General features: G+C 44.4%; 3 protein-coding genes across 4 annotated transcripts in view; 1 reads left to right on the forward strand and 2 right to left on the reverse strand.

Moving 5' to 3' along the window:
* Window positions 1-271: 271 nt before the first annotated feature.
* Window positions 272-14,052, reverse strand: ephx4 (epoxide hydrolase 4; the record flags this gene model as incomplete). The annotated part of the gene is made up of 7 exons (XM_080832508.1): window positions 272-512; window positions 2,096-2,244; window positions 4,973-5,076; window positions 5,762-5,890; window positions 9,138-9,295; window positions 11,188-11,273; window positions 13,810-14,052. The coding sequence occupies 7 exons, from the start codon at window positions 14,050-14,052 to the stop codon at window positions 272-274; spliced, it is 1,110 nt and encodes a 369-aa protein (XP_080688634.1).
* Window positions 14,053-16,218: 2,166 nt separating this feature from the next.
* brdt (bromodomain, testis-specific) lies at window positions 16,219-31,823 on the reverse strand. 2 transcript variants are annotated; one of them, XM_080857911.1, is made up of 21 exons: window positions 31,217-31,823; window positions 27,611-27,900; window positions 27,163-27,300; window positions 26,939-27,077; window positions 26,628-26,755; window positions 26,102-26,470; window positions 25,681-25,809; window positions 24,678-24,899; window positions 23,947-24,128; window positions 23,573-23,847; window positions 23,078-23,179; window positions 22,633-22,758; window positions 20,812-20,873; window positions 20,423-20,621; window positions 19,823-20,164; window positions 19,383-19,435; window positions 18,930-18,999; window positions 18,746-18,819; window positions 18,426-18,622; window positions 17,348-17,579; window positions 16,219-17,061 (listed from the first exon to the last, which is right to left on the reverse strand). In XM_080857911.1, the coding sequence occupies exons 2-21, from the start codon at window positions 27,806-27,808 to the stop codon at window positions 16,993-16,995; spliced, it is 3,306 nt and encodes a 1,101-aa protein (XP_080714037.1). In that variant the 5' UTR covers window positions 27,809-27,900; window positions 31,217-31,823; the 3' UTR covers window positions 16,219-16,992. The 2 variants fall into 2 exon arrangements, with proteins under 2 accessions (XP_080714037.1, XP_080714036.1); XM_080857910.1 differs by having other exon boundaries at window positions 23,573-23,850.
* A 4,154-nt stretch (window positions 31,824-35,977) lies between these two features.
* Window positions 35,978-72,089, forward strand: part of tgfbr3 (transforming growth factor, beta receptor III) — a 92,529-nt gene continuing 56,417 nt past the window's right edge. The window contains exons 1-3 of the mRNA XM_080857764.1: window positions 35,978-36,081; window positions 43,401-43,580; window positions 67,132-67,322. Of these exons, the coding sequence (XP_080713890.1) occupies window positions 43,520-43,580; window positions 67,132-67,322 (252 nt within the window). The 5' untranslated portion in view covers window positions 35,978-36,081; window positions 43,401-43,519. The remainder of the gene's footprint in view (window positions 36,082-43,400; window positions 43,581-67,131; window positions 67,323-72,089) is intronic.

The following is a 72,089-nucleotide window of genomic DNA, read 5'->3' on the forward strand; positions in this document are numbered from 1 at the left end:
TTCTCTAAACTTCCGTTTTGTTCTCTCCCCCACTTTAACCTTGACATCTTTAAAAAATATCTAAGATGTGTTAAATTTAAAAGGATGATTGCATTTTCTTAATGTTGGTTGAATTTTCACAGGCATACGCTCATCCCCTCATGCACCCCACCACCCCTTTGCCACACTCCCTCACAGGGAACAGGAGAACAGAGAGGGGGGAGGGGGGGAGGGGAGCGACCCTCTTTTGCGAGGAGGGAGTGGAAGGAAAGGGTCCATCCAGAGGTTCCACTCAGTTCCTGTAGATTTTGCGGCATTCTCCCTCCTTGAGGAAGGTCCATATAAGGGTGTTGACAATGTCGGGCTGGTCCTGCTGGAGCCAGTGGCTGGCCCCCGAGATAATGTTGAGGCGGAAGTGGTTGCGGATGTAGATGCGGCAGGCTTCCGCCATCTCCTGCTCCAGGAAGGCATCCCGCTCTCCCCACAGCAGCAGCACTGGAGACATCACATTGTTCTGACTGAGTGGCAGGAAGCTGACAAAGAATATAAAATAATTAAAAATAATAATGCAGAAATACATTACCATATGTGATGTACACATGTGCTGCGATGTACCGATGCAGTTATAGTGCCTGACATGATTGTAACCTGAACATATTCTATAAGATCTCTTATAGTTCTGCATGAAAAACTATACATCTTTTGTCTTTTCCATCAAATTAACCAGGAGAGTAACATACTGGCTGAGCCTGGTTCAATCCAAAGGTAGATATTATGGTGCAAGGTACCTTTACTTTCTTCATCTTTACAGCAACAATAACAACAATAATAACCACCACAACTGATACTACTACTATAACTACTACTGCTCATAACATTATCGTATATACTGTATATAGATTATAGTGTTCATAATAAATTGGGATAATGAGACATGACAAACATGCATATTTGCTGCTGGCATGTGTCAAACCTGCGCCAGCCTCAGTTTCCTCCACGGACAACTATTTTCACACCGCTCCAAGCTACAACTAGCTTCACTTTATGCATTAGTGAACGCTTTCATATGGTGCACGTCAGAGATGCAGCCATCTGAGTTCAGTTGAATCCTTACACGCCACTTCCCTGCCTTGAGAGGGGAGAGGGCCCTACCACATCAACAACAACTACAGTGAACAGATGGAAGACTCAGCCATGTATGTTCATTATCTCACGTGCTCACATGAATGTTGTGAACTACTTGTCAAGTGAGGAGGAAACAATCTGTGCAATAATTGACTGAATGCACAGAAAATGCTATGCACACACTCTAGGAGAATGCTGATAGCTGAGCTCTAGACTGACAATTTATCTATAGAGAAAGGACTTTCGTAATGCATGTGGCAACACTGTTTTGAGCAATCATACTTACATACAGCTAAACTGCAATCCTTAAATTTAATGGAAATTGGATTTAAATTATATAAATGGATTTGGTGTGCATAGTGCAAAGTAACAACTGCCTTGTTGTGAGATGACATTGGGGCGAACATCTGAAAAGACTGCTTGAGAGTTCAGTGCATAGAAGGCTGCACATGTTGAAGTCATATGCTGTGTTCTTTGTGTCAGACAAAAGGCAGATTGTGACCAAATTAAATAGCTCCCATTCCATTCTCCTTTGTAATGGTACAGATACAAAGATACTTCTAACACTAAACCGCCCTTCATGTTATCAATGGAAGCTTTGTACCAAACACCCAAAGGGCCACATCACAACAACCCTATGACCAATACCACCAGCATAAAATACCAGTAAACATCAATGAGATCTGTAATTATAAGAACACTTTGGCACAAAGATTTTAGTCAGCAGTATTTATCTGTCAAAATTAAAATACAAAAGCATACATGTTTCAGTCTTCAAACACTAGAGGGCAGCAGTGACCCAACCCAATCAAAACAGCTGGCTGGGTGCACCCCCACTATGGCACTGATTTAGTAACACAGCTGTGCACTTTTATCCAAGTGCTTATTTATAGCATCCTGGAGATTTCCACTTGCTCAGAATTAGCTTAATTCCTCCATCTAAGCAAATACCGCCCTACTGTATGTGTCCTCGTGCCTGTGGCGGACTCACCTAAAGACATTCCTGAAGTAGTTGAGTGCCCCGGTAAGAGCCCCAGGCTGGGAGAAGGTATAGAGGTAGGTCTCCAGGTCCTCAGTGTTAAGCCAACGCCCCTTCCGTCCAATCCCTGTATTGCGACTGGTGAATAGATTTCTTAAAGCCTGAGAGAGGGAAGGAAGACAGAGGAAAAGTTGTTGGTAGGGAAAGTCAGAAAGTGAGACATAGTGATAAGGATAGTCATGGTCATAGATAGATGATATAGTGGCAGAGATATTCATGGTCGTAGATAGGCATAGATAGATGATATAGTGGTATGGATAGTCATGGTCATAGATAGATGATATAGTGGCATGGATAGTCATGGTCATAGATAGATGATATAGTGGCAGAGATAGTCATGGTCGTAGAAAGTCATAAATAGATGATATAGTGGTAGAGATTGTTATGGTTATAGATAGTCATATATAGATGATATAGTGGTAGGGAATGGTGCAACAGAAAAGCATGAAAGGAGAAAATAAGTGTTGTGAGCTAGGATGAAAAGAGAAAGGGAAAAGGAGAAAGGCAGAGTGATGGAAGAGGGTAAAGTGGAAAGATGAAAAAACCCAATACAGCTAGATAAAGTGAACCACTAAAGGGAGAGTCTGGGAACTAAACGAGAGGAGAGATACTAATTGTTCGTGACGGCCGCACTCCCTCCACAAAATCCTATTCAATTATACTCTCTCCTTCCCTCTAGGTCATCGAGGTGACAGTCCCCGACAGCCTCACTCACATCAGTGCCACACACTGCTAGGTCAGGCACCTGGCCTGGCCGGCCCTGCTGCCATAGTAATGGGTCCCAGGAGAAGAGGAACCCTGAGGGGGCGACTGGAGTACCAGGACGTGCCAAACCCTGAACAGGCAGACGTACCAGCGCTGCTGGAGAAGAGGTGAGCTGGTAAGGTTATGTGTGCCCATGTTTACACCTCTCTCTGACAGGATTTATAGCACCTAGTGTTTGATTTTAAAGGAGGGTGACTGATCCCATGGTGTAATAATACAACATGATCTGACGGTGCACCACTGACTTAAGTCATTCTGGTCATTTTGTTCATCCATGACGATACCTGCAAAGAATGTAGCTCTGAGCTAAAGACATCATGACACCATTAGCTCAGTGGCTGAGGCATAATTCAGCTGTATTCCAACGGCAACATTTCATTCCTTCCCAATGCTGAGGCAGCCAATGTGGTGCATCTCAAGCAGGTGTGCTGTGCCACAACAAGGGAGGTAATTAGGAAAGGTGCACTGACAAGCTTAGCTGACAAACTTAGCAACTTAGGTTAATGGCCAGAGCTTACCCCTGACTCTGTGTTAAGACTGGGGAACAAATGGCACCACTATGTCCCTCGATTAACTCTAAACTAAAAGCATAATTGTCTACTAAAACACAAAAATCACATTACCTTTTCCATTACATTATGTATTGATATTTGATATCGATACCACAATTCTCCAGATGTTCATTGTTCTCACTAGAGTTTAGCATTTAGCAAGAGTCAATCCATATCGCTGAATCAGTTTAAAAGCAAAAGGATCAGATCACAAATCTGTAGTCAAAGCACCACTACACCTTAATTCAGCAAGTCATTTTCCTGTGTGCGGTATGTGTGTGTGGGCGCATGTGTGAATGAATGACTCACTGTAATTCCGATACACAAATCTGTATTTCATGCTTCAGTCAAACAATTGTGAGATTATGCAACAGAATCACATAATTTCCTTAATGGGACATTGCATAAAAATCCATGGATTTGTACTATTGCCGGTGCGTACTTACCTGACCACAAAGGGATTGGGTAAGTGTTGTCTAAAGATACGATTTTTGTGCAAAATAAACACACACCGACTTGGGGGTTTACTTGCAACCAAAACTAGGGCACCTCAGTGCATGAAAAAAAAAAATAGTAATGGATGGCTGGTGAAACCAGGTCTCTCCAACAAAACCAGTTACACATCCATGATAGGTCACTGATTCGATTCATTACCCAATAGAGATAATTATTTTGACCAGGTCTCGGAAATTGCTAGCCATTGGGGATCAGTGCTGCAGCCCTGCCCTCTTTGCAACCATTATTGTGAGTCCTTCGCGGTTGTTTTTGTCCTCAACACACATGATGTAACATGTGAATCAGGAGTGATAACAGATGAGAGTCCAATGCACTCCCTCAGTCACTGAGCTGCTTTTATTTCCAGGTCTTAATGGATAAGGTATAGGTTTTTATTATAATTTATTTTTTATCATTATTCATTTTGGATTTTTATTCCGAAATTGAATCCATTAAACAGCTCTGTTTTGGCTTTTATGCCTATATGTGCCTCATCCATTTGCTTGGATGAACTCCAAGGTCCTTTCACATTTTAACTGTGGGTCATATTCCTCTGCTTGAAGCCGAGACAGAATCACACCCTGGTCTCAGACAGTCTCATTGATTCTCTTGGCACCACCACAAGGTTTAAAGTTAACCAACCCTGCAGCCCAACTTGAAATAGTGGCAAGCCTTCGGCGAGAAGGCCTCTGCAGCGACACTGTCTCGTAAGATATATGAAGTGGCCATCTGGTAAATAAATGGTCAGTGCCAGGGAGTGCTTCATCACAGGGTTTATGGGGTGGCCATCAACAGAAGAAGCAGTGCCAGCCCTGCCAGTGGGAGGCCGCCCAAAACTACGACCTGGGACACTCAAAAACAGCACTTATAAGCTTAAAGTGATATTCATTGATCGAGAGCCGTTGTATTATTTTGTCATCTTTCTCTCTATCCCTCTCTCCCCTGTCATATGCACCCAAACACCCTATAATACTTACACACGCACATATGGAATCACACACACACATGCGTAGCCCACCTTAAAGTCATTGATAGAGAGCATGAGCTCAGGAAAGCGGGGCAGCTGGAAGAGAAAGAAGTGACTGGATTTGAGGAGCTGACTGGGGTGGCGGAGGGCATAATCTGGAAGGAGGGAAGGAAAGAGAAAACATAGAAAGAGTAGGAAAAGAAGAGAAAAGAGCAGGAGGAAGAGAAAAGCATTGTCAGCTAATATGTGTAGATAAAACCAGGCCTTCACACAATGCACTTGGAAAGGACAGAGACACATGCATGACAAACAGAATAGACAGAAGTGTGGGGGCGACCCGCTTCAAAAAGATGCCGTCTCACACCACTGGAAGCCAAAGTAGACCTATAATTACAAGTCCAACCCAGCCCTAAAGGAAAGGGAGGCAGGGAGGGAGGGAGAGTAGGAGGGATGGGTGACAGATGGAGGCTGGATCCACTTGATAGGATCATTTGGAGGGCAAAATAATAAGGCCTCCTAATGACTGATGCTAATCACATTAACGAGTTCAGAAACACATCGCTGTTTGGACAGACACTCCAGGCACGCTTCACTGCATGAGGGCCATCCAGGCATAAGAGGGGAAGTCAGGTGAGGTGAGGGCTAAAGGGAAGGAACGACAGTGGGAGAGAAAAGAAGAGAACATGGAGGGAAGGAGGGAGGAGAGGGAGGAGGAGAAGGCAGAGGAGGGGAGAGCAGATTGGCAGAGAAGATAAAGACTAAAGGGAAAGTGCCGATCGTCTCATACAGTATGTGTGTGTGTGTGTCTGCTATGTGTTCAGGGGTGTGTTTTTATTTTACCTGCAAGGACGGAGGGATGAGGGCTGTTCAGCACAATAAGCTTCACCACCATCTCTGGGTATTGGATGGCAAAGAGCCACGCGATGATCCCGCCCCAGTCATGACCCACCAGGAAACATCTGTTATAACCTGGGGAGAGAGAGAGAGGGGAAGGAAGAGAGGGAGAGAGAGAGAGAGAGGGAGAGAGAGAAAGAGAGAGAGAGAGGGGGGGGGGGGGAGAGAGGTGCGGTAAGGATGATGATGAGTAAGTGACTATGTTTATGTGTGTATATCTATTTTGTGTCAGTGTTTGTGAATGACTGTAGGCCAACAATGTTTTTGTTACGGTGTCATGTGTGTATCTGTGTTGTGTGCTGCATGTGTGCTGCATGTGTGCTGCATGTGTGCTGCATGTGTGCTGCATGTGTGCATGACTGTAAATAACAGGATGTACACACATATCCTTTGATGGGACAGGTGTTGGAAAGGGAAGTGTATGTGTGTCTGTTTTTCTGTGAGCCTTTGAGTTTGTAGTTGTGATTTTGAGTGTGTTTATGGGTTAATGTGGGTGCAGGGTTGTATGTGTGTATGTGTGTATGTATTTGTCTGTGTGTGTGTGTGTGTGTGTGCGTGTGTGCGTGTGTGCATGTGTGTGTGTGTTTATAAATGTGTGGGTCAGTGTGTGCATGTGGGTAGGGCACTTTAAAGTCAGTGATGTAGAAAAGGCCTTAATATGAGTTTGCTTAGCGCGGCAGGGAGAGGAGGGTGGAGGGGAAAGAGAAAAGGAAGAGAGAGAGAGGGAGAGGAAGAGAGAGAGAGGGAGAGAGGTGGGGTAAGGATGATGAGTAAGTGACTATGTTTATGTGTGTATTTTGTGTCACTGTTTGTGAATGACTGTAGGACAACATATACAGTATAAATGTTTTTGTTATGGTGTCATGTGTGTATCTGTGTTGTGTGCTGCATGTGTGCTGCATGTGTGCATGACTGTAAATAACAGGATGTACACACATATCCCTTGATGGGACAGGTGTTGGAAAGGGAAGTGTATGTGTGTCTGTTTTTCTGTGAGCCTTTGAGTTTGTAGTTATGATTTTGAGTGTGTGTATGGGTTAATGTGGGTGCAGGTGTGTATGTGTGTATGTGTGTATGTGTGTATGTGTGTATGTGTGTATGTGTGTATGTATGTGTATGTGTATGTGTATGTGTGTGTGTGTGTGTGTGTGTGTGAGCGCGTGTGAGTGTGTGTGTATGAATGTGTGGACAGTTTGTGCATGTGGGGAGGGCACATTAAAGTCAGTGGAGCAGGAAAGGCCCTAATATGAGTTCGCTTAGCCAGCAGGGAGAGGAGGGTGGGGAGGCCCTTGTCCTTAGCAAGGTCCTGTCGGGATACCGCTGGAAAAATACTGCCCCTATCCACCCCCACACCCTTACCGCCGGTCCACTCTCTCTACACCCTCCTGCAAAACTGGGGAGGAGATCTCCCACACTCTATTTTCAGCCACTTAAGATGGCAGATCAAGGTCACTACTTCCTCCCCAGGGGCACTCTGATCATATTAGTCGACCTCACTAAATAATCTCCTCACCAGTTCATTCTGCCATTCATCCACTGCACCATTCCCACCCACACACACCATGCTGTCCTCGTCCCTGATCTGTCATCAGATAACTCAAATGGTTTGAAACAGGGGTGAGAACATGCAAAACGCTTGCAACACATCTACAAGGCTCCAGCAGGGAGTGTGGAGGCGACCATGTGTCATCTGAATGCTTATATGCCCCAGCTCATGTGTAGTCTGACTCATCTGCAGACGTGTGTAAACACACTTTGGGCATCTTGTTGAGCATTTAGGGGACAGCAGCCTGTATTGACGGGGGGTTTCCTGAGGGGAGGCCTAGTCAGGTCTGGTTTTATTAGGAGTCATAGAGGCTCTAGTTGGGAACATGTATTAGCTTTGAGGGGGTCTGTGGGAGAGTTCTTTAGAGCGCGAGATGTATATTGGCCGATTGGTTACTCAGTGACCTTTCAGAGATAAACACTGCTCTGTGTTTTGATGAGTCGGACTTGAGCTGGCGCGTGTGTAGCTTATGGTGTGGAGCCTGTGAGACAGCCATCGGCAGTGTTGTGCATGAACGCTCTAAAGAGCAGGTTCATTTTTCCATTTGCAACCAAAGAATGTGAACTTGAGCGTTGCTTGAGATTCTGAATCCTTGGGTGCCGCAAAACACAGTGCATGCACACATGGAGCACTATAAACCACACTGGCTAGCGTAAAAATCTTTTTTGCAAAATGGCGCCAGTGCAAGTGGCGATTCAGATAACGCAGCTACCGATACTGCTAAAGCCAATTCATATGATTATTTTAAGGAGTTTTAATAACTAGTCAGTACAGATTCTGATGGCAAAACTCACATTTTTTTACCAAGACCTGCCAAGAGACATTAAATTCCTACACCCAAGATTGAGACTGGTTTCCCAATCACCTAGTAGACAGACTTGTTCTAGACTACACACCACATAGTGATTAGTGAAAATGTTTTAGTTTCTGCAAGGTATTTGGGATATGTGTAATTAGTTGTTACTTTGTTTGAAGGGTACTATGCATTATATTTGGTAGGTGAGTAGTGATGTTCATATGCACACACATATTGTTGTACATCTGCATGTGCATGAGAAAACAAAGGAATTTGAAGAAATTACCTCTGACTATGAACTTGTTCCAAGTTCAAAATTGTGCACTATGAATGTGAACTTGCTCATTTTAATCTGTGTGAACTGAACTTTGAGCCAGCTCTTGTGAAGTACAACACTGGCCATCAGGGAGGTATGAGTTTCACCCTGATGTGCAACTACGAGTCCTAAAGCAGCCCTTATTCTGACCTCATCAGTGAGTCAACGCCAGACGGCAAAACAGCTCTTTAATACACGGCCATTTGTCTTCCTTGATAATCACTGGGAAGATTGATGGAGTGCATTAAACAGCTTAAGTTACTGGCTGATATCATCCAGAGAAAGAAAGTGAAACAACACGACAGTCAGAAGGGAAAGCGAGTGAGTGTAGGGCAGTGTGGTATATTGAGACATCATTACCATTTAGGTCTCATCAAATGGGCCAGACTCTAATTCTGGGAGTGGTTGTGTTGGAGATGTGGACCAAAACAACTTATGCTCACCAAGGTCAAACTTGCTTACTGAAAAACTGTATTATCTTATCACCTTACCAACCTAACAGTCTTACCTTACAAACTGCATTAGTATTCAACCCTGGTTTCAGGGCTTGTGGATAAGGTGAGATAGTAGAGACAAAAACAGAGGTAGACGGGGGCGGCGAGCAGAAAGATAGAGAGGCATTAAGAGAGAGAGAGAGAGAGAGTGAGAGAGAAACAGAGCTCACCCAGATACTCCACTATGTCCTTCACATCAGTGACCAAGTGGTCGAGACGGTAGCTGTCCGCTGAGAGCGGCTGGTCAGACTCTCCATAGCCACGCATATCCACTGCAACCACACGGAACTCACTTTTGAACTCCCGTAGCTGGTAGCGCCATGAAAACCTACATGAACACCGTAAACAGACTGTCAGTGATCTTTAATTATTACACAGGGTTTAAATAAAGATGAACACTGAGCTGCCACTGTGAACAAAAGTACTGCATGTAACCACATTTTAATTACTGCAAAGAATTATGTAGTCCCACATTTAAGAGTGCCCTGACTTGACTTAGTTTTGTACTAACTGCCACTCTCAAGATAATCTCAAGCCAAATTGTTTTTCCACAGAAGATTTGCAGTCAGAGCCTGTGCTCAAGACTCTCCCCTTGAACTTGAGCAGAGGAGAAACTATGTTGCTTGTGAAAGTTTGAAACAGCCTGCCTTGCTACCTCTGATAATTCAAAATGATAGTTCAAAGCAAAGGCTGTTTCCAGTGGAGAGGGTGACCAATGAAAAATTCAGTATTGGATATTGTGGATTCTAGTCAGTCAGGCAGGCAGCCCTCATCCTGCAGAATGGCAGGGAAGAAGAGTGAGTGAAAGATGGAGAAAGAGAGAGGAGGGAAGAGGGAGAAATAGAGCGAGAGAGTGCTAGAGAGAGAAAGAGGAAAAGAGAGAGCAAGCTTCCTAATTAAAGATCTTGTCTGCTGTGAGGTTTGAGCTGAGATGAGCAGCAGAAGGTGGAGAGGCCTGACTGAGATTTTGATGACTCAGTATCAGCACACAGCACCGAAAAACCCAGTATGTTAGAATATAAATGAGGTTTAAAATAAAACAGACCTGCCAAGCTCCCAATACACCACAAACACACACACACACACACACACACACACACACACACACACACACACACACACACACACCCTCGCGCAGAGGCTCATCCATACTCGCCCACATCTCTTCCTATTCTTCATATGACACAGTAAAACACCACTTTGCACTTATGACTATTTTTTCTCATAATCCTCTTTTTTACAGCAGCAAAAGGACAGCGGACTCCCTCTCTCTTTCTCCCTTTCTCTCTCTCTCTCACCTTCTCTTTCTCTCTCTCTCATGCTCATTTCTTAGGATGTCCAGTGGAGCAGAAAGCAGCCAAGCCATGGTAATAAAGTGGCCATCCACTCGCTCGCTCTCTCTCTCTCTCTCTCTCTCTCTTTCTCTCCCGCCTTCTCGCTCTCTCTCTCTGTTTCTCTGCACCCCCTCCTTTCCTCCTCCGTGAGCTACGGTCAGGCTAAAGGCTTCTGACAGCGCCCCCGCACTCTCAGTGGTGTTTGCCATGGCCGTGCCTCATATCACTTAAAGTGAAAAATGATCGGGAAGAAAATACGCCTTTGGAATCAAAACATGGGTGCTGACTGAGTAAACAGAGAGTTAAAGCAGAGAGTCTGTAGTGAGGGTTTTATAGAGTGACTTTATGCGGGAATGGTTTCTACTACAGAGCTACAAAGGTATGCACATAATTTGAATTAGATAAAAAAATATACAGTATATGGAATCTAATAAAACAAACATGCTATATCTGAGTGTTTGAGTCCAAGTGGGAGCATACATTGACATTTCTTGAGCTATGAGCTGGCTTTGGATGAAGCCATCTGCCAAATATAATGGAAATTATTTGTATTGACATTTTCATATGGACTGGGAATACCCAGATGCTCTCCAATCTCTACGCCTAAATATTCAATTCAACCATTTTAAGAAGATTTGATTAAAGGTAAAATCCAAACAATCAGACCCCAAAGTCCTATAACAGTGTTAACCTACATAGTAGAGATTTCTCTGTGGACAAATGATTATAGCATCATCAGCTGTGTGCTCTGGAGAGCCCAGTGTATTTCAATCGGTGTTTTGTTGTGTGCCATTTTAACAGTCACATGATTATTGCAAACACACGTACCCATCTCTTTAGCCTGATGGACAAGTGAGTGTGCTGAGGGTTACACAGACTCCCTTACCAGAATTCTGGGAAGCCATGCAGCAGAAGCATAAGTGGCCGGCCTCTCTCCCCCGCAGCCACATAGTGGAACCTCAGACCAGACTCCTGCAGTGGTCCAGAGGGTGGAGAGCAGAGAGATAAGAGGAAGAAGAAAGAGAGAGGGTGACAGACAATGGAATGAAGGGAGGAGAGTAGAGAGTCAAAAAGGTGGCCAGAGAGGGAGGGGTCAGAGAGAAGCAAGAACACAGAGATAGAAAAAGAGAGTTCAAGGTTATCTTTATTGTCCCACTAGGGGGAAATGTTTTTCAGCCAGGGTTCACATCCAAACACAACACGAAAGGACAACATGGAAAACATCAACATAATATTTCATCAAGCTAGTACAGGCAATGGAGGTTCATACCAAGTACAAAAGTGCCAGTGTGCAAATGCACAATGTGCAATGTACTGAGAAATGGGAATGCGAATTCAAACCAAGTACAATGTGCCAGGGTGCCAATTTCCCTTAAGCATATCAATAGCACTAGGGATGAAGAAGACATGGAGTCCTACAAACAGAAGCCTTGGAACGCCGACCTGAGAGTCCTAGCTCAGACTCCCTCTGGAGTGGATGGTCCTGGCAATCCTTATAGTGTAAGCCCTCCAAGAGACCTGCCTGTTATTAATGTCCAAAAGTTTGGCATAACACATTTAGGTTTCCAAACTACACAATAATACAAAAGGTTACAGGAGACTCTTAGCTGGACCGTTTTAGAGGTAGCATCAACATGGGATTCAAAACTCAGTTTGTTATCGAGAACACCCAAATATTTATAGCTATCCCTGCGCTGAATGTCAAAGCCGTTTTAACCAGTAGGCAGAGGGCTTGGCTGTGACTTCCTTTTATTTTTATTTTTGACAGATTTAGATGGAGGAAAGACTCATCACACCAAACCACAAAGTCATCCACCACCGGCCCATGATCCAGATTGTCCCCTTTAAGAAGGTAAACAATAACAGTATGATCTGCAAACTTTAAAATCAAGCTATACTTTGAGATGCTGCGCCATTTAGTAGTGTACAAGACGTAAAGAAGGGGGGAGAGAAAGCAGCCACAAGGGGCACCAGCAAGTGTGTAGAGCCGGTTTGACGAAGCACCATTAACTCTCACAAACTGAGACCTATCACTTAAAAAGTCCACTATCAATCCAATCAGGTTAGGATCGAGTTTAAAATGACATATGAGCCTCTCTGCAAGGATGGTAGGATGGTATTAAATGCCAAAGAGAAATCAATGAATAAGAGTCAAGCGTGCGTCTTAACCCCCGGTACAGAAAAACAACAGAATCCTCCACACCGCTACCCAGACTGTGTGCAAATTGAAACACATCAAGTTATTCCTCAACCTGCATTAAAACCTCAAAAGACAATCTTCTCAAATGACTTTAATAACTAAAGCAGGAAAATATACTGGCCTGAAATCATTGAATGAAAAAAAGAGAGGGGAGAAAGATATATATATATAAAAAAAAAATAATAATGGAGACAGACAGGGAGGGAGGGTGAGAGATAAAGGGAAGAGAGGTGACCAGAGAGGCAAGGGGAAATACAGAGAGAGAGAGAGAGAGAGGGAGAGAGAGAGAGAGAGGGAGAGTCATCAGTCATGCTTAGGAACACAGGCCAGTCTTTGATGTTAACACCTTGGTGCCCTTTGACACGAGCACAGTGCCTCTCAGCCCCTGATGCAAGACTCATTTCCACACAGCTGTCATCTTTATAGGGCCATAAAACACATACAGGTTAAAAAGGAAACGAGTAAACACTTTGTGGTAATATTAACAGCCGCAACTTTCATTCTGCCAACTTTGACATTTATAGTTGAATTCATATCTATTCACTGCGACCATTTCACAATATTGGTTCTCCCTCCCATAGTTACAGCATCTGTTTACCATAACCAAATTATTCAGTTATTTGATTTCTGCGAATGGTTGTGTTGATGCGTCTATCTAACGCCACTCCAGTGTTATTTAAAACAAATATTTTTTGATTATCTCTTTTGTCTTACTACTCATTCTGTCTAAAGTGCAATGTTACAACAGCCAGTGGCCAAATATGTAAAGGAGGAAAAACAACACCTTCTGTCTAACACGTCATATAGGCAACATAGTGATACATTCAGTACTAATCATCTCTTATAAAACTTGGAAGAGTAGATTTTTTTCTCACAGCGTTGAAACGACAGTGAAAGTTTGAGAGGGGTCACATCACATCTAGTACTGTTTTTGTGAGGCAACCACTTTCTATGCAATTGTCAGTGTTGATCGAATATTATATAGCACTAGCCGATAGCAAAGCCCAACTGCGTACGGAGCTGTCCTCAGCACTACGAGGGTAGCGGTGAGCACAAAATACAAGGTTCCAACGATCGGAAAAATAAACCAGTGTTGCACACGTATTCAAAGGGGTTCATCCATAAAATACACGTCTCACGATTTCATTTTACGACCAGACCCGCCTTTGATAGCGCTTGCGTGAACCTCTGTAGCACACCGAGACACAATTTGTCAGTTCATATCAGGCTTGAAGGACTCCATAAACACACTACCCAGACTAACTGAACGTCGTTAGATACTTTCGTATAATGCAACGCACACCTTACCTTTATTCTCACGTAGCAATGTGTTCCCAAGGACGTGTCATTCAGGCAAGCAGGGGGGGTCTCTCGTATTGCCCACTGAAAGGTTGTTGACGGCCTTATGAGGATGCTCCACCAAAGTTTTAGAAGCGCTACGGCTGTGCAGAGGGCACAATAACCGTATATCAAAGACCAATAGCCTAAAACTCTAATCTGTAACGTGAGTCGAACTGTCAACAACAGCAAGTTGTGGAGCAGTCTCGCCATCTTTACATTACCGCGGGAATATTGAAGTCCAGAAGACGATTAGGCAATCTATCGATTTATTGCGTTAATTATCAGACGTTCCATAAATGATGGACACCATTGTAATCCTCTCACTCTGTTGGTAGAGCATCCGCCGTAGTAGGTTACTTGCCCACCGGGGAGGATCTCAAACTAAAGGCTCAATGAAACGCTCTGAAGCGCAGGACGTCAGAATTCACGCTTGCGTGTGACAGCAAGGTTGCTTTGTCCAAGAGGTGTTTAACACCTCTCTTTAAACCCCAAAATTGTGACGTTACATCTCAGAATGTACCAAATCAGCTTATCTCCGCAGGCGCCTTTGCTCAGAGGAAAAACCTCTCCACGTGCCAGGACTGCAGAACAGACTGCCGATAGATTATTATAATTAGCATGCTCATTAAAAAGATGATTAGGACAACAGACGGTCCTTAAATTAGCCTATTTTCCTAATTCTCGTCTAAATGCAAAGTTGTTCTTCGCCTAAATTATTCTCCAAATGCTTTAATTCAAAATTAATTTACCTGAACTTCATCCTAGAAAAGCAAACATTTTAATGAATATCACATTATAATGAACTATTATTGAATGAATACCGCTACAAATGTCGGACACTACTAATCGTTTACAATTTCGATAGCATGAGCACATGTAAATACCAAAACTGGACATGGTTTTCTTTACTTGGAAAGGGCATGCATCATGTGTCCTTATCACTGGACCCCGAACAGAGCATTCCACGCGGCGTCATCTGATGGCTTGGAAAGGATCAAAACACGAGAACTAGGCAACATCCCTATAGCCATTTTACAAGTGGAGCGCAGACTGCATATAGCCTACAATGGCTATCCTATCTAATCCAGCCGGAGTATGTATTAACTTGTAGCATTAGGGGTCAAACGTGAGATTGACCTTTAGGCTATATGACTGATTGTATTAACTGGTATAATTAGTCACATTTGCCACGTCACTGTCATCTCTGTACTGGAATGTTGTCCCCCCCCCCCCCCCCCCTTCCCCATTTGTAACTCTCTACAGATTTTACATTGATAACGGACTACTTGTAAGCATATTTGAAAATAAATGTTAGTCGTTGTTGGTGACCCTGGACAAGATGGACATAGGCCCACCTTGAGTTTGGTCTATGCTCATATTCAGGTTCACGACCGATGGGGCTGGCGTGCACAGTGCAAATGTCTGGGCATTATATGCTCCAAACGCTGAAACCTAGGGCTGGAAGCCAAGTCACGACCCTCATCCTAACCATAGGCCTATGACAAATAGTTTAATGCTTCAATAGGTTTAACATTGACCAACAAGCACAAAAGACAGAACACACGTTTATACGGAAAATACTGTTTTGTTTAATGCTTCAACCTACAGTACGATTCTTTTGTAAATTATATATTAGGTTTTTTTTATAGCATGTCATGCTCTCATACCGTGAGATACTGAATAAAGTGCTAATGGTCATTTTGAAGGAAATATTAAACAATAGGCCTGGCCATACCCATATGTTTGGACAAAGAAATATCAAAAACATCTCTACAACTTCAAAACGTTCTCACTTGCCACAACACTTTGAACATTCTGCAAGAAAGTATACATTTTAGGGGCACAGTCCAGCGTCCATGGGGGCACATTGATTCTATGGCACCTTACTTTCAAGTGCACAGGAGCAAAAGGATCAAGTGGTCATGCTATGGTCAAACAGCAGATTCTGACACTAAATTGAACAACAAATTAAACAAGGGGCACGTGTTAGTGTTGACTTATCTTATTGATTTGAAATACACAGGGAGAATCGAAAATTTAAATTAAGTCCACATTTCAATAAAGTGACAGAATCTTTCATTTGAACAAAGCCCTCAGCAATCCCATGCACTGAAAAATGATATTTGGCAATAAAACAGGCTACAACTAAACAATATTGACCCAAAATAATAATAGAAAAAGAACCTTTACCCAGTACGTATACAGTAACAAAATATGTAAACTTTTTATTACAGATTACCAAACACTTTCAATACCCATATGCATATAAAGCCGATTGTGTTATTTCACTAAAGAAATGGAAAATAGAAAAGGAATTTTTTTCCTCAATTTAAATAATACAAATATAACACTTAACATACTTTAGAATGTCACTGAAGAGGATTAATTGAAAGACTAAGGTTGTAAATTAAGGGAAAAAAAGACCTACCTCATTTAATACAGTACAGTTACGGTACTGCCACTTCAAAACTCGAGCAGAAAAAAATAGGATATAACATTACAGTTGTAACCGCTGGAATGTAATTCTTTTTTTCCCCCTTCAACTTGATACTTTCCAGGGTACAGACCACTAGATTAACACTCCATCAAAGGAGGAGCGCTAAAGGGAAAGTGCTGGAGAACGCACTAAATGAGACAAAGGTCAATCAAATCTTAATCACCAACCTACTCTGTGAAAAAACTTTTTTTTTTCAATCCCCCTCCCAAATTCCTCTTTCAAAAGGTCTGCTGTCAAACAATCAACAATGACTCAGTGCAGGTGTTCCTGAAACCCCAGGAACGAGTATGAAGGAGAAAGGCAAGAATCTGGTCCTCATTCAGACATATACATACATGTATATTTATATATATATTTATATACTTAACACTGTACAATATCTACAGGATGCATGTTTTATCATACCCTCTTAAATCAGAAACTCCCTCAGTTTTTCTTCTTTTCTTTTGTGGTTTCAAACTCAACCACTAGTTCTCAAACACTCAACCCATTTCTGTTTTAATATTCAGGCATCCAGCATCTTGAACTTCTGACATGTGAAGTGCAGGGCGTGTTGGTGTCTCAGAGAGAAACAGGACACTATGTTGTTTTGTAGTTGAGCAAACTGCAAGACTGGCAACATCGGGAGCTGACGGAAGCTGCCTCAGACCAACTCAATCCAAGTTCTTCTCAAATGTGGCCATGATGTCACTTTGCATGGTCATGTCAATCACACCAGACATCTGGGGAAAGAGGAAGCTCAACAAGTTGACTGCTAGAAAATAGAGCAATATACAAAAACAAATGCATCTCACAATCAAGTGAAGACGCCTAGGAGCCTTAGTAGAGACGACATAGACATCTCACCAAGAACATCTCCAGAACACACTACAGATGTAAGTGCTTAGAGTGCACTACACACTGTTTTGCAGTGTACTTCGTAAAGTGCGTTGTAATAGACACAGTCATAACAATCTCACCAAGAACATCTCCAGAACACACGTGCCCAAACACAGAATCTACACTTACGGCCTCCCGCCGGCGTCGCTCCTGCTCCCTCTTGCGTGCCATCTCGCGCTGGCGGTCCATGCTGCTCTGGGCACTGGGTTGGGAGGGTGGTGTGGGAGGCCGTGCCTCGGCTGGCTGCACCTCCGTGGCTTTAGGCTGGTCCAAGATGGCGGTAAGGATGGGGAGCTCACCGGGGTCCACCGAGTCTTGTCTGGTTAAGTGTTCTGGCTCAGAGCGCACTGGCTGCTGGGGACTACACAGCATCAGAGAGGGGAAATATTTAGTGCCAAGTGGGGGAAAATTAGTGTAAGGAATATATTAAAGGCACTTGATGAAAGTTCTCTGGCATTTCCTTCCCTTCCCTTTACAAGTTTGTGGCCTGTTCGAAAAGAGTAAAAAATCCATTTAATAACTTCACTCTTTTAGCTCTGAAAATGTAACAGGCTGTTTTTGTTTGTGTCTTTAATAACGTCTTAATAATGTCTTTTCTTGTAGATTAACTCTGTTCTCATTAAGGATAATATCTTCACATGTGAAATAACGTCACATTCCCGCTGGTAGTGACAGGTGTAACATGTTAGGAAAAAATCACTGGGCCAGCACATCAAAGCTTTACATTTTACAGCTTTCTTGCTTAATTTTAGTGGCTTTTCCGTGACGTGAAGTGAAGCTGCATTAAAATGGTGATTTGATTAACATAAACATGTCTTAGTTTCGAGGTTTGTATCTGTGAGATCTTTGAGATTTTAGCTGTGATTTTTATCAAATATTAATTTAAATTGACAGCAAGTTACTCATGTGGCAATAATTGTTAAATCAACATCAGAGGTGCCAAACAGGCAGTATATCCTGGTGCAAGGGAGACACATTTGACATTTGGCCATAATGCATCCACAGGCAGGCTACTTAAATGTGTGTTTTTAAAAAAAAAAAATTTTATGACAAACTCCATGCATGCATTTCATAATTGTTTTTGAATGTTTGTGCAGTTGTAAGTCGTATGCTTTGAACAGGGCTTCATTTATAAATCTATACATTCCAAGAATGTAACAGCATTGTAATGCACTCCAGGTATTTTTTTTCAAACTGTCTGCCATACCCATTTCTCTCTTGAGGCTTCCGATCACGACCTGCATCCAGTTGCTGTCGTCGTAGCGCCCTCTCCCTTTCCTCTTTCTCCATGGCAACCTTGCGGAACTGTTGGAAGCTTTCTTTGGAGGCCTTGAGAGTGGAGGGGGCTAGGGAGGCCATCTTACCGAGACTGGCCCAGGAGTCAGCATTCTTCACAACTATATCCTGTGTGGTTTTAACAGAGACAAAAAAAAAACAGTGTTTTGGATTAGCTGTGGCTACGATTTGGTCACATTCTGAGGCTGAAGAGGGTAGTGGGGGAAAAAAATGCTGTCTGTAGAAGTGCACCTTTTTGGTCTGACCGTGTTTGACCAGTTCTGCATTAGATCTGAGTTGATCTTCGCTGTCAGGGTGTCTAGTGCCTACCGGACAGGTGGACAAAAAAAGACCGTTAAATAAAACAGCAAAGGGAACTGCAGTGTATGGAACTTGCTGCAATCCCCCCCCCCACACACACACACTCTCTGCTTACCCGGCAGTTTGGACTGCAGAGAGGGATCTCCTACGGAATCGTCTTTCTGTGCAGCAAATGTGTCTGGCTGCTGCAGGGACAGACACAAGTTTTGGATTACCGAGTAAATCTACCTCACTGCCACTACCTTTGTGCCTCACAATGTTTCTGAACCAAGATGTGATTTACTGTCTACCCATCTTAACCATCGCCCTTCACTGAGATCAAGCAAGAATAAACATGAACTTATGCTAACAGAAACTATTTTGACTGAATCTAAATGCAACCCAAACACAATCAACAGAAGCCTAAAACAACACAAAACCAAAAGGTAAAGTGACCCTAAACTAGACCAATCTAAACCATCCACAATTTAACTCATTTTAAACTCCTGTCACACTTGTCCTAACAGCTTTTGACAGGTGTGAAATCTCTGGTCTAGGGCAGGTATGACAACATAAGAGGGTTCCTTACCTCTGTGTGGGAGAAACCAGGTGGGGAGGTCAGAGGTGATAGGAGGGGTGGCACTGAATGGAGACAAACAGACAGGGTGAAATTAGACGTTAACCTCTAAACACCTATGGATTCACCAACACAGGGACATGCAGCAACGGCACGGGCAGGAAGCAGCAGGCAGACTTCTGGGGAAGAGAGGCTGAGGGGAGAGCTTGGGCTGGGGGATGAATCCAATGCCACCAAAACACATGACGAAGCTCCAGAACATGCATGTAAGCTGGTAGCTACAGAACACGCTGGAAAGCATACAAGGTCACACTAGATTCCTGTTGAAGAGGTAGAATGGAAAGTGTTAAATGAGAGTGGGGAGAAGCAGGGAATTGCGGGGGCTTGAGAGGCAGAAGCAGGGGTGGGGGGGCCGCTGTTGGCCGACGCAGTTCAGGATGTATCCCTCTTACCTTCCTCCTGCACAGGATTCTCCAAGGGGCTGGGAGTACTCTGCTCCAGTCCTGAGTCCTGTGTGAGGGGCTGAGGGTCAGGGGCAGGTGTGCCGGCTAGGGGCAGAGACGGGGAACAGGGGGCACTGGTGTCAAGGACTAAGGGAGGCGTTTTAGAAGGGGTAACTGATACGTCTTTGTGCAGAGGTGTATTGGGGGTATTTGGATATGGTGGTGACGTGGTCATCACTGTGTCCTGTTCTAGGGAAAGCTGTGGTGCGGGGCCTGTCCGGTTTTTGCGAGGTAGAGCGGCTGCTTTGGTGCTGGGTGGAGCTGGCTGTGGGGGCAGGCAACTATGTAAGGCTGGAGAGACAGTGGGATCAGAAGGAAGAAACAGGAAAACAAAAAAAGATAAATGAAGACCAGTGGTTGTTCTCAGAGTATGGCCTCAAAATGTCACTTAAAAGGAGACAACGTCATCAGAGTTGTTCCCTTCAAAGCATTCAAGCCTTTTAAAAATAAGAGCATCTTACAAATATTCAAAAGGACGCAACCTTTTGAATATTTGTTCAAATATAGCCTCCCTGGGATCGTACAGTTGTTGTATAAACAAACACACACCTGGGGGTGAGGCAATGCTCTCTGTTGGAGGCAGAATGCCGTGCTGCTTCTGGGCGGTCACACTTTTAGACTCTGCAGTGGAGGCTGTGGTCTCCCGGGCTGATGGAGGAAGAGATGACGACCCGCTTGTCTGAAGAGATGCTAGTAATGGGTCCTCTCCTACAGGGCCCTCTTTTAGAAGGGCTGCCCGCTTCAACTCCTGTTTAAAAATACATCACACCTGCTCTTTAAAAAGGTCTTCTGCTGTTCACTCATGTTAAACAACAAGGAGCAGTGAATACTGTTCCTACACACCATTGATTGACTCGGCACCTCCTTACTCCAAACAATCAGCAATCACTTGGGTTGGGTACACGGTCATTACGTTGTGAAATAATCGTCTATAGTACCTTTGTTTTTACTTTGCTTTTGTGTGCGCTGGTTTTGGGGTGCTTCCTCTTTGCCTTTCTCTCTGCAAGACACGCACACAAGGCACATGATCACCACTGCAGTCCGAGAAATGATTGAGGCTTCCTAACCACAATGGAAAGCCTATGTATGATTTCACAAGACACTATGTGTAGTTCAGCTTCTCGTGGAAAAAGTGCAACTAGGAATATTTCACTGCAGTGTGCATTTACTTCAGTATACAGACGTCAGGAAAAAAAGAGGATCCAAAAATCTCAAATGGCACTCTGAGGGGAAACAAATCAATGCCAAAACAACCACAAATACAGACACAAACTAAACAAAGTAACTTACCTCTAGAATAAATTACACAATTTTGTACGGAGCTATTTGGCTAATAACTTGCTTAACCTATTATTCTCTCCATTTCAGCGAAGTAATTCCGAGTACCAGTGGTGTATGTGTAACGTGTGTGAATGCTAAACTTGTGCTATGTGATGGGACATTAAATACAGAGGATTTTGAAAAATAAAAAAAAATTAAATAAAACACAACACTATTCTTAACATGTGCACAGTCTATAAAAAATATGTTTATTTGAACCTCAAAGTCCAATGAAAAAAGCTTTATACCTTTTTAAGGTAAAACGCAAACAATTTGCACAAAGCTACATAACAGCATATTTTCCTGCCTTTTTATGCAAAGGCATAACAGTCTCTTCACTCTAAACCTTATTTGGTCCAGCTCCTTCTAACCTGCTCAGTTTACAATCTAGTGGGTACATTCACATGAAACAAGTGGAATGTACAGTGTACGCTTGGTTTCTAATCAAACAAACTACATATACAATTTTACATAACCAAAAAAAAAAATTATATAAAGAGGGGGAAAAACACACACACACCAGCACACATGTACAAAGGAAACTGATGCCAAAATCAAAACCCAGTCTACAATGAAGTGCAGAGAGGTGAGCATTGGGACCTAAAGAGGCTGCCGAGAGGCTACACAGGGATTGAGGAGGGACGGGCTGTTAGCCAAAATGGGTTTTTCGTCACATGCAAATCAACATTTTAAACCGCTGTTGTCAATGACCCTTTTCAGATGGTTACAAACTACTTTGAGAAGGCTGTTACGATAAAAGGCTACAATAACACTGTAGGATGCCATTATACATCAAGAAGAAGACTGTAGAACTGTAGAGGTGAGTTTGTCTTTTTGTGCCACAGGACACTGACTTGCTTCTCTTTACACCCCAGCATTACCAGAACTAATATATGTGAGACAACGTAGAGGAACTGCAGTGTTCACAAATCATGACAACCTCAAAACACAAATAAATAGCACCAAAATGAAACTTAAAGAAAAAAATAGTTTGATGTGATTGTTCACTTAAGGAGACGGGGGGGAAAAGTGCTTGAAATACAGGGCTAGGGGGAAAAAAGCTTATATCCATTAAACTAAATAAAACCAAAACACCAAACCAAAACATGTTAAGTGAACTGTTCTTTCAAGCATCTGGTTTTACCAGCAGGAGACAGAAAGTGACGTGGGTGAATTGTGCAAGGGAGTGGATGGGAGTGGGGAGTTGTGTCCAAAAGAAAGAGATTCGAGATGTATTTATTTATTCATCCATTCGTTCATTTTAGTGCACATTTTATTCTTCCTTATCCTTTGTGGAGGGGTAACAAAAACGGTGATGTGTATCCTCGCCCTATTGAAAGACAGAAAGCGACGAAGGGAAGGGAAGGGAAGGGAAGGGGAGGGGAAAGGTGAAAGGGGTGGGGACGATGGATGAGAGTGCTGAGCGAGAGACAGCTAACCTGATTCAGAGTCACTGCTATCAGAGGAGCTAGAACTACTACTGCTGTCAGAGCTGGAGGAGGAGCTACTGCTGTCACTGAGGCGCGAGGTCTGGCCCAGCTCACGGACTTCTGAGGGGGGCTCATCTGTGGGGAAGGGGGAGAGGGAGGGGGAAAGAAGGCAGAAAGAAAAGAGAGAGATGAGCGTCACATACACACACAAACATTAATATCAGCTGTTGCTATTTTTTCTGTGCTTGGAAGAGAAAGTTGAATAACCAGTGCTATTTCTAGCTCATTTCATCTATGTACCGTGAGTGACATTCAGCCTCATTTGAAATAACCAGCTAAGTTTATTTATGGAGGTCAACACTCAACGCTCTGATTAGTCTGCTTATCTGATTTTCCACAATATGCATCGTAAAGCAAGTCTTGTCCTTAACTGGCTCCTTAACTCAGCACTTACTCTTGGCGTTCGTCCTCTTCGTGAGCTCCTCGCCTCCATTCTGTTTGTCAGCTTCCTTCTTTGTGCCGTGCTTCTCTCCTTTGGGCTTCTCTGCCTGTTTCTCTGTGGGGGATTATAACGGAGAGGAGAGTGAACTCAAGTTCCCACTTAATGGAAAGAGCTGACACAGGCTACAGTGACTCATGGTGCAGGGACCTGGGGGACCTTCTTTTAAAACTACATTCAACCTCCAGTCACAGGCACCATCAGCGCTAAAGTGCGACAACACAATGCATTCATATAATTGAAACTGGGTCAAGTGTTTTCTAGAAAAAAAAACTCGGGATCTCGGGATATTGCAAACTTTCGGATAGGTCTCCGTGATGTCAAAAAGACTTCCTCAAAAAGTGTATGCAAAGACAGTGTGAAATGTGCTGCTTCAAAAGCTTTGGATATGTAAATTAAGCTAATTGAAGGGCACAGTTCCATGTGAAAGGTAATGTTTTGTGCACTCACGGCTGGGGTTTTTGCGTCTCTTTCTCAAGCAGGTCTGTACGAAAGCCTCCAGTGTTCGGAGCGTTGATGGCTTGAGCATCTCGAAGTCGATCTCGATCTCCTCGGGGTTGGTGTCTCGCAGCGCAGGCTCGCGGGCCTTGATGATGTTTACCACCTTGCCCAGCTTGTCCCCGGGAAGCTTATTGATGTCCAGGCTCAGCCTCCGCTTCTCCTCGTATGACATGGGCAGTGCCACAGCCTCGTCCTCAGACAGCTCAAGCAAGTCCTTTTGGTGACTGCTGGGGGACAGGAACAGAGCTTTAGTACCTGGGATTTAATTGTGCAGATTGTGAGTTTGTGCAGGACAGGAGTGGAGATAGAGGTAGGTCTCTTACCTTCCCTTGCTTCCTTTCTTCTGCACTTTGGCCTTGGTTTTGTGGCCCTTTGTGTCCTCCCGCTTGCGTTTAGGGGCCTCCTTCTCCTTTTTCCTCTTTTTGTCCTTGGACTTTTCTTTCTTCTTTGTTTTCAGGAGGGGCGCCTGCGTTAGTAGCTGTAGCTGGTCATGGACAGCCTTCAGCTGCATTAAAAAAAAAACGAAGACAAATAACAGTCGTTTGATTGATAAAACTGATAACTGAAGGTAGGAAAGGTTACAAAAAAAAAGATTTCAGTGATCTGAGATCAAACTGGTTGAAAAGCATACTACCTGTGCAGATAATTCATTATAAACGCACAGCTTTGTCACCTGTTATGCCAACATTTGATGCCAAGCAACAGACTTCCAGTTGAGGAGCAACTATTAATGCCACACTTATTATTTGTTAGTGTTGAACTTCATACAATCTCCAGGAAACATGCAGACGACAGCAGCTTCATTCTGGCACTCATAAAATCTATGAAAAATCAAGATGTCCTCAGACAGTGGCAAGGGGCAAGATTTTTATGTCAGCCTTTATCAGACTTTATAAACTGGAACAGGAAATGATCACTTACATTAAGTGATAGATCCACCAATTCATGTTTTGGAGATACAGTGACATTTCCTTTAGATAGTTGTAAAAAAAAAGAGGCTGTGATCTTTTAATGCACTGAATTTTTCTGAACATGGAAAAGTGTCAGAGCTGACCTGCTCCTTGAGATTGGACAGGTGCTTGGCCCGCGCCTCTTCATCGTCCTTCTCCTCCTCCTCAGATTCGGAGGAGCTGTCAGAGTCGGAGGAGCTGTCGCTGCTCTCCGAGCTCGAGGGGCTCTCCACTTGCCTCTTCTCCTTTTGGCTCAGCGTCCGGACGGGGGCATCACTCTTCGCCGACTCGGGAGGAATCTTGGAAAAGCGTGACTCAAACACCTCCTACGACAATGAAACAAGCAGTGTAAACAAGTAAATTCAAGTTCGCTCAGCATGATTTATCCCCTGCCTCTCCCTATTCCACTCATCGACAGAGCTTGAGTTTGATGTTCTTGAAGCACCCACCCTAGACTTCGAGCTTCTGATTAAAGGCTGAGGTTCACTAAGAATCTAAAGAAGCCTTTGATTAATTTTGGTATATTTATTTTTAGCTTAAGTAAACAATTCACCAGGCAATGTATTCCAAATGTTGTCATGTGGAAGGGTTAGCAGAAGTCAGCAAGACATCCTAACACTAATAACATCCTCTTCAAAAATGTTTATCTTTAGACTCAAGCCAGATAAAGACACTGACTTGTACTACTCCTGAAATAGTGCCGCAATACTAACCTGTCAAATCAATAAACATATATATTTTTTTAATGTTTCTTAAACATCCATTGTCATGTCAGTATTAATATGCACTTCCACATATTTCCTTTCAATACCACACAGGACCAAATTCATAAAGCGAATCGATGAAAATGATTGTTGACAACTGATATAGATAGATGATATAGATATAGCAGTGCAAATATCGAACTAATACGAAGTGCACATTTTGATATTACCATCAGCGCTCTACTTAACGACAATTTGACTACATTTTTCAAATGCTTTTCCTAATATTCACAATATCCACTTATGAGCAGTTATTACAGCAGGCATACACTTCCACGTAAGTCTTATCAGGTATACAGTCTTTCATCATAATGCATGTAGGTTGTGATGAGTGCAAACCCACCTGTAGTTTCTGTGCCATGCCAACTATCTCATGTGTGGGGGGGTTGTATTTGTAACAGTTAGAGAACATGAGTCGAACGTCCGCTGCAAACTGCAGTGCATCTGTGTATTCTCGGTTGTCCATCTTTTTCTGCAAAGGCAAAAATATTGTATATTCAAGAACACCCACATATACTTCCACCTACATGCAGCTAATCCCATGAGTGCTTACAGTGTAAAACTTACATCTGACTAATTCATAGCAACTTTGAGGGTATCGCTGGCAGCAATGCTGACAGTCATCATATCTTAAAGCACATTTTATTAACAACCAAGCATGCATGCATGAATCAGGTGCATCTTCCTAGAGATATTAGATAGCCAGCTTGCTATTTTAGATAAAAAGTCCATAATGTCACTGGCTATTAGCCAAGAGCTCTGACCTTTATGGTGCCCATGTCCATGGGCTGCGGCACAATGTCATAGTAGTCGTGCAGGCAAAGACCCTCCACGTCCACAGGCTTGTAGAAGGGCCAGGAGTAGGTCTGGTGCTTCTTGGCAAACAACTCCTTCAGGATGATGTTGCAGTGCTTCAACCGCTCAGACAGCTTGGCCTTCTTGGCGCTGTGATGGTGCTGCTGTGGCGAGTCGGGCAGGTCTTTCCTCGGGGGCTTGATTGGCCGGCCGCTGCCCCGCCGGGAGGACACCTTCAGCGCCTTGGCGTCCACCGTGGCAGGCGACGGCTCGCAGCTGGGGAGCTTGGTGCCCACAGGTGTGGTGGTGTCAGCTTTTCGCTTCACCCCTTTTTTGATCTGATGGGGGTTGGGGGAGAGAAAACAGTTCTCATGTGCATGTTTACATGTGTGCATTTTAGACAGTCAATAGCATTGCAAAATAGTTTACACAGTTTACCAGTGATGGCGCAAAATGGTTCACAGAGGGTTTATCTAATTAAAAAAAGGGACTAACTTTTGCAGTGAGCTGAGCAGAAAGAGGGGTTGTGGGCATGGTGTGAAGCGCCTCTGAGGGGATGACTGTCACTGTCTGCTGGAACACAACCTCTGACACGGGAGACTGGGGCCTCTGCTTCACCAGGCCTGCAGGAAGAAAGAGAAACAAAGAAAAAAAAGCACACAGGAGAGAGAGAGAGAGAGAAAGAGAGAGGACAGGGGGTGGTTAAAGGCCCTCACGGGAGGCAGTAGGTTTCCATGAACGTAGTACAATGGTGTAGACATCTTTATCTAGGGGGGCCCCCTCGAGGACAAGACGCGCTCAAGCACCTTCTGACAACTTCCTCCCCTTCCCTTGAGCCTTCGTTGTCACAGCACTCATCTCACACTCTTCCTGAGGCATATCCACCACCTTCTCCAGGAAGTGCTTCTCTAGAGCCTGGGCCATCAGGACAATGTCATCTCCAGGCTATGGAAGGACAAAACGTTATTAGATGATACAATATATTCAGCATGTGAAATGAACCCATTTGCACGAGACATTGTCAGCTTACCCTATTGTACAAGTAGCAGTTGGTGAACATTGAGTTGAAGTCTTCCATACATTCCTTGGCTTTCCAGTAGTAGTTGTTCTCCAGACGTTTCTTGATTGTGTTCATATCCATGGGTTTTTTAATGATTTTATAATAATCCTTGGGGAAAGAAGAAAAAAAATGTGCCATATTAGATACTGCAACTGTCCAACAATCAATTGCATTTACATAAAGGATCATGACATTTCTCTTCAGATTAAATCTAGTCTTCACTATTATAATCTTTATTCTATATTGCCTTCAAATGTTACAAAAAAATCCATAAAGAGAAAGTGTTAAATCTCAAAATTGCTCATCATTACATAGCTTGAAAATGTACCTGACCTGAAGTGCTTTCATATTGACAGATAGGTAGGGTGCTCACTGTTCACTCCTTGCCCAATGATTATGGGGGGCTGGCACTACTTACAGGTAGATGAAGCTGGACTGCATCCACCGGGTATCTGAAAGGCCAGGCGAAGTGATGCTTCCATAGTGCTCGCATAACCACCTTCTCCAGGTAATGCAGTTGGTTGGTGAGACGGCCAGGCTTCTTGGGGTTTTTGTATTCTGGAGGCAGGGGATTCCCGGCCGTTGTGTTCATGGGGGGTTGCATCGTGGTGGACATCTCGAGGGGGGCAAGAGGAGCCCAGAGCTGAGGGTCTGTGAGCTAATTGTGGGGGCTGCTCAGCGCTCACTGCACATCTTCTGCCTGTGCCACTGGATGGGGAGGGGGAAAGAGGAATGTTCAGTAGTGGTGCTTGCCTTTCTTGCTGAGGCACACTGTTCAAATCAAACCATTACTCATGACAATCAGAATGGGGGGGGGGGGGGGGGAACCAGTTCATGGGACCATTGTTGAGATATGACAAAACAAAAAAGTATCTGGTCACGCAGTAGTGCCTTACCCAGCAGGGTACCAGCGAGGGGATTACAAAAGCTCTAAGAAATCCTTTGTCAAAATGAATCGACTCAACAGGATTTAAAAACTCAGAATCGTCAAGATAGCTAGTTGCTCCGCCATAAGACCTTGAATTCAGCTGCACGGACCAGAACCCGCAACTTTTGACTAAAATATCCGTTTTTTATCCCAACTGGACTTACCATCAAAACAAGTGGCAATATAGTAAACAAGAAACATTTGCAGAGCAATCAGCCCAGGCGCTTTATTTTAAAAAATTAAATTGAAAAGCTAAAGATGAGCATTAACATGGATTGTGGCTGCAGAAGCATTCATCCCATGAAGCTCTGTAATGCACTCAAATCCACTCCCCTCAGATATTTCATTAAAAGACATTTCTCCACGCATGTGCTTCTATTAAATGATGCAGAACTTTCAAAAATGCAGTTATTTCAGGCTTAAACCCATATTTCCCCAAACTTGACTTTTCCCACAGCTAAGCACAAACCATAATAATGAAAACTGCAGGCACTGCTTGAATACTAGGGCAAACAAGTGAGAACAATTTGAGAACCAATGCATCCCAGAACTAGACAATTTACGTTTTCATTTTATTATTAGGTTTCCAAAAAAAAGAAATCATATCAGGTCAACAAAACGATGTTTATTTTCTGTTCAGACTTCACTGACATTTAGTAGTCACAAATGTTAATCCTGGTCGAGTACACTTAGACCAGTGGTGTCAGATTAACTCTTCATACCCCAAAGGATGAATCTACGACACTCCTATGCTTCCTATGCCTACTTAAGGCCTGCTTGAAATGGAGTCCACTGCCACCTACTGACTCTGCGTGTGTACTTGCTTCACAAGGAAACAACGACCTGAGCGTCAGTACAACCAAACATAAAATGGTAAATCCCCAAGTTGATAATAAAACCTGTGAATACCTTTCGTATTAGATCTTACCAGCTAACCTAGATCACAGTGGACTAAAAATATGAATTTACAGAAATATGGCACTATACTGAAACATACTCCAGAAACGAACATGGCTAATCCATTCACAAAAAAGGTCTACTTCCGCTGAATTTTCAGACAGGAGTAGAGGATGCACTTGTTGGGAGAAGACAAGAAATTCAGTTAAAGAAAATAGGAGACTGACTGACCACACTCATGGTCAAAATAATTTAATGTGTTACCATATGGTCTCAAGATGACATGTTGCAAAAAGACAGATCCCTAGTCATCAAAGGCCAAAAAAGGTCTCAATTCATATCACAGCTCATATACAGATGTAAGATACTGTCGGCGACCTGTGAAGATGGGCACGCCAGTAGGATGCTTACACATGTAACCAGTAACACCAGTTACACATGGGCATCAATGGTGAGCAAACTCTTTGAACACAACAATTGTTGCCAAAGATCTGACACATCATCCAGGAAGGTCGAAACAATTAAAGCACTGGACAACTATGCAAGGAATTGGGTTTACCTTGGGTAAACAAAGACAGAACAGTAAGAATGACGGTCAAATCATGATCAACCCATGTTGAGGGCCACTCTATAGCCACAACAAAATGTCTCCACCACTTTATGCAACCATAGTTGGCAACATTTAACACCACTTACCCCCATCAAGAACTCAATCTTCAAAACGGACATCTTCTGTCATAATGGATTTTGCCCATACCCAATCAAAAAAATGTACATTACAAGTTATGTAGAGCTTTCTTTTCAGTTTATTTGAAGGAGGTACATTTGATTTTACATATGAACTATCAGCCCTGCCAAGGACTTACAAATTCAGTTCCAAATAAAAACAAAGAGTGTCACATAATTCAACAAAGGCAAACATTTATTTAATAATCTATTACTTCAAAACAAAACAGTTACACAGTCGCATTCTCCTAAAGTCAAACGTAGTAATAACAGACCTTTCATTTTAAACTGATGGCGAGCCTATCTGTTTTGAGGGGAGGGGAGGGGGGGCCGGGGGAAGGAAAGTAATGCGGCATCTGTTTTTTTATTTTCTAGACGTTTACAATTTGTGTTTGAATAATTGAAGAAAATAATGAGTATGTCATGCTTGTTGTAGAGGGTAATCGTTTGCCAATTTTGACAATCAACGATTCCCATAAACGTGGTATAGGGTGAGGGTTGCGAACATACACCGCAGTCGTAACTGCTGGAACCATAAACAAACGGGCCATTTACCTGTATAAATACGTAGTCAGTGTGTTTTTTTTTTTTTTTTTTTTTTTTACATCAGTTATCGTTACAGTGACGTATAGAGGTAGGTATGCGTTTAAATCTGCTCAAGATTAGCTAACCCATTAAATTGAGGACTTTCCTAACAAGCAAGGTTGACGGAGCTAATGTTAACATTAGCCAGCCAAATAACAACGACGGATGCCAACTAGTGATAAACACAACAATGTCTAACGTGACATTTTAAAACGGTTTTGGCTCGCGTTGGTAGTTCACTTAATGTTTGACGTTACTGTAACGTTAGCTAGTTTAGCCAACGTTACATTAAAAGGTAGCGTTAACTTGATATAACTAAATAATGGATAATTATGCAATCATTATTGTCGGACATAAACTTGCAAGCTAGCCACTTACAGGCTCTTATAGTGTTACATAACCATAGCCATGCCCAAAATGGAATGATGCAATCAGCACCATAAAACAGAAATGCCATGATGTGCTAACGTACCTTGACCAAAAACACTTTGTTGTTTACCGTTACTGCTAGCTAGCCAACACTCCCTACCAAAATACAATTCCCACTCTTCCTTAACTGTCGAAGGTAGAAACACTGTCATTTTAAAATGTCCTTTGGGTGGGATCACTGAATCCACATATTCATGTTGTCTGGACATTTTGGCTAGCTAGCTTACAACAAAATGGCGACAGGAAGCGCTCGGCATTGGCATGTCGCAAGACAACACGTAGAGAATTGCGTCTTCAAAAAAAACTGGGCTATCGGCCCTCCACCCTCGTAGACATCGGTCCACACCATCCAAGTCACCACATTCACACACAGACTACTAATAGAAATAGCTTTCTGTCAATACAGATAGCCTAGTCAAAATGTTAGCTAACTAGGTTCAACCTGATCTCAAAATTTACCTTTCCGTTTCTGGCACAACAAGATTGTTTTTACTGCCGAACTGAGACAGACGTTCTGAGCCGAGCTGTTCTGCTGGGAAGTTGAGACGAGCTGGATCTTGACGCTGTTACTTGCGTTTATACAACTACCCAACGTTATATTGTATTTTATATGATTAACTGAAAACAACCAATATTCAATCTTATTTTTAACAAATTTCGCGGCAAGGCAGTCTTCAATGGCGGACGTCTCTTTGACCAACCGCCTGGTATTTATACCCTTCTGTTTGGAACTCGAACGCCAATTGGTCAAAAGGCTTCACGTGCTACTGTGTTCTTCGTTTTACTGGACTACGACGAAAGAACACAAACAATATACCTTTACAACATTTTAAATGTTCACCGTCGACCTGACAGACTTATGTTAAGTCTTTCCACCCCTATAAGAGAGCTTGCTGTAGAGTTGCACTGCGAAAATGCTTGAAAAAAGCAAGGACATGTACGTCAGAGTATTTTTCAAAAGTGCGACATAACTGGTCAGTGGGAATCACATGACCATTCTAGAACATTCCATTGATTTGTTGGAAAAGTACTGGTTACTTGAACTAATTCATCCAGTCAGATGTCATAAAATTACAAATTATTACCTATCAACGCCTAAACGTACGGAAACCCTGCATGCTTGTCTCCACGTAGCTTCAGTATTCTGTCAGTGCAAGATATGATATGAAAGCGAAGACAGATTTGACAAAGGGGCGGATTGCATTCCCCATGCGCATGTGTAAGCCACACCAATGTATTGGCTATAGTATTGACGCTAGGGGTTAACGTCATTTGCCCTGTTTTTAGAAACGTGAAGTAACTTAATATTTAAGATCGTTCGTTTTAGTTTTAATTTTTATAATTCAACAATTTTCCCTTCACATACTAACCGCTTTGCCTGGTACATTTGTCAACAGCAAAATATTATTTCCATGTTCTGAAGAGCAATGTTCCACGTGAAGAGGAAAATCTCTCATGTGGCCACAGCATACGATGTGCTTGTTAATGAGCCTATTCGGTCTTGCAGTTTCAGTGTTTGATGACATATTTGACACGTACAATTTTACATAGTGAATTTTCATAGTTTCATAGAGAATTTATAGTGAATTTTGTCGGAAGGTCGCTCTAAAAATGTATTGGGTTGGTCTGGTCAAAACTAGTTTAAAAAAAAATAATAATTAACATTTAGTAGACTATGGCATTTTTTAAATCCTAGATTCTTAAAATTACCCAGCAGAATACAATTTCCAAAGGATGTTTATGCCACTTATAATATATACTTAATACTAAGACGTGTTGAATAGTTGCATGTCTGAGGAAATGATTTTTTTTTTTTAATTATCCACAAGAGAGCAGCATTGCCCATCTTTTCAAGTACAAACATGCGATCTTATTGTTTATTTTATGGATAACCTACCGATTTTAGAGGAAGGAAAGTATACAATGCTTGAAACATTTGGGTTCTTCCAGTGTAGGGTTAAAATGACCTGCACTTCCTCTTACATTTCTTTATGCAGCAGTTAGTCCCTGGAGGTGTTGTAGGCCTAGATAGATGGATTAATAGGCTACTATATTTGTGGTCTAATTGCCATGATTGAAGAACACCAAAAAGAAATACATTAAATGCATGCTATGTGTAAAGTGTATGATGATGAACAGTCATCAGTTTTATTATATACATTAAAATACTGTTAGTTCACACAATACTCACAACACCATTCACCTGTAAAAATGAGTGTTAAGTATGTTCAAAGGTATGAGAGCTGCACGGAGGTGGAGTTCATGGGGGTATAAGTGTGTTTGGCTGACAATGGTGGGTTGTGTTTATTTAAAGCTTGCGCCAGCAGCAGTATCATATGCTCTCTGTGTACATCCATTTTTTTATTTGCTTTTCCACTTTTCCAACGTTTTTACCTCACCCAGAGTGTGTCACAAAGGTACTGTGATTGTTGCGCTAAGTAATGTTTTCAAGGACCCCTTTCCTTTGTGGTTCCGCGCCACAGAGCAAACCTCTGCACCTTATCTTGCAGCGTTTTTGTTTACATGTTTGCACAAGTGTGTTACCGATGTGCCAAAACGATCCCCCTTACATTGTTCAATAAACCAGTGAGGTGTCATGGTGTCATGTTACCCTGTGTGGTCCCTGTTCACCCTATTCAGTAGGTGGATGAAAATGGATTGGTAATATGAAAGCTTTACACAGCATGTAAATATGCTTAGGCCTTTTTACGAGTCCACAAATAAATATCAAAATACAGAGGTATCTCTCTCACATTCTCATTCTCTCTCGCACTCTCTCTCTCTTTCACTTTCTCTCTGTGTGTGTCTCGCTCTCTCTTTAATAATCAAAGAACAAAAACATCAGGCTTGTGTACATGATGGCCTCTCATCTTCCCTCCTCGCCTGAGTCGCAGTAGCGGGCTTGAACGCTGGGAGCATACAAACAGACATCAGCACCGCGGCCTGTGCCAGGGCCATACATATGCATGAGGTTGTGGAACACGCTACGAGGAGCCCTTTGAGTGGATGCTCCCGCCGACACTCCAAAGCAGCACATCAACATTCTCAGCTGAGGCGTGAAGACGCTCCGAAAACAAAGTTTCTATTTCCAATACAGGTGCTGTCTCATTAGTGGGATATCACTTGCACTGACATTTAGGTTGTAACCAGCCACAAAGCATATCCATTTCCCAGAGATACTCCAGCTAAGCGACAGAGATCCTGTTTGTTCAGGGCGAAGCGTGCTCAAACACCCTTCCACCCCTTACCCCCCACCTCCCAACCCCCAATCCGGCACATGTATAATGATAGAAAATGAATCAAGTAAACAAACAGCCTGAAGACAACACACATGTAAATGTGTGAAATACACAGAAACACATCACCCTGCCACCCTCTTCCCCAAAAGGAGTCACTTGAATAATGAAAGAAATTGAAAACGAGTAAACAAACACGGGCGAAAATCAACATATTCAACATATAAATGATTTTTTTTCTTTCTCTCTCTCTCTCTCTCTCTCTCTCTCTCTCTCTCACATACACACACACACACACACACACACACACAAAATAAGCAATTATTATTAAAAAAAAAAAAATCCTCAACTTTTTATTTAAAAGTCCTGTAAAGCATCAAAGTGTCTGTGTCATATTCATAAAAGTCAAGGCTAAAAGCAAACATTACATGGCCTTTATGTGCCTTATCATGGAACACCCACCTTGACTTAAGGATGGCCCTGGCATTTTGTGGGTGTAGTAGACTGAGTTCATGCTGCTTGTTAGACGCCAGTGATGTTTCCTTCTGATAAGTTCTTTGTAGGCAGAACAGCTCCAAGGCCAGACTTTGTGAAGCCACACTGAATGCTTGAAGCCTTGAATCAAACCTCCAGAAAATGATAGCTTTATCACAGACTATCTTTACAGATAAAGAAGGACCATGCTATGCCAAGTTATTAAACTGATATTTTGTGGGGATGTGCTTTCAATACAGTTTCCATTGTGTTCTTCCATGCCGGGCACTCATTTCATTGACGGCAAAGGGCAACTGGCAATGAGCAAGGATCAAGGTGTAAAGTCTGCCACGCATTAACTATTTTGATAAATTAATCTGATAATTTGGCAAAATCATTTTTGCTGATTTGATACCATGGGCAAGATGCTAAGCGCAAACATGGGAGGGTCAGCGCAATGCTTCCAGACACCAAACTATAGTTTAAGTTCACGCATGACTGACTTTGCAGCTTTGCTTATTGGCCATCAATTAAATTAGGGCCATTTGTGTAAATAATCTCCAACTGGAAAAAATGTGTGCCCAAGATGATGTCAGTTGAGGCCTGAATGTATCACTGTTGTTATGCTCATTTTAAACAGGAGAGATCTGACCTCATGGACTGTAAAAAGCAACTGGCTCTCAATTAGACATTGTGCTTGGGATGGATTCAAGGCACGTAGCCCGGTATTTACATAGTTGGATTATAGCAGACCAATGTGAGGTTCAGATACGAGATGTACATCTTTTGTTACTTAAATGCCACAGCTTTTGCGGAATCTGTTGAGTGATTCTTTTTAAAGGACATGGTATTCCCCAAAATTGCACTCATATTACACAATGTGGCAATATTTAACAGTTGAAATTAGATCTTACATTTTGTGAAACAGATATGAATCATCTGAATATACAGAAAAAGATTCAGAACAAATCTGATCAAATCTAACATCGAAATAAGACACATCTTATATGATAGAATAGATTAGTCCTTTGTGTACATTCATCTTATTAGTACTTTTCTCTAGTGTTGTCAGCAGTGGACCTGGAATGCAATATTTTTTTATTTAAAATTTTAAACAATTTTTAAGTTGTTAAAAAGCAACAATGCTGCTAAGGAGATCTGAGCATGTGAATAGGCTGTGGAATTAATTAATAGGCTGATCAAACTTCGGGCTATGTCAGAATCACAGCATTTGTTTTTACCAAAAAGTTAACCTAAGCTCGAGAGCAGGCGTCTATGGTCATGGACGAGCCCAGATCTGATCCTTCTCCAATGAAAAGCAATAACTTGAGGTGATTGATGTAGTCCTCAACCTCCTCCTACTGGCCCCACCTCCAGTTGAAGTACACAGCGAAAGCGGGGGCAAGGATTTAAAACTTTTTAGCGACCTATTACCGTGACCATTACCCCATCATTTAGGGAATACTGTCGCATTGTTTGTCATCACATGTTTTGAGGGAGACGGCGCGTTGATCAACTTTGAAAGAAAAGAGAAGACACGTCCCATTTAGTGTTTCGGTTTATGTGCTCGAGCGGCTCCAGCAACTACAGTAACGTTCACGTTGACAATTGGGGGTATGTCCGTACTTATTCTTTTAAAGATAGCCAGATATGATTCTGACAGTTGTATGTTTTGTTCGAGTAACAACTCAAGGACGAATCTGTGTTATGACAAATAACTTTTCACAGCATCTGTGTGTTTGTAGCGCGCTTAGTAAGGACAACCACTGGGGTTATGAAGTATCTGCATTGCAAGGATGCACGTTTCTCGGCACGTTGTTGTCAGTGCCATTGTAAAACTTATCTGACGTATAAAAAGTTTTGAAAGTGCTTGGCATTGTCCTGCGAACTGGTCTGTGGTGAAATGTAGAGCTACTTTGAACGTTTGAAGTTTGTTTACAAGTGAAAATTCCAAGATTAGCTCTCCGGTGCGCGTTATGTTCTTCCAGTGCACACAGAGCTGTTCCTCGTGAATAAACAATGTGTTCGATTTCAGCAAATGATTATCTCTGTTCTGCGGAACCTAAAAATTGTTTAAGGATTTTTTTATATGGTTTATTATTATTAGGTTTGGATTATTAGGGTGCGCTCGGGAAGAAAAGCGCAAGTGTGTTGAGTGACAGCCGATGTGAAGTCTTGACACCTCGATATAGTTATCAGCATCTGTGGAATAACGTTAGGCCTGAAGTGCACTTTCAGTAAAACATACATATCATTACACGTGTATTATGTATCACACTTATCAAATACATTTGGATGAAGTTGGCCAATCTTAACAGGTAACGGCTAGTGAACAGTCGTTAGCATTTATCTATGTCAGTTAACAATTATGTACAATATGCTGTATGTGTGTGTGTGAGTATTGTGTAGTTTAGTTTTATATTCCTCATGTAGTTGAGCTGTGCAAACTCTCTGATCTCGCCAGGGGTCTTGATGCCACTCCATCGACTTCCCTCAAACCTCACAGGCTGTGACTGTGAGATACAAATTATTTGTTTTAGTCAGATTTTAGTCTCACTGACAGGTGACTAATACTGTTTAGCATGATACAACATGTCATTCTTTTTCATGTTATTCGCCCAAACTTGAGTGTATCAAGTAAACTACAGAAACAGCAGAACTGAAGGACACAAGCAGGTAAACTGTGGGATTACTTGCCCAGAGAAGCCTACCCACACATCCCAATAGTTGTAGCTGTAATATTTTATAGGGGGGGAGAAGGTGATTGTGGCTACTAGTTGCATCAGCTTCAATTAAGTCTGATGTCTCTGTTTCTCAGTTTTAAATGACATTGGACATTTTTCAGTTGTTTTCTCAAGCAATTCTTAGTTGTCATAGGAATTGTATAGACTACAGTAACATCAGGCATATGACATTTTTTATGTCATTCTCTCACACTGCCTGTATTGACCGCCACTCAAGTCACAGTCTGAAGGTGCTGCAAACATAGATCACTGATGGCGGTGAAGAGCTGCATGTAAATCCAGTCATTTTCCTTCTCTCTGTGTTTTCTGCACAGACTCATTAGGGTGTCAGAAAGGGCTGTCTCGGGTCTCACCCAGCCTCCTTCAGTATTGTCTCTGTCTGCCTTCATTGTTTTAGAGAGAGATGCATGAGCAGGTTCTCTGAGAGTAGACAGCAGAGAGGGAGAGAGAAAGAGAGACAGAGAGAGAGAGAAAAGAAAGAGAGAGATTAATTATTGGCTGCTTTTCACAAACTGTTTGTTGGCGTTCTTAGAAGAAGGGAAGGAGAGGGATGAGCTTACGGCAGATTTCAAATGAGATGTATGTGGAAAAGAAAATGTTTCATGAGGCCCCATTCTATGTGACTTTTCTTTTTCTTTTGAGTCTGCTGTACAACAAGACTGAAAGATGTTTTTTATTTGAAAATGTGATCTTTTCAAGATGCAAATTTGGGAATGTCAGCTATGTGCTTGATGGGAACACAGCCACTGTTCTCCTCCAAAACCGTATGGTTTGTGCAAAGCTATAGTGAGAGCTAGTGTGCAATCAACAGATTGTGTGTTTGTGTATCGCATGTATTTTATTGGAAGGCTGATGCGTAATCTTGTGGCATTGATGTACGTACAGTGATCTGTTATCTTCCTGTTATTCTCTTTATGATACAAGGAAAGAGGTCAGGTTGTTCATTGTGAAAGCAGATCAACCTCAAGTCAAGTAGTAGGCAAGGCAAATGTCTGAATATTCTTTGGAAATGTTTTTGCAATGTGTTAGGGAAAGTGCAAAGCAAAGCATAAAAAACACATTCTTTTGCATAAAATAGAGCTGACCTGTCCTGAAACTAGGATTTAGGTCAGAGGTGGGGAGTATCAGGGTGCCTAAGAGTAAAGTAAGCCTCTTCATGTGTGTGAGCTGTCTGGTCTGACTCACCGATAGCATAGGCCTTGGCGTGGGGGAGCACACAGCCACATACACAAACCCATACACACACACAAAACCTCAAGCAACACACTGCAAGCTACAACACATATAACTTTGTCAGTGTACAGTGCGGATAACAGAGCTGTGAAAGCGCCTATTTGTGTGTGTGTGTGTGTGTGTGTGTGTTAGTGTTTATCTCTGTGTGTGTCCCCACACTCATTCACATACGCATGCAGGTGCGTAAGCTCAGGCGTGAGTGTAGCCCATCGCAGCTGGCCACACCATGTTTCCCTGGAGAGTCGCACTTCGACACGTGGCCGCGGCCCTCGCCAAGACACAGAGAGAGAATCCATTTGGCTCAAGCGGCCACATCCCCGGCCATAAACATGTCAACTCAGGCTGCATCATCAGTTGCTTACGCAATTAAGAAACAGGACATTGTTGAGACTAAGCATCTTTGGCGAAGGGGCAGGTCTGGCTGTGCAGCCAGGAGTTATCATTTACAGACAACGGCAGTCTAGCGGTGTGCTCACGGTTTCCAGTCATCAGTATTATGAAGCCTTTTAGCGGGTTATCACTTGTTGTTGCCTGACTGATTCACCCTGTTGAAGTCTGTGTAATACTGTATAAACTGGGCGTCTGTTTGTGAGTTGTGTTGGAAGTCAGTGACATGATCCTTGTTAACTTGTGATGATTTATGAAGCTGTGTTAACACTGGGAAACTGAAACAAACTGAAAATATTTACTCAAGACTACAAAGACAAATGATAAGTGGATGATGAAGGAATTGTCCTCTAGACCAGTAGCTGATTCCCTGGCACCATCATATCATATCAGTAGGATAGCCTTAGAAATATTATGAATGTATTAATAAAGAATTTCATTACTTTTCTAAAGAATCTAGAATTTTCTGTAATGGGTGGTGAAGGACACATGTGTTTTGCAATGATCAGAGGATGCTGGTAGCATTGGGCAGATAAGCATGTGGCAGTTGGCAATGCCAAAAGCTCTACAGGTCATCTTGGCAAGATTGTTAACTGCCCCTGACCCCACAAAGCTTCATCTGACATCAAACGATTCAAGTCTGGCCAATGAAAACAAACAAACAAAAAAAAAAGTTTGAAATTCAACCAGTAGTGACCTCATATTTTCTGTCCCTTTAAATTGAACCATATTGCTTTATCTGTTTATATGTTTATATGGATTCAGTCACCACTGTGCTTTCATGTGTGTATGTGCTCTGATCTGCTCCAAGCATGAAGGAGAGACAGAGTGAGAGTGAAGGAGAGAGAGAGAGAGAGAGTGAACAGAAAGAGAGTGAGAGTGAAGGAGAGAGAGAGAGAGTGAAGGGGAGACAGAGAGAGAGAGAGAGAGAGAGAAAGGGAAAACTACACACGAAACCATATGGTGATCACGGTTCCTCCACCTACGCTCTGACAGTGTGGAGTACTTCATAGCTACTTATTATGTTCAGTCTGGGGTCAGCTGCCTGTGCTGGGGCGCTAATGCCTTTTCCAGGCCTGCCTCCTACCCCTGCTCCCCCTTCACAGCGCCTCTGCCTTTGCCTCTGCTCTCGGCTGAGTGAACGAGCGAGGGCCTGAGTCAGATGAGGTGACCTTCCTTCTCTGGCCGCCACATATGCATTGTTTTCTGTTGCCACCCCCTGTGATTGAATGCCAGCGTAATCGGGGCATCGGGGCTAGCTACCACTCCAGGGTGCGGCCGGCGGTGTCCTGTTCGGCCCACTGTAGCATCCTGTCCAGGAGATATTTACAGAAGCGAAGTCAAAGGCCTGGTCTGTCCGTGATATCCGAGCGATGGTTTTTAATGTCATTGTGCACCAGTGGTAAGCAGTGAGAGGTGACCAGCAGATGTGTGAACGATGTGCAGATTAGAGGCTGGAGTGTGTCGTGCCCTCAAGATGCACTGGAACAGAGGACCTGTGGTGGTCACTGCTGCCTTTGTTACTTGGAGCGTGGGAAATGCAACTAACCATGGTAACCACCACCCATCATTGCGTGTCAGTGGGAAATAGCAGTGTTTGTTTATATATGTATGTTTGTGTGTGTATGTTATTGCCTTTTGATATACCTTTGTCCCAAAGGAGGAATAAAATGCTGCACTAAAATGTACTCCCCTCTCTCTCCCCCACTCTCTCTTTCACAGTGTGGATGAGAAAAAGTGATATATATGTGTGTGTGTGTGTGTGTGTGTGTGTGTGTGTGTGTGTGTGTGTGTGTGTGTGTGTGTGTGTGTGTGTGTGTGTGTGTGTGTGTGTGTGTGTGTGTGTGTGTGTGTGTGTGTGTGTTTGTACGAATCTGAGTGAGAGGGTATGAGAAATTGAGAGTGAGAGAGGAAACAGATGTGTGGGTGCATGTGTGTGTTTCTTTGGATGCGTGAGCATGTGTTGGAGTGAGAGAGAGAAAAAGTAAAACTGTGTGTAAGAGTGAGGTGTGTATGTGTGAGGTGGGAGTGTGTGTGTGTATGTGTGTGTGCATGTCTGTGGGCATACACGTAAGCGAGAAAAGAGCTGTGTGTGGGGGTAAGTGAAGACAGAGGAAAACTACAGAGGACTGGGAGGGGAGGGTGTGAGGAGGGGTGGAGAGGGTTACAAATCAAAAGAAGGGGTTACTCTCCCCGGACAGCGTACTTGGAAGTGTAGTATTTGTCAGGATTCTCCAGAAATGACTTGCCTCTGGCCTTGGCCACGGCAGCAGCTGCCGCAGGAGTGAAAGGATCTGTTTGTTCCGACAGCTGTGCTGCACCGTGGCGTTAGAACCGTAGCGCTGCAGTGCACCTTAATCAACCCCACCTGCCACAGAGCACTCCACCGCCTGGCAGACCTGCCACCGTGTGGTTTCATCCTCGCGGGAGGTGGAAATGTGGAGGGGAGGGAGTTGGTGCTCTCTTTTTTAGGTTCGGTGAATTACACTGATCCAGTAGTTTGAAGTTACAGAGGTATTTAGAGGCCATCTTGGCCTCTGCTTGGTAGACATTTCTTCATGGTTTGGAGAATTTCCCCACATTAAACCTCAAGCACACATATACTCTTTTGAGTCATGCTTTAATTCATATGACGTCATACTTTAATTTATATGTGGTTGTCAACTTTTTTTCTGTGTTGATGTAGTGTACCGAGTGTCACAGTATGTGCTCACTTGTCACACAGGGAGAAGGGACACTCAATTTGAACTGGAAGGCATGACAGTCCCATGCATGATATTCTATGCCATAGAGAGTGCTGATCAGATCTGAAAAATGTTAGTAGGCAGGTGACAAGCACATTTACCATGATGAGGGTTATGAGTTTGGTATGTAAAACAACTGAACCAAATAAAGCTTGTGATGCAAGGAGGGGTCTTTCTACTCAATCTCATGTAACAAATGAAGAAAGAGCTCAATTTTAGCTCTTTTATGACCGACACCCACCAAATGTAATGCACCAGAGCTGGAGTTTGATGAGGCTAGATTGGTTTGTTGCATGTGCATGTGGAACTGTGCCATGTGCTCGTGTGATGGTATTAGGGATCTATTGCTCGGTGAATCCCATGCTTTGATAAGGACTTAGATGGGGGATGTGAAAGGCAGCTTTATCCAGTCTGGCTTGGCAGTCTGACGATCGTTTCATTCAAGAATGTTAGTAAGGCTCTACTGGCTATGTATCAATCAGGCCTATTCCACATGAAATAATTTCACAACAATGCTAATATCACAGGTGCGTTTATAACTAGTCTGGATTCACGCAACTGCAGCAGAAATGCAGACAAATAGTACTGGTGTTTCATCTCCTGTCCCCGTGGACCAGGTAGTAATGGAAAACTCAAATCACAGTGAAAATGTGGAACCAGAGAAATATGTGTAGTCTCTCCAAAGGCCGTCATTCCTGGTATTCTAAACTTTGAGCAATAATTTAGTATCCAGTGTATGTCTGTTGGAAATGTTAAAGTGTAATGCTGTGATTCAGCTTTTACAGGTTTACGGTAATATTATGAGTGCAGTTTAGCAGTCATTTGTTTATATTTCATTATTTAACATCATATTTCCATTGTATTTCTGTGTGTGTATACATGTATATGTAGTGTACCGTATATGCAACGTGGGTGTGTATTTCTGTGTGTGGGGGTGTGTGTGGAGTTTACACCCTTTCGGTCATCATCTGCTGTTCCCTTCTTTATGCAGTTCAGCTGGGGCCAGGTCTAACCCTGCACACTAGCATTGGGTTCACCGCTAATCCCCTTAGCCAGAGACCCCACATGAAGGGGCCAGCATTTTCCTGCGCTTCCCCCCCTGCCTGCATTTGTACAAGGCACTTCCTGATGATGGCCACTATGCACTGTCCATGATGGCTTTTATCAGGAAGACACGTATTCTATGACTGTCATCTATTCACTCTTTACCAATGGGTGACTTACGCTTGTCTTAAGACTGTCGCGTCTCACTCACCTCCTCTGCTTTCAGTATGCTGCCTCTGACGTCCCCTCCTCCACACTCCACCCCCTCCTACCAGTTGACCCTGCCTAGATGTCCAGGGGGGTAGGCTCCTTGCCCTGTTGGCAGGATCTGAGATATTCTTGGCATTTGCCGGATTGTACTATGTACTATATTCCCGAGACGGTTATCCTTATCTTTGTTATCTTTATGGCTGTACATCCTATTCAGGATTGAATATTATTTATATTCCTGCCAATATCTGAAGTCTTTCTGGTAGAACTGATATGTTGGTGGGACGGGTGATCCCCATCTCAGTGTGTGTGGTGAAACATAGCACAGCAGCAGGTAGCCTTCAAATGTCTTCAAATGTCTAATTTACCAGTGGAGATTATCCCACCACTGACCTGGTCAGCAGGCTTCCCCTCTGCCCTCTCCTCAGGACACTGACAAAAGACCCCTTAATTCCCTACTGCCATTGGGGGGTCCGTTGCCAAAATGCCATCAGACTAATCTGACACCTCTCTCTCTCTCTCTCTCTCTCTCTCTCTGTCTTTCTGTCTATTCATTCCTTGCTGACTGAAGGTGGAGAGGAGTGACCGTGTTGCTGCAGACACCCTTTAGGAGAAGGCTTTATCCTGATACACACATCTTGGTTTTGAGTGCTGAAACCTTTTCGTCCTGCTGTCCTGGTGGTTTTGGCGATGCCACATCGACAAGCCCACCCTCTGTTTCTTCTGGCGCTCTGCTGTGTGGCCTCTGCAGGTAAGACCTTTCTTTCTTTCTCTCTCTATCCTGTAGTGCTATATGTACAGCAGCAATGATGGACAACTTCAAAGAAAGATATCAGTGTGGGAGAAAATCTGCAGAGGTCCAAGTGGTTGGAGTAAATGAAGGAAATAAATCTCCAGCCACTAGCATGAATGTGAATGTATTGTGTTCTTGTGTTAATGTCATCACAATCATTACGGCCCACAAGTCAAGATGCTGCTATGGATTTGGAGTATTCACGTTACACGTAGGCGTATATTTCTGCATTGCTATGGAATTGTGTCACTGGCTTTTGAACTCTGTGTGTGTGTGTGTGTGTGTGTGTGTGTGTGTGGACATACTGTACATGACTGTAGTGTCAGATTGGAAGTTATTCACTGGTCGTGGGCTTGATAAGCACAAACAGCACTCTAGGCCTTGTCAGAGCAAGGCATGCTTTGCCTGTTTTGTCAGGCAATCAAAAATCGCGCCCCCCTTAACCCCCAAGCTTGCGGAATTTCCCCTGTTCCTCCCAGCATGCCTCTGCAGACAGTGTCCCATTCGAACAGGGGTGGGGTTGGGCAAGGGGGGGTGGTGGGTTGCACTGTGTGGAGGATTTGTGTTGAGAAAGTGCTGACAGCTTCAATCTCACAGGAGAAGCCCACGGCTGGTCTGTGCAGAGAAACCCGGCTTCTGCACGTACACGCCAACAGCATTCTTCTGGTACACTCCACCCCTGCCCCCCCCCCCCCCCACTATCCCTCCACAACAAAAAAAGTGATTCATTTTTCATTTGCCATTACAAATGTTGGCATGCTATCAGGATCAGGAAGAGAGAAAGAAGAACAAACAAGCTGAACAAAGCAGGGGAAAAAAAACAGCTAGGAACTGAGCAATCACCATGGTCAAGTATGTTCAAGCATGGCTTCACCTGGTCTGTGCTCTGTCCCCCCCCTTGGAAGAGTCTCTCTTGCTTTGCTCCATGCCATTCATCAAATTCTTATCAAGCAAATACTTTTATCTTTGTTTTGCCCTGGTCATTGGCAGGCTCACTTCAAAGGCCTTTAGCACCTTAGCAACATCCAGAGGCATGTAGACATCTGGTTCTGTCACATCAGAAGCCGGTTGTGCAGTAAGTTGAAATGAAGCACCCTGTTCATCATTGTCAAAGAGCGAGCTTTGAGCAAGCTGTAAATGTTCAACATTGATCACCAAACTCTGATCTTGCACTGATAGCAAGCTTAATCAATGGCCAACAGTTTTACCCATTGAATCATTGTTTTAGTATTGTGACCATTTTCGGCTGCATTCCTCTGTCTCCTGAAAATGCGCTCAGAAGACATCAGCATTGGAGCATTTGGCCCCCGTCGAAAGCATCGTTCCCTCCCCTGCCCAAGGAAAGGCACTCGGGAGAGCCGTTTGCCGAACGTGAGGGGAACAATGGCCGCTCAGTCCAAGTCATCCCAGGGGAGCACGAGCAGCCCCTGTCTCTCCCACGACAGCCGGCTTGCGAGGACAATGAGCTCCCATGCGTGCCTGTCCACCTACTTCTTTCTCTTATGGGTGCCAGCATTGATGCTTTTTGTTTTGCATCCCCACCACCAGAACCTCTCCACCTCCTCTCCTTCCAGTCTTTCCCATCCTGAGTCGATCAGGGGGAAAAAATGCATCCCCAACATGCACCGAGTTCAGGCCACTATCTCCTTCCTCTGAGCTTCGACTGGCACTCCGAGTTTGTAGCCTCACTCTGGAAATTAATCACTGTAATGACATGGATGTAAAATGGATGATATTATGGTTTTGTTCTCCCATGCACTCCCTAAACAGCTGGTAGCTTGTCTGAAGCACGTTGTGGTTTGTGCAGGGAGTGGATGTGCACAACGCGTTAATTGTCTGTGTACCCATGAGGAGAAGGCCCCTTGATTTACGGCTATTGTTTAGCCGTCTTCGGTTTGTTCCAACTGCTAAAATAATTGTCTGTCACAGAGCCATACATCTACGTCTGAAAGCGTGCATGTGGTTTTATTTCTTTCTTTCTTTCTTTTTTGCTCACTGCAATTCTGAGTAATTATTCTGATCGTGAAGTGAATTTATGAACACTTTTTGGAGATTGCTCTGGAAAAAGTGCAACAAGGGAACAGAAAGAAGATATTCTCAGAAACTTCCAGATGTGTTTTTTTTGTCTTAAAGACTGCACATCAGGAAACTTTTTTTTTTAAATCCAGCCACCGGCATCAAAGGGTAGGCATTGACCTCTTAACGCAGACTTCAGATGCTTTCCCGCTTTATTAACGAGACTTCTGACTGTGGCCTGTGTACACCACCTTTCACACCACTCCCACCACCCTTTCCCTCCCTCAACAAACCACCTCAAAACTCCACAGTGTTGAAAACTCAGGCTTACCTTATTAATTGTGGATGGTAAACTTGAAACGTCACAGAACCTCCTGAGACACCGTCCATGCCAAGATCCCTCAGGTTTCCTGTCGGTTTCCTGGTAACCAGACTAATATTTGCTCAGCGCTCAAAGTGTCTTTAATCGCTCATAATGCCCTCATTACACTAAGGCTATGGTATCTCCACGAGAGAGCAAGAATAGTGAGGTCATGATGTCACTTATCTCTTTTTTCCAAGCTATGGTTTGTTTCCTGTAGAGTGAAACAATGCTCTTTGGCACAGATGTGAATTGATTTGTCATGTATGACAATATAGGTCAAGCAACCATCGGAGAATTTGGCCAACATGTGAGGGAGATTTTGTGGGTGAGAATGTGGAGGAGACTCTGAGACATCTTCTCTTTATGTAAGTCTCATTGAGTTTGGGAAGGACAGTCAGCCTTTTGTGTTTGGTGTGTTTCAGCTCACGGTAAGTTCGTCACGAATGGGTGAGTTCGCCACGAAGCGTACACAAGTGGTGCACTGAATAAGTCTGTGCACCAGGTGACTTGGTGGAATCAGCAGACATGTCAAACTGAGACCCAACAACATACAGCATTCATCCATCCAACATTGAAATGCATTAAGTCTCTGTGTGTCATGAAAACATCTATGGAAACATTCACCTTGGAACAAAGGCCAGAGGAGGCCAGGCAAAAGTAAAATGGCCCTGAAGGGAGAGAGAATGCCACCCAGTCCCAAACCAAATACCTCTCTCCCTCCAGGGAATGTGCTGTGGTACACAGTGTTCAACACGACCAGGGTGTGAAAGAAATTAGTCTCTTTGACGTTCACTTTGATGTGTGCTCCTCACGTTTGGCACCTCAAGTGCTGGTGAAAGCGATCTGAGAGGATGCGTAGTAGAAGCCTTTCTGCTGGGGTGCCACAGGCAATTTCTTCTATCGTCTTCTCTCTCTCTCTGTCTTTCTCTCTCTCTCTCTCTTTCTCTCTCTGGTTTTCTTCCTTTTTTCTGTCTCTCAGATTGTGTAAACAGTTACATCTGTCAGACAACCTGTCAGGAGTGGCCTTACGTAATGTTTAAATTAGCCTGTGATGGATCATCTCCCAACCCAATGCCATCCAGGATACAGGCCATAACTCTTCACTGCTCAGCCCAACAAACACCTCAATGGCCCTCTCTCTCACAGTGCCTGGCCACATCTGTCTGCCTGTGTCTCTGTCTGCTTCTCTCCCCTTTCTCATACTGTTCTATACTGTCTCACCCACTCCCGATCTTTCCCCATACAATTTATTTGTGTCTATCTCCCTCTCTAGTTGTTTTCTTTCTTTGAATCTGTCCTCTAGTAATGCTCTCTCTTTCTCTCCGTTTCCTAGGACTGTTTGTTCTTTTTCCCCTCGTTTTACTGTTACCTTCTTTCGCGTGCAGCTCATCTGGCCTTGCCAAGCCCTCTACTCTCTGAAGGCCTGAATTATTATGGGGTTGGTGCTTCAGACCGAATTCAGGTTTCATGGAGAAACGGAGAGGAGTGGAGGCACGCCAGATATTAATTTGAGGAACTTGCCAAAAACAGCTCCGGCAGGATGCTGGCTATTCGGGAGGCGCAGCGCACAGCCGGCAGTGGCTCTCTCTCTCACTCGAACCCCCAGCTCTCCTTCTTTCGCTCTCTCTTCTTCTCTCTCCTTCTCTCTCTTTCTTCTCTCTCCTCTCACTTCTCTCACTCACCTCTTTGCGTTGTCCCCCCCCTACCCTACATCTCTCTCTCTATCCCACCCCCTTCTCTCTCTGACTCTCCCTCTTACTTCTACTTTTTCTCTCTTTCTCAATCTCTCCTCATCCCTCTCTCCCTTCCAAACACACACTCACATGCGCTGTCAGTGCCTCTCCTCTTCCCCTTCTTCTGCCTCTGACAGCTCCTTCAGATGAGTGATATATGTGTTATGAGCCGCAGGAGCCTCCCCCAGCACCACTATCACCCCCACCCCCATATCAAGCGTTATCTTGTTCATCTCATGTAGCAACTCATCTGGAGCCGAATGTGGAAGGCACAGATCGGCAGACTCCAGTGATCAACAAGTGGGAGGTGTCTGTATTAATGAGGTGCACTGTGTCTTTTGCACTGCATCCAACAACAAAGCAACAAAGCATAAAGAAAAGCAGCTAATCGCTAACGTAGCCCTGACCAGGAAAAAAGTTTTGTGCAAGCCAGAGGCTTTTTGAGGGGAAAAAACATAATAATTGTGGTCTAAAAAATGGCCAGGCCACAACTTTCTCTTCTCCCTCTTCACCCCAACCCTTCTCTCTCTCTCTCTCTCTCTCTCTCTCTCTCTCTCCCTCTCTTATTTAACACAGTCCAATCTGTGCGTCTGTGTCCACTTTACTGAGGCATCTCAGAGAGGTTTTAGAGGTCACCGTCTCCCCTCTCAGCCACTGATCTATGGATATGAGACTCTACCAGACGCAATTGCGCAACGGTTGTAGCCCGATCCAAGAGGAGGCTGAGGGAGACAGGGGTAGAGAGAGGAGGGTATGGGGGAGGAGGACTTGGTCCAAACCCGCCACACTCCATTGGCTGGGCCTCCTGCTCTCCTCCTTATTTTCTCTCTCTCTCTCCCTCTCTGTCTCTCTGTGTGCCTCCACTTCCTGAACCAGATGTTGTAGCGTGACTCAACTCAAAGGCGGACGGTAACGAGACTCCGTGGCTGGCTTTCGTAGAGCTGCTATCCTGAGGTGTGGGGATGTTTACATAGCAACGGGAGACCACAACCTTAATTTTGACCCCCCTTCACCTCATCCCCACTCAAGTCCCTGCCTCCCCTTCAGTAGAGTCTCTCTCTCTCTCTCTCTCTCTCTCTCTCTCTCTCTTTCTATCTCTCCAACTTCTGACCTGTGAATGTGTGGCTTTGACTCCTGCAGTAGGGGTTGGGAGGGGTTTTGAGGTTGCAGTCAGCACCTGTGTCGGCGACAAACCTCACTTTCTTACTCATAACAAGTTACACAGAAATGGTCATACACAGACCCAGTATACGACCATATACACACACTCTGTTTCATATAAGCACATAGGAGCGCATATAAGTTTCATATTATTGATAGATTACCTAATTAGTTATATTTGGGCATTTGAAAAGGCCATACAGCCACTCAGTTACACTGCTGTAAAGCTAAAAATGCATTATCTGTATCTTGCTATGTCAATTTAGTCTTCTTTTCTCTCACTCTCTCTTTCTGTCTGTCTTTCTGGTATATACAGGCACACACACATACATAGAGAAACACACACATACATAGAGAAACACACACACGCATACACCACACACACACACACACACACACACACACACACACACGCACACACACACACACACACACACACACACACACACACACACACACACACACACACACACACACACACACACACACACACACACACACACTCACACACACACACACACACACAGAGTTATTCACACAATACCAGTACTGTAAGTGTAAATATCCTTAACCAGTATGCTAATAGGAGACAGCTGGAGTGATCCTGCATTTTCCATTGTTTTTCACATGTCCGTGAACGAATGAGGGGGAAAAAAGACAGAACAAACCACAAGGGCTGGAGTGAGTAAGGAGAAATGGAGGAGGGAAACGTGCCTCCTTTAAAGAAAAGGAGAAATATGGCAATGCTTAACCCATTCTCAGCTGGTGAAAGAAATTATTTCCATATACTGCTTGTAATGGCAATTAAGGTCAGATTTCATGAACAGGTACATTGACACAGTGCCAACATTTTTTACAAGCCATGGCTATACTGTTGTAAGGGAATGGTTTAGAGACAGGTGATCAGGTTGCTGATAACTCATTATCTAGTTAATTAACTCAAAGCATCAGGTCAAAGCGTCACTTGAAGATATGCCCCCTCCAGCACTATTTTACATAAAGCATTATGAGCATCTCTCTAATGCTAATCTTTTAGGATATACATACAAACTCTTCAGTTCCTTAAAGCAAACTCAATTGAGAAAGAATTATTTGTTGTTTGATCGGTTGTGTTTCAGTCAAATGTATAACTGACTGATTTGAGGTGTCATTTTGTTCTCACTGTGTGACTGGTGGAAAACCTAACCCCACGAGCGTATATGCTCCATATGTTCTATCTTCCATGACGAGTTACAAACGCTGGAGTGTATGTATGTGGTCCCACCCACACAAACACACACACACAAACACACGTCTACAGCATATTCCTGTAAACACACCCACACACATACATACACACATGCTTGAACGTACCACACACACACACACGCACACACATTTGCATGCACAAAGTCACCTACACATGTGTGATACATTCACACTTACACATACTCACTGACACGTACATATGAACACAGCCATTTCTTGCGGGATCTCTTTTTCCATTCCTCTGCTCTCTACCTCTTTGTTTCTTTTCCCCTTGTCTTCTATGACATAATAAATCTCAGCTGAGTAGATGGAAAGGTTTTTGGGGAAAAATATGACTACTTTCTTTTCCTAGAACCTATTTCAGGGCTCTCCTCACTTCTAGCGTCATGCCAAAAGAGGGCTGATATCACTTTAGCATATCATACACACATATGCAAGTGTATCTGTATCTGTTTCTCTCTCTCTCGCTCTCTCTCTCACACACACACACACACACACACACACACACAAATGATTTGTGTTCTACCTGTGGTGCTCGGTGGTTCAGTAGAACTTGCCAGGGGCCTCTGTGGAGGCTGAATGGAGAAATGAATGCTTTGGCTCCTCTGTTGCACCGCATGCAATTCAAACACACACGCACACACACACACCCAACACACACACACACACACACACCCAACACAAACACACACAAACACACTCACACACGCACGCACGCACACACACACACACACACACACACACACACACACACACACACACACACACACACACACACACACCACAAACCATGTGTGTAAGGGACTGTCCTTTACCCTTTCCATACCACCACCTCCGTTTTTTTCTGTCCTCTTTTTCTCGACTGCTGTAAAACCTCACAGGACACAGATGTGTGTGTAGGAGGGGACTCAACTCACTGTCAGTCTGTATATGAATGTATGGCACAGTGAGAAATGCGTGTATATTTGTGTGAGTGCATGCTTCAGGTTGCGATCCTGGTCTGTTTGTGTATATAAAGTATGTGTTTTAGCATGTGTGTATATGTGTGTGTGCATGCGTGTGAGCATGTATGCGTACTCTTGCCCATCTCATGCATACATTGTATCCTTCTCATTCTCATTTTTCAAGTTGTCCTTTTTTATTCCCCGTCCTCTCTTCACTGTCCAACTTTCTTTTCTTTCCCTTCCAGCCCCTGCCCCCTTCCTGTTAAAGGTCTAGCTGTAGCTTGTAGCCATGTAGCTGAAACCCTTCCCCAATGGGGTTCTGCCTGAGTGAGAGTGCCCTGGTCTTGCTCATTGGCCCTCTCTGTTTGTGATCCTGGGTGAGCTCTGCTCCTGTGGCTGGAGGGTTTAGGGGCTGCCTGGAAACATATGTATCCCCATGCACTCCTGCATAGTCATACACACACACACACACACACGACACACACACACACACACACACAAACTCACACACAAACATACACAATCATGCTCACATGCATAAACACACACCCTGGCACATGCACACACACACACACACACACACACACACACACACACACACACACACACACACACACACACACACACACACACACACACACACACACATGTGCTTGCAATCAAAGGGCTATCATTGTGTCCTTCACGTCCGCTTCTCAACAGGCTTCAGCACCTCTCTGGCTGTGCCATCCATCACTGCAACAGGTACACCACAGTATGATTGATATGTTTTCAAAAAGCTTTTTTTCCGACCGCTGGGAAACGGGCTCTCTCTCTTTCTATCCCACTCCCCCACTCCTCCCCTTCTCTCTCTCTCTCTCTCTCTCTCTCTCTCTCTCTCTCTCTCTCTCTCTGTCTAAAGAGGGGCCCTCTCATGACAGACATGTTTGAATGAAGTGATGTTTCCTGTGGCTGCCAGAGTAAGTGGCCCAGTGCTGCTCTGGCTCTTTGTTTGTGTGGAGTGCCTGGGAGGAGGCACAGCTTTGTGTTGCTCTCATTGGAAACCTGATGTCTTGGTTAAGATGAGTGTTCCCGGTTGTATTCACAGGAAAATACATGCATTTAGTCATGTAAAGCTTACATACACACACATGCACCCAGCCACATATGTATATACACGGGAGTACATGACGCATGCACACATGTGTGCCTGACACACACACAACCACATTCACCCACACACACACTAACATACATATGTGAACACACACACACACACACACACACACACACACACACACACACAAGCATAGCTTTGTTTACTCGGACACAAGACTCCCTCTATGTGTTTATGTGCAAGCATTTAAAGCTTGAGTTTATTCAGGTGTTAACATAACTCCCAGTGTGTGTGTGTGTGTGTGTGTGTGTGTGTGTGTGTCTGTGTGTGTGGATGGATGAGAGATAGAGCAGGAGAGTATGCAAGTATTTGTCTGCATGCCTACATGTTTTTGTGAAAATGTCTGCATAGCTACATGTTTTCGTTTGTGTGTGTTTATATTTTAATGTGTGTATTTGTATGGGTGTGTGTTGTGATACGATCAAGCCCCCCCTCCCTCATCAGGAAAAGAACGTCCTGAAACAGGTGGCGTCTGTGTTGCGGTTGTAGTCCATTCCAACCAGAGCTGTTTATGGGCCCTGGGCGGCCTGTCTGTTGCTACTGTGACCCTGGGAGAGGAGAGCTCCCATGCGCCCAGACAGATAAACAGACAGCTATGCACCCAACACACTGTGTATGCCTGCCACCCTTCTGCTGCCCCTCAGATGAGTGAGGGAGACGATGGGCAGGATATGGTACATCCACTTGTTTGTGTGGCAGGTTTAACATAGACAAAACAAACAAACAAACAAACAAAAAAACACTGAATCCAAAGGAAAACAGAAATGGGGACAATGCCCATGCGTAGCTATAGGCCATGATTCTCCCAACAGAGCTGCACGGCACATATTTAAAACACTGGCCCTAACCTTTGAATGTGCGTAAAATAACTGTTACGCACGGTATTTTCTCCTTCTGAACACAATGGCATTAAACATTACATACATACATTCATGTGATCTTATTAACAATGCCATTAAACATTTTATTAAAGAATTATTTAAAAACACTACAAACACCCCTGCTCCAATGAGGGCTTCCCTAGCAGAACGCAAAATGAATGCAGAAAATGTGTGTTTCACATAAATGAATGACCATTACTGAAAACTAAACTTGCGTGCAACGCGTCTTTCTTCCCTTGGGTTGTACAGACAATACATATATCCCCCGGTCATCTCCAAGTTCAGAAAACCCATCCAATTAACCACATATAGTATAACCTCTCAGCAACCCAAACAACCTAATCACCTAATCAATAGTTTATTATTTGTGTCCAAAAGAACGTATATTTTAGTCAACGATCATGAAACGATCACGGGAAACTGCCGCGTGAGAGACGCAATGCGCTCTGTCACAGGATGAATGGGTGTCAGTGTGTTTGGTTTCCCCAGTGTGTAACCCTCAGGCCTTATCTACTCTAGCTTGCATCACATCAAGTCATGTCAGGTTATGCCACTGTAGAAATGATGCGGTAAAGTTGTCACCTGTGCACGTTTTGTATTTTGTACGTGTATATGTTTGAGCATCTTTATTGTGTGTGTGTATGCCTGTGTGTATGTGTGTGTGTGTGTGCATGTGAGTGAGTGAGACTCATTTCGTTTTTTAGTTGCAGTGCTACCTTCTGTACTTCTGTAAAGCGTTATCGCCATATATAGTGTCCTTTGTGCTTCTCTGGTGCCTCCTCATGGAGAGCCCCACCCCCTGCGTTGTGCCCACTGAGGATAACAGTGCTGGGTGGCTGTGTAGTGGGCCATTAACAGTGACTGACAGGTTGAGTGGCACTCCTGCGCTCTGACCCACCCACTCCCCCACTGTGCCCTTTAAGAGCTGAAGCAGCTGACTGATGGGTGGAATACCACTCAAGGATTTTGACTGATGCGACAGTGCTTTGTGCATGTGTGTGCGTGTGTGTGTGAGAGAGAGAGCGTGTATGCTTGAGAAGTAAAAGTGAAAGTTCAGGTTGTTTGGCTAATCTAAACTAAATCTGTAAAGACACAGGTTTATGTGCATGTGTGACTGTGGTTGCACATCTCTTCACAGTATGCAGCATATGCATTATATATTGTGGAATTGTGGTGTTTCATCAACAGGCTAGTGTTTGGCTAGTGTTCCAACAGTGATATGTAATTTTGATGTACCTGTTGTATCTGTGTGTGCGTGCATATGAATGTGTACATGCATACTGTATGTATCAGAAAATGGAGCAGTAGAGTATAGATACATGAAGGCCATATGTACAGTTGAACATGTGCATGGCAGGTTTGTAGTCGGAGTAGTTTTTTGGATGTATTTTGCCTGCCTGTGTATTTGTGAGTATGTGTGTGTGTGTGTATGTGTGTGTGTGCGTGTGTGTCTCTGTGTGTGTGTGTGTGTGTGTGTGTGTGTGTGTGTGTGTGTGTGTGTGTGTGTGTGTGTGTGTGTGTGTGCGAGTGTGTGTGTGTGTCTGTGTGTGTGTGTGTGTGTGTGTGTGTGTTTGTGTTGTGCAGTGTCTGCAGCTGGGTCCTCTGTGCCCCAGAGAGAGGTCCTTCTGTCCTCTGTCACTTCAAAGAGTAATGATTTATGACAGAGAAAAAGAGAGAAAGAGACAGACAGACAGAGAGAGAGAGAGAGAGCAGCAAGGGAGACATCCTCCCACTTGAGAGACACTCTGGTCCCTCGTATCTGGGACTGTTTGCTTGTTCCCCTGTGCCCATAACTCACTACGGCTGTGAAAGTTCACCCCGAGGCTCGGCTCACACCACTCAGGAGCAAAAGCAGCCTGAATGTTCCACTAGAAAAACCAGCAACGTGTTTTACCTCAAAGGCAGAGAACAAGAGGGACGAATGTTATCATTAATCTGCAGTGAGGTTAACGAGGCTGCATTGTTTTGAGAGATCCACTTTTCTCTTAAACCAATCTGACGTCCTTTTGTAAGCTTATTCATTTCACAGGCACAGGCCATTCTTGGAGTATGACCGACCGTTTACAACAGATCATTCACAGATCATAACAGCTAGCAGGTGCTTTTCGTGTCTCAGTGTAGTGGCCCCTTCGGAAAGAGGAGAGGGAAGAGGAGAAGGAAAACCCTACCTTTATTCCATGTACTGTATATGCTGATCCATCCCACATTACTATCTATCCATCCGTCCATCTATCTATCTATCTATCTATGTATCTATCTATCTCTCTATCTATATATACATCCATGTGTGAGTGTGTTAACACAAGCAGATATAGTTGCTCTTAACGCTCCCACTTGTAAAGTGTGTCCACTCTCCTCCATTTGGACTAAAGTTTACTATTCCTGTATCTCTCGTAGGCTCCAGAACAGAATGTACCAAACCCACCCTGAGCCCTGCTATGTAAAGCTCTGATCCATCATGGTTTGTTTCTTTTAGCAAATTGTGAATGAGGTGCCGATTGAGAAAGGAAGGGCCTGATGTAGGGCCTGGGTAAATGGTTCATGTCTGAGTTACTCAGGAACGCATGGGTACGTGGGCACACATCAACATGTGGACACGTATACACAGACTAATACTGACACAAACGACACGCCCATGCACACACAGACATGCACACACTCTCACACCCACCTGTGTTTCTGAAGTGTAAGCTCCAAGACCTATTTCTGTCTTTTCCCCTTCACTCCTGACCTGTTGAGAGGGCATCAATGTGTATGTTTGTATGTATATATTTATAATATGTATCTGTGAATATTTTAGAATATTCAGGTGTGCAGCTACCTCAGCAGATCCACACACACGCACACCCACACAACAGACACCCACACACTCCCCTCACCCATCCCATCAATGTCCCAGATGTGATGATGGCTCTTCTGTGTACGCTGCAGGGGCGTTTATTTGAGCTTGTCTTCAATACACCGATTGTCCCTGACCCGGCCGACTCACACAAGAGCTGGATTTATGTGCGTCTCCTGCTCCACACCTGCTAACGCACTTGGAGATGGAACAAAGGGCCACTCAGTCTGAGCTCATCTGTCTCCCCCTTCTACCTCTAGCTTCTTTAATACCCCCAGTATGACATAATCTGATCAAGGAGTGGATTTGTATTTCTTGGGACATATTCATTTCTCTAATTATGCTTGTAAAAGCTCAAATACAGAATGATAATTGTTGATCTTAATCGGGGCTGGCAGGACAGCATCGGGCTGGACTGTATCTAGTCACTGGATTGCCTTCAGTGCTGGCTAAACATTTTGTGAGCAGATTCTCTGGAACAAAAGCAAAGGGGTTTCCCTGAAGGGCAGTAGGCCTAAGTTTGTGCAAACGTGTCGGAAGTGTTTGATTGACAGTGGCTGGACGTGTGCCCTTCTTTGCCGTCTGTAGACTCTCCGTTTTTCACGCTTTGAAGAGTGTAGTTTACTACTTCCTCTGCCCTCTCTATTTTCCTCCCTGCCTCCCTTTTCCACTTCTTCCTGCTTTCTCCCACTCTCCCACTTCCTTCTCACTCTCTCGGATTGCCTCCTAACCCCTGCGTGCTTCTCTCTCCTTCTCCCTATCTCTCTGTATGTGACTCTCCCTCTTCATTCACTTTCCTCTCCTGTTTCCTCCCTTCCTCATTCTTCTTTTTAAAAAGGCTGACCCTGTTCCTCCCTCTCCCAGTGAAACTATAAGTTACTGGGCGGCAAATCATACTCCTGCTGTGGCTGTGCAAACAAGTTTATTTGCTGCATCTTGTACGTATGAGCAGGCTGCCTCTCTCTATGGTGAGTGACTTACGGTATAGTAAGTCTCTCCAGTGACTGTGTTGGACCGGAGTTAAAAAAAAAAATGAAAGAAAGAAATGCATGAGAACATAGAAAAAGGTTCCAGAATATTGTATTCATTAAAAGACGCCTCATCCGAGGGCCTCGGTTGGACCCTGGGAAATTTTGAGGAAAGGGGAGTGAGCCAGCGGGTTAGGAGGATTGCTCCAAATCCATCTGTCCTATACAGGAAAATGGGAAAGAGAGAAATGTGTTTCCTGTGGATTTATGGGGGATCGGGATCGCCGTCATGCCGGTGAAGCCCTCTGTAGACCCCTGGCCTCTCCAGGCTCCGCTCTGTAATCAATTCTGACTTACGTGTCCTTTACCTTCATTAGAGATGCATTCTTGACCCTCCCCTCCTTAAACATCCGTAAGCCCAGAAGAGCCTGAAGGTTCACCAATCATAGCTGTGGAGAGCTGGCATATTCAATCTTTGCATAGTTTGAGAATGGCGGGATTAAACAGCAAGTAGGGTATGGCTCACAAGATCTTGGAGTTTGAAATGAAACAACACAACAGATTGTGGTGTGTAAGTGTGGATGTTTACATGACAGAAAGGAGGGGAGAGAGAAACCAAGAAAGAGAGAGAGAGAGAGAGAGGGAGAGAGGGGGGGGGGGACAAGAGAGTTTTTCTGCTGAATTGTGGCAGGGCCTGTGTTTGTTTCCCTTCGGAAATGGCTTTGTGGGAATATCAGATTTGCTCCTAGCTGGCACAGCCCATGACATCACTTCCTGAGGGTCAGATTTTGGCACGACCCCAGACTTTCAGAGTTGCCTACTGCGTCACTCCGAGCTGGTCTTGTCCCAAGGTATTCTGACAGGGCAGATCAGGAGTTATTTGCACAACCTTTAAGTGCCCTTATTTTGACTTCATGCACATTTCCTACCCTCATGAACGGCCCTCATCCTCCCCCTAACCACCAGATTTAATTCAATAAAGGGCCCTAATCAACAATCTTTACCCATGCTTCTGAATCAATTACGCCGACAAGCACAGCTTTGAGTCGTCATAGGCCCCGGCAGTCTTCATGTTATTATATTGAGCAGATTTAATCTCTGTGTAGGAAGTCATAATTCACCAAAGAGCCATGGCCATACAAGCAAACTCAGGATTACAGGGCCTTGTGGATGAAATGAGTGTGTGTGCCTCTCTCACTCACTCTGTGTGTGTGTGTGTGTGTGTGTGTGTGTGTGTGTGTGTGTGTGTGTGTGTGTGTGTGTGTGTGTGTGTGTGTGCTGGTTTAGGCATGGGAAGGACTTTCAGTTGACAGTCCCAAAAATCTGCCTTAGATACATAACATAACACAACAAAGCCTACTACCTCCCTCCCTCCCTCTCTGTCTCTCTATCTCTCTCTCTCACACACACTCACACACACACAAGGACTGTCTCACTGTCTCTCTCGCTTACTTGCTGAGCTCTTTGTGTCTGTGTGTGCAGGTGCTTGTTGGTAGGTAATTCAGTTAGTTTAGTGTGTCAATCAGACGAAGGTCAAGTGGGCGTTGCTATCAGCTCCTTCACATTTTGTACATTCTGCCTCATGTCTCTCTCTCTCTCTCCCTCCTTCCCTCTGGCTCCCTCTCTCTCTCTCTGTGTCTGGAAGTCTCTTTAAAGTGCTTAATTGGACATTTTATTCATATCCCAGCATGGCCATATGTTCCACTTTTCGTTTAAATTTTTTCATATCATGTTACCCAGTTTGAACAATTCACTAAAAAGAACATATTTTGCTCTATATGTGTAGGTGTGTGTGTTTGTGTGACGTGTGCTTGCACGCTGCTTGCCAGACATTGCATGAAGCCTAGCCCCGATGGTACAAAGCAGCATGTGGGAGGGCAGCAAAATCCGCATATGTGCATGTTAGCACCAGCGCTAACACCACATGGCAGTGGCACACATAGGCACACTTCCACCTCAAGCCAGGAAATGGATGCCTGCAAGCATGTCATCTTCGCATTTTCATTCTCTTTGAAGAGTAAGCGTGTCTTACTGTAAGTCAAAGTAGTTCCTCTCAGGCTGTGGTGTGAGTGCGGTGACATTTCTCAGTACTGCTGTTTGGTTCCCACATGCAAAACGTCCACCGCGCATGCTTGATTGCATTCTCGCATGCATATGGACACATGCAGACCTGCTCATTCTCTCTTGCTCTATCACTCTCTCTCTTAACCTTCAGTTTCACTCACTCACACACACACACACACACACACACACACACACACACACACACACACACACACACATACACACACACACACACACACACACACACACACACACACACACACACACACACACACACACACACACACACACACACATACACACACACACACACACACACTCTCAAACACACTTACTTTCGCTCTCTTTCTTTTACACACACACACACACACACATGGCCAATGCCTCCATATGAAGGCATTAACATGTTAAATACATACAGAGCTTTTTCATATCATGTTTCCAAGTTTGAACAATTCCCTCAAGCGAACATATTTTGGCTATATTCTCCCCTGTATTGGTAAGTGTGTGTGTGTGTGTGTGAGTGTGTTCCCGATGTTGTGGTCCTGGCGGTACAGAGCTTGTGTGTAGAATGGAATGTTGATGTTGAGTCTGCAGCATGAGGCCTGCAAGCTGTCTGCTCAGAGACAGGTGTGCTCTGTGTCCACTGACTGCTCAGGCTGCTCTCCCTCGCTCTCCCTCTCTATCTCTCCTTTTCTCCATCTCACCTGCCTTCCCATCATTGGTCTCTCTTTCCCCTGCGGGGTGTCTCTCCCTCCCATTCTGCCTCTCTCTTTCTCTTTGTCTATTTTTCTCTGTCTTCTTGTCCACCTCCACCTCCATCTCTCTCTCACCCCTGTGTATCTCCATATCCCCCCTTCCCTGGTTTCCTTTTTAAACATCCCTCTTTCCTTCAGTCTTTCCTTCAGTCTCTGTCCTTCTCTCGGTTCAGAGGGAGACAGGAAGTAGGTGATTCTGTGGGAGCCGTCACTGGCCTGGCATGGGATTTACCCATGCGGCCGCCACAGTATCCTGCGGGCCCAGAGTCAGTCTGGCGCGTAATAAACATTTGATAGATGTTTAATAAACATTTGCATGGCTGTGTCCCTGGTCCCCTCCTCATGTCTCCTCGCTCTGGCCCCTAGGAGAGTATCATGTCTAACTGCTGTGGGGACGTCTACTGTGTAAAAAATTCCAGCAAACAAACAAAAACAAGCAAGCAAACAAATGCCTGCCAGTTTTCCAAGATGTTGATTTATCAAACAGTGGTTACTTTTTCCACTGGCACTCCACTCCTCAGGTAGAGGTGTCTGTGTTTGCAGACCTGGAAAGCTGAAAGCTCCTGTCCGGTACTGGAACGAGGGACAGACAGAGAGAGAGAGAGAGAGAGAGAGAGAGAGAGAGAGAGAGAGAGAGAGAGAGAGAGAGAGAGAGAGAGAGAGAGATAGAGATAGAGAGAGAGAGATAGACAGAAGCATTAGAGTGGACACACTGAAACACACAGAAAGGGAGTATGAGAGAGTTAGAGAGTGATGAAGGAGATGGATGAGGTGTGTGTAGCAGATGCAGACAGACTCAGGAGAGATCAGCACACCGTCTGGTCTGTTTGCCAGGCCTCTGCGAACAACAAGCCCCTCACAGGGCTCTCTCTGATGGAGGCCTGGCAGCACGGGCCCTGGGTCTGGAGCTCCGAGGCCCCTGCAGCTTTCAGACTGAACAGGTCTGTGCTCCAAACTGCTGAAAGAGAGAAGGCAGACAGAGAAAACAGGGGTAGTAAAATAGAGTGGGGGGAGGGAGAGTTTGGAAGATTTAGGCCGGAGTTTCAGAGGGCAGGCTTAGAATTAGTGGTAGAGACAGAGAAAGAGAAAGATGGTGAGAAGAGCAACACAGTGAAAAGTAGAGCCTAATCTGCAGCAGGAGTAAAGGATGCAGTTCTCTCTTTTTCTCCTTATCTCTCTCTCTCTCCATCTCTCCACTTTCCTCCTCCCTCTCTCTCCTTCGAGACGCCGCAGACATTATTTAATGGCCTTTGCAGATGTTCACCACAGAGAAGCATTCCATTTGTTTCACTAGCTAGTAAAAATGAAAAAAAAAACTCAAATGAAATACATTTATCCCGTCCGACTCATGGGCCGTGTCTAATAACAAGCAATTATTCGCCTTGAAGGATTCATTTAGCACGCAGTGGGCTCCTCAGGAAACCGGCGACACAAGCGCCTTTCATTTATGACCCTGTCAGAAGGCATGGGGGACAGCATCTATCCCACTTTATATTTTGATAGATAGCTCCCCTAACCTATTTCTTGAAGTCTTTCAGTGCGGCGTCAGGTTTGATTAAATCACATGCCTTTTTGTCTGTGGGTAAACAAAAACGGTCTTTTTTGTTTTCTGCTGACATGCAGCCGTGGCGTCCAGTGTTGTCTCTGTCAACAGCTCAAGCAGCAAGCCTTTTTTTTTGCATCAGGCTGGATCTCTTACATCGATACCCAGTGTTTCAAAAACATTTCTCTATCCACCATGGGAACGCATTCTTTGTTTATTGCCTTCAATTCCAATTCCATTTTTTCCCAGTGGGTGAATGATTGTTAAACAAATGCTCAGCTTCCTTCGATTATTGTCCTGATCTTCTGTATTCTCTTCCTCTCCCTTCCCTATTGGACTTTATTGTCCGTAGACCTTACTTTTTCCAGTAATTTAAATAGAAAGAAACAACATTTGCTGCCCGATCGGCACTGTAATCTTTTGGCAATCTTCCAGACTACCTCCCCCTCTCTCATTTCTGGTGCTTGTTATTCCACCATTTGTGGTGCAGGGGGAAAAAGTGAGTTTGAGTGGTCTCAGATACAGTGGGGGTAGGGTGAGAGGGAGGGAGTAAGAGAGAAAGAGGGCGTGATGACCACTGCCTGGACAGGACCCTGTCCCTAAGGGAGGAAGAGGTGGAGGTAGCAAGTGTGTGTGTGTGTGTGTGTGTGTGTGTGTGTGTGTGTGTGTGTGTGTGTGTGTGTGTGTGTGTGTGCACCACAACAAGGTTTTGCCATTAAGCTTTTGTCAGCCCTCTCCCCCCACACACACACCATCATTGCTCTGTCACTTCTTTATATCTTTCAAAATGGCCAACTCCGTAAACATCAAGCACTTCAAACAGCAACATCTTTACTTCTCCCTAGAGGGCCAAGACAGAGGAGTATGTAGGGGGGACTCTGGAGCTTACAGTGACATATCTAGCCCACTCACAGGAGACAGGGCATTGAACAACACCCCCCTTCCCATAAAACACACACACACACGCACACACCCTTACACACACATACACTTACATACACACACACACACACACACACACACACACACACACACACACACACACACACACACACACACACACACATACTAACATATCCACTCCAAACAACCTGGCAGACGGCAGAAAAGGGTAAAAACAGATACAGTGAGCAGCGTTGCAGTGAGGGGTTTCTGTCATCGCCGCAGACGGAGCTGTGCCTCTGCCGTGACTCGTGCTGTCAGGCTGATCACACGCAGCACATGCACAGCAGTGACAAGCAGGATCAAACCCTGACTGCGTCTGTCCTCACCACACTCATCATCCTCATAGTAATATATATATATCTTATCACTGTTATGTGCTGCACAAGGGCTGTGCTCAGTAACAAGCAGTAGATGGAGAGAAAGAGATGTGGAGGTTTAACACTACTTTATTAAATCAGTTGTCCACATTTTCACATCAATGCACCATTAAAACACATAGCTTGCTCCATTCAACTTCCTGGAGCGATAGAGAGTGGAACAGGCAAAAGATGATGAGTGAAGGATAAAGAAAAGGATAAAGAGGAGAGAGAGAGAGTGAAGGTAGAAAGAAAGACAATGAAATCATTGTCAGGGAGAACAGAAACTCAACTTTACTATCTGCCCCTTTCTCTTTCTCCTTCTCCTCCTCCTCCTCCTCCTCCTCCTCTGTCCTCCTCTCTCGTTTAATGCTTCCCAAATGTTGCTGTGATGGCTATCGCGGGCCGCTTGCGTGTTTACGGCGGTGCATTTGAAATGTGAGTGGGGGTCGGGGGTGGCGCGCGGGGGGGGGGGGTCGGGGGTGGGGGGGTAATTGTGGGCCCACGGGCCGGAGCGCTGCGCCTCTGAGGCCTGACCTGCAGGAACGCTTGGCAGCAAAGCTCTCCCAGGAGCCCCCCCGCCACCTAATGGAAAAGGCCTGTCGTGCACGCCTCGCTGCAAAGCCTTTGGGCCCCTCTCTCTTTCTCTCCATTTCTCTCTCTCTCTCCCTCTCTCTCTCTCTCTCTCTGTTTGGGTTAGGTGGGTTTTTATCCCTCGCTCTGTCCTTCTACATCTCGGTTTTCCTTGAGCACTCCTTTTCTCTCAAATCAATTCACTTTACAGTTATTAAGTTTAGTTCAATTCAGTTTGAAGTGGATTCCTTACCATGACTTCACACACAACATTGCCAAAGTGAGAAATGACAACGTCACAAAATCCATCTACAAACAAACTGTTTAAATGCTTCACCATCACCCATGGGCACCTGACAGAGCCCCAGGGTCCAGTGGAGTCCCTCGTGTCCCCACTCCAGTCGTGAGGGAGAGTAAAACCCCATGCTGACCCTGGGCTTTGCAGCACGGTTTGCTTCTTAAGCAAACAAGTGCAATGCAGGGAGTGGCGGTATTTACCTGAGATAGCAGTGATTTTTGCTGAGTGTTTGAATAGCATGAAGTCCAGGGGAGAGCTACAGGGTCATGTGTGATAGTGGCTTCAAAGGAATGTGTATGTGTGTGTGTGTGTGTGTGTGTGTGTGTGTGTGTGTGTGTGTGTGTGTGTGTGTGTGTGTGTGTGTGTGTGTGTGTGTGTGTGTGTGTGTGTGTGTGTGTGTGTGTGTGTGTGTGTGTGTGTGTGTGTGTGTGTGTGTGTGTGTGTGTGTGTGTGTGCACGCGCGTGCGCGCGCGCGAGTGAGTGAGTGAGTGGGGCTGGGGCTACAGTAGGGCCTGTGAAAAGAATTATCACTCAGCTCTTACCTCTGCTTTAACTTTGCTCAACGCTCCAGCTCTTCTTGTGTGTACGGTAGCCCAGACAGCTGTTGACTTCAGGAAAAGAGAGACAGATAGAGGGAGAGTCAGACATAAAGAGAGAGAGAGAGAGAGAGAGAGAGAGAGAGAAAAAGAGAGAGAGGGATGGAGGGAAGCTCATTTGTGTGAGCAGCGACTCTTTGCTGGGACCTAACTGTGCTTTTTCAGTCCAGCAGACAAAACACAGACGTGAGCGTGAGTCTCTCCGTCTGTCCCGCCTCATGCTGCTGTTAAGCCCTCAGGTCTGTCAGGGGGACCCCGCTGGGTGGGTAAAGAGCCTGAACTGCCCCCTGTCCCTTTTACTTACTTTAGAGAGGGATGCCAGAAGTAAACAGAGAGGGAGAAAAAGGGGGAGTGAGTGAGAGTGGAGGTGGAGGTGAGGAAGAGTTCAGGGGAGAGACAGAAGATGAACAGAGAAGGGATGAGGCAAGAAGGTAAAAGATGGAGGGAGCAAGGAAAGAGGAGAACACAGACAGCTGAAGAGAGAAACAGCACTGTAAACCCAGACAGTTCTACTAACTCATTAACATTATGTATTCAGTACTTAAAACCTGGTATTTAGTTGACCCAACTTAAAATGTATTAGTTTTCTGAGCAAGTGCAGACGTTTTAATTGTATAGGAATGTATTTGTTTGAGTTAACATTGCCTGATAACTCAAAAAATGTTAGTATCTGACGTCATCAACGTCGTTGAGAACACCATTGCAAAGCTCTTGCGATGAGAGACGGACACAGCATACTTAAGGTAGAGGAGTCGTTTAGTAATCGAGGGGTTGGAAGGTTGCTAGTTCGATTCCCCACTCCTCCTTACCAAGTGTGAACCCCTAAACTGCTCATGATCTATGAATGCAAAATTCCTTGTCTGCTAAATCACAGATGTAAATGTAAATACAGTGGCAACACTGGGAAGGCTGTCGACCAATGACAGTTCTCTCTACAGTAAGAGCTTGCGCAAGAAGTTGGAACGTAAGGAAGATACCCTTTCAAAAACTTGTAAGGGCGTAATAACTAGTTTGAGAAAGACCCAGAGAAACACATATATCTGACGAGGCTAAAACCTTTACGATTTTGGAATAATATGAGTTCAGAGAACTCAAAAATTATGAAAATGCTAACACAAAAAATCAGAATAGCCGATGTATCATTTTTGAGTTAAGTTTACTTAAAGTAAATAATATATGTACTCAAAATGTCTTAATCGGTAACATCAAAAGTTTGGAGTTCTTTGAACTTGTTCAGGTTTACAGTGAGGGAAGAACAGTAAAGAACAGAAAGAAGTGTGTATGTATGAGGGGAATGACAGCCAAAGAGAGTATATGCCTTTCAGTGCAAATTATGCAAGCGTACGCTTGGTGTGTGTATGTGTGTGTGTGTGTGTGTGTGTGTGTGTGTTTGCGTGTGTGTGCGTGTGTGTGTGTGTGTGTGTGTGTGTGTGCATGTGCATTCAGATTTCCTCCTGAGTGCGGCCTGTGTCCCCGAGGCAGAAACTGAAACCTCGTCCTGAGACTCAGTAGCTGCTGCAAAGGAGCCGCTGTGATTGACAGCAGTGCTGCTCGTTACTACTGAGGTGTGGGAGGGTTAGTCACAGTTCAGCGGCACGCGGCCCCAGCAACACCACACCATCTCTGAGCCACATGTTCAGATCATGTTAGAATAACAACTTCATCAGGAAGCTGCAGAACGTAGCCTTCAGCTATTTCAAATGGGTCACTTAAAGCTGGGGTCTGCAATTCTAATCCATTACATGTTTTTATCACAATCAGCAAATTGCTCCTTGGGTCATCTGCCTATCCGTTCAGTAAAACTGTGACGTTTCGAAACCCTGCTGCATGTTGGCATGAAAGATGGCAGTACGGTTCGAGGAGAATCTGAGGAGATGATCTTAGAAGCAAGTGGTGGTTAGTAGCTCTTGCTTATGTGCAGGGCATCCATTTAAAACAACTTGGACCTCTTTTCTCAGCCACTTAAAGGAAGAGGGCAACAAAGTTGCCCATGTTAGGAGAGAGCTACATAGGGGAGGTGATGTTAGAAAATAAGACTTTGGACATCTGGAGCTTGACACATATGAGCTTAAGGTGACATATTGTAGCTAATGTGTGCATGTTATGTGTGTGTTGGACGTTAGCCTTGTACTGGCGGCCTCAAGGTGTACATTTGATTTATTTGGCTTTTTTATTTTGACTTGCCTAATAGTTTTCACTTCCATAAATCTAGCACCTTATCTATTAATTAGAGGGGAGTTGCAGGATAAGGGGAAAGCCTCCTCAGTGTTTGTGTAAGCATGGTGTTGTTTCCAGGGCTATTATCTTATCTAGGCCCCCCTGATAACTGTAGGGATTGCTTTTAGCCCGGGGTCTTGGGTTATTTGCTAGCTGGAAGATGACTTCACAGGGGTCTGCTTTGAATAGCTGCCCAATTTTATGCCTGTGTAAAATTCCTGCGATAAGGGTCTTGGCAAGCTGACATACCGGGTTACTGCAGCTCAAACTCTGGTGCTGAGAAAGACACACTTGGATTTCCAGAGTTCAGAGCGAGGGCATCTCCCCACTGTTACTGTCAGAGGTCAGAAAGGCAGATATGTCCCCTTTTTGAGCTGGGTTCGTCTTAGTGTTATTCTCTGTTTTCTTTTGCTTTTTCTTCCTTATATGATTGATAATGTAAACAAAGAGGGGCCTACATATACCACATATTGACAGTGCCTGCTACGACATCTGCTAGCACTTAAAAGACAAATGTTCTGTCTCAAAGACTGTTATAAGCATAAGATATGAGCATTTTGGTAAAAGTAAAACTTTGGAAAAGATAAAGTTATAAAAGAAGAAACATTCTGTAAATGTACTGCTGTAATGTGATGAATGTAGGAAATGCATAGTGTTAAAAATAAAATGATAATGTAATATTAAAAATTATAGAGTTATTGTCTCCCATGTGAGGTTATTGTCTGCAAAAGCACCCCACAATTAGTTTCTGTGATGTTTTCCCCTTCCCATCCCTTTTCCATCCGAGATAAACAGTTTTGAATCTCTCCTGCAACTGATGTCTCGTGTTGTCCCCCTTCCTCTCTTCAGGTCCTCTGTCACGGAGCCCGTGTGAGCTGCTCCCGGTGGGATCGGGGCACCCAGTGCAGGCCCAGCTGAAGAGCTTCACGGCGCTGTCAGGCTGTGCCAGCCGGGGCACCACCTCCCTGCCCCAGGAGGTCCACATCATTAACCTGAGGAATAGCGGAGGATCCAACGTGCCCGGGGAGAAGCCTGCCGAGGTAAGCAAAGTCACTGAGGCCACAGAAACCACAGAGGCCTCTCACCTGTACGGAGCAAAAGACACTTTGGGCCTCAGTATCAGGAAATTCAGTTAAAACTCCTGCACAGGATTGTGTGCATCATACAGTATACTATGAAATGCAGCATGAATAATTTGTAGCTCCTAAAGAGATGGTACAAGACAGACCTAACATGACAGATATAACATGACAGATATGACTCAGTTATCTCCCCCATCTTATAGTCCATACATTTGAAGTAACGGTGAATGCTGCACACAATACACCTGTAACACAGGAGGCAAGGCCTGTGGTATTTCCTACACCTGCACACACACAAGAGGAAGGTGGCCAGCGCTCATTCTGTGGACTGATAGTTTCATGGCTTGTTTCTTGCTGCCTTTTAAAGACAAAATACCAGTCCAGAAATAAAACCTTGATTCCTCAAAAAAATTGCCCAACTTCACAACCTCATGCCCTGGCTTCCTAAACTGAGTCAGTTAATAAGCCACTCTGCTCCCCTCTGTGGCGGCCCTGAGGCTGATGTGGATTGTGTCCGTGGCACGCCGCCATCTTAGGTGGGAGGCTCAGCGGGGGTGTGCGCTCGACAGCAGCGTTGAGATAATTGATTCTGTAATTGCTGGAAGGCTCCTCTGGCCCTGGCCGCTGGTTCAGTTCTGCTGACTGGGGTGTTTTCTGCGTTTTTCCTTTTTTTGCGGGTTCCTCCCGGAGAGCGGCGTAATTTTCTTGTTTAGTTTATCATCTTTCAGCAAGTCTGGAAACGGGGCGAGCTCCCTTCTGAAACTGAATGCAGAGACACAGACCCACACACACACACACACACACACACAGGCATGCACACACACACAGGCATGCACACAAACACACACACACACACACACACACACACACACACACACACACACACACACACACGCACACACACACACAAACACATACAAACACACACACACACGTACACACACAGACACACACACACACACACACACACACACATACACACACATACACAGGCATGCACACACATACATTTTCACATAAATGTAGACACACAAGTGCTAACTTTGACAAAAACTCAGACAGACTCACTCACACAAACACATTGTGTGTGCACGGATACTTTCAAACACACTTGCTCACGCCAGCATGCAAGAGCTGTCCAAATGTGACCCCCTCTCGCTTTCAATGTTTAGAGGTCCTGAGTAGTAATACCCAGAGGCAAGAATAGAGCAAAAAAGGTAGAAGATGAAGAGAAAACAAAGCCTGTCGATCTTTATGCGGGGCACAGTCCAAGAATAACAAAAGTGGGGCCCCGAAGCCGAGGGGGTCCATTGGTATGGTGAGAGTAAGCCAGAAAGAATTGAGAGACAGTTAGGAAGAGAACGAAAAAAATGAATGAGAGGGTGATTGGGCTGACACACGCTGGATAAATGGAAGCAATTGTTCAGGTCTATCAGCCATGTGTATCAGGGAGACTGGTGTTTCCATTGTGGTGCATGGATGTCAGACACTAAGTGCCACTCAGACAGACTATCTGTCCCCCTGGACAAGAGGAGACAATGAAGTCTTCTTTCTCCTCGCCTGGGTCCATAGTGTGCTTTCTGCATCAGGGGGGTTCGGTGTTGGCAGATTCAGGACACACACTGCTGCCTCTTGTCGCACACTAGAGCTCCCCAACACCTCCCTTTACCGCTCCAGTGGCAGCTTCTAGACACATCTTATTTGTATTATCAGCCCACTTTATTGTACTGCTGGCCTGCTCCAAAATGGCTACTGTTCCTTCAACTTGGGGCCTGCGACAGGAAGCAGAAGAAAGGGCAAGGCAGCGAAGGATTGTAAACATCCGCGGACGATCAGATTGTTGTTGAGGGCTGCGCACCGTGAGACAAAAAGCGGGGGGCAGAATGTTATCTGCTAGTTGATTCCGGGCGGTAAACAACGGGCTGCTATCCCCCCTCCCTGCTTCCCCACTTTTTTATGTCCACCCATCCCTTACCCCTCCCCCCCCCCCAACCTCAGATCAGAAATGCAAAAAAAAGAGCGAAAAAAGATAAAGAGAGAACAAAGACTGTCATCAGATTCTTTTGTGTCTGCCTGTTATCATGACAGAAGGAGCAGGAGAGATACGCAGACATCTGCAAACAAAAATTAAAATATTTAATAAATACAAAGCCCGGAGATAGAACAGAGGAGAAGTCGCACAATAGTTATCCACGGCTCAGTGATTATTTTATTATTCCCAGCTTTCAATAATCAGCACTTCAAAAAATAAATCCTGCCGCTGATTGCCAGCTGAGAACTGTGTTCACTTGGCAGGATTCTCAGTCTCTGATAATCTTTGAGTAATTTTTTCGCTCAGAGGTTTCATGTCAGGGTGGTTGGGTGTACAGGTATTGTTATGAGGTGCCATGTCCATCCCTCCCTCTGGGGGTCTGACACCAGAGCTATAGAGTGGAGGGGGATCCCCTGGTTTGAGTTTCTTGAGCCGTGAATCATGAGCTGGACAAGCGCCTTCTCACAGTTACGCCTCCTCAGGGCTTTGCTGTGTCCTGGGACAGTCTGTCATAAAACCCCCCAACAACCTGTATTCGAGTGTGAGAAACATCATGCCCGGGCCTGCCGCATAAACTCTAACACTCTGCAGTAAAAACAGAGCACCCATCTGTGCCAAAATGTCATTTACTTTTATTGGGTTGGCAAGGTGAATCTGTTGGTGTTTGTTTTGCTGTGACGGTTGAGTTTCTTCTGTGATTCAAAGTTGAGTGTTGACTGAGGGCACAGTTTTTTCTTTAAATGCTCAACACATCAGTAGCAAAAAAATACTAAACAGTAGTGACGTACCATTAAAGGTCTGCAAAACCTGTAGTTTTCATGCTGGATTAATTGACCTCCATTTTGCCCCATACAAAATTAGGTAGTTACTGTGGGTATCAACTGAGCCTTATTAAGTAAGCGCTGGAATAACAGTCTGCCAGGGGTTCAGTGAGTGGCAGCTGGGTAGGGGACCTGTCCTCCAGACCTTGGACGTCAAGCAGGAAATCAAACATTGATGGGGTTCTGGTGTCCTATTGCTGTCCCGCTCTCCCATGCAGCTGAAAGAGCTTTTGTGTGGACTGACGCGTGGATGATTGGGACATGACTAAGCTGTCAAGCACTTTAGAAGCCGTGGGGTTCATTGCTAGAGGAGTGAGCAGTCAGAGTTTCTTTGTGAGGAAGAAAAAAAAATGTCTCTTAGAAAAAAGAGAGAGAGAAATGCAAGAAAGATAGATTTATTGTATGTATTCCCAGGCCATTGTCACGTTGCACTGACATGCGCTTGCACAAGGCCTCACCTGTCATTACGTAAATTGGAATCATGTGTTGTGTGTGTCTGTGTGTGTGTGTGTGTGTGTGTGTGTGTGTGTGTCTGTGTGTGTGTGTGTGTGTGCTTCATTTTCCGTCATTGTAGTCAATCAAGATACCACTTAGGAAAAGGCAGTTGGGATCAGAGAGAGGAGTGAGGCGGAGGTTTGTGTCGAGTCAGATTATATGCGTAAGTGGGACGGAGGCTCCAACAAAGTACCCTAAATGAGGCAAGTTTTGTCTACAGACAGATAAGATTGTCCCCCCAGCCGCATTCCAAGCCCCAGGTATTTGTGAGACTTTGAAATATTCTGCACAATAATTTGTGTGCCTGCGATTGGGAAGGGAGATTTGGAAAGGGGAAGAGGGTGCTTTGCAGTTCGACGGCAGTGCACAATAGAGAGATGGGTCAGAATCTGTCCAAATCTACAGGCTTGGACTGAAGGAAAGGCCCCTTGCCAAACCACTCACAGAGCATTTCCCTGAAGTGAAGGAACTAGACTTTGCAGTTTCCTCATCTCAACACCAAATTCTTCACTATCTCTACCGAGACACAGCGCACGCAAGATTGGGTGTTACCTTTTCAAATAATGACAGCAATTACAGTCAGTCCATTCAGCTTGGGAGGCAATGAAAACACTCAGAACATGCTTCCAAAGAGGCCCTGAAGGATGGCCGTCATCTCCTGACATGACTTACGAGAGGGTGGGTCATTTTATTGTTGGCGCGAAGCTGAAGGGGGGGGTTACCGTTGAGAAGTTCTCCAGAGTAATACAGTTTTTGTTATTTTGGTTTTTATCACGTTGAGGCCAACTTTTGTGTTTCTCATTGTGTGTCATGTCTGTGCTCAGGGAATGGTTGTGTGATGTAATCAGAAGATGGGAAAAGTGTGGGAAAAGTATGTGGAAGTTGAAGATGGTGGTGGTGGAGGGGCTCCAGTCTCTGACCTGATCTGATATTAAGTTAAGTGAGGATGGGCTGGGAGACTTGAGGCCTTTGGAGTTCCAGAGGGCGTGCGTCCGCCCCTTGAGCCTTCGTTCCGACTTATGCCCTATCACTCATGGTTGTACATGCACATACACATTCAACTCCCCCACCCCGACCCCCTCGTCTCTTTACCTTGGCTCGTTTCCAGAGGTTCTCCGTTTCTCTGCGCCTCGCTGTTTGCTCAGCACATGTAGACCCTGTTGGCAAGCTCAGACGCTCTAATGAACAAGTGCGGGGATTACAAGACGAAATGGAACAGAACATTCTGCATCGCCACACCTCCTCCCCACCTACCCTCCGACAGACATCATGTACATCAACACTCACTCTGTCTTGGTTCATGAAAACATGGCCCAGATATCACTAAGATCTGTGATATCTGATTTCTTAACCACCACTCCTCCCCCTTCCCCCATC

Source organism: Sprattus sprattus, assembly GCF_963457725.1.
Source record: "Sprattus sprattus genome assembly, chromosome: 2".
In the NCBI taxonomy this organism is placed as follows: domain Eukaryota; kingdom Metazoa; phylum Chordata; class Actinopteri; order Clupeiformes; family Clupeidae; genus Sprattus; species Sprattus sprattus.

Coding starts and splice junctions, on each gene's coding strand:
- brdt (XM_080857910.1), bottom strand. CDS start 27,808: ATGTCCACCACGATGCAACCCCCCATGAACACAACGGCCGGGAATCCC. Junction 27,301..27,610: donor CAGTCCAGCTTCATCTACCT/GTAAGTAGTGCC, acceptor TCTTTCCCCAAG/GATTATTATAAAATCATTAA. Junction 19,000..19,382: donor CTGGTTTCTCCCACACAGAG/GTAAGGAACCCT, acceptor CTGTCCCTGCAG/CAGCCAGACACATTTGCTGC.